General features: G+C 29.8%; 1 protein-coding gene, 4 long non-coding RNA genes and 1 other non-coding gene across 8 annotated transcripts; 3 read left to right on the forward strand and 3 right to left on the reverse strand.

The window, feature by feature from the left end:
• Positions 1-11,296: 11,296 nt before the first annotated feature.
• Positions 11,297-12,049, reverse strand: LOC103579280 (uncharacterized). The gene is made up of 4 exons (XR_008403736.1): positions 11,959-12,049; positions 11,782-11,884; positions 11,612-11,702; positions 11,297-11,378 (listed from the first exon to the last, which is right to left on the reverse strand). It is a non-coding gene; the product is annotated as an uncharacterized LOC103579280 (long non-coding RNA).
• Positions 12,050-12,400: 351 nt separating this feature from the next.
• On the reverse strand, positions 12,401-13,697 carry LOC128667776 (uncharacterized). 2 transcript variants are annotated; one of them, XR_008403734.1, is made up of 4 exons: positions 13,169-13,697; positions 12,982-13,088; positions 12,774-12,903; positions 12,401-12,697 (listed from the first exon to the last, which is right to left on the reverse strand). It is a non-coding gene; the product is annotated as an uncharacterized LOC128667776 (long non-coding RNA). The 2 variants fall into 2 exon arrangements; XR_008403733.1 differs by having other exon boundaries at positions 12,402-12,702.
• Positions 13,698-24,389: 10,692 nt separating this feature from the next.
• LOC128667757 (uncharacterized) lies at positions 24,390-28,604 on the forward strand. 2 transcript variants are annotated; one of them, XR_008403694.1, is made up of 3 exons: positions 24,390-25,238; positions 26,629-26,835; positions 28,087-28,604. XR_008403694.1 is itself a non-coding variant. In XM_053739096.1 (3 exons), the coding sequence occupies exons 1-3, from the start codon at positions 26,422-26,424 to the stop codon at positions 28,238-28,240; spliced, it is 450 nt and encodes a 149-aa protein (XP_053595071.1). In that variant the 5' UTR covers positions 26,013-26,421; the 3' UTR covers positions 28,241-28,604. The 2 variants fall into 2 exon arrangements, 1 of the variants encoding a protein (XP_053595071.1); XM_053739096.1 differs by lacking the exon at positions 24,390-25,238 and adding an exon at positions 26,013-26,510.
• A 753-nt stretch (positions 28,605-29,357) lies between these two features.
• On the forward strand, positions 29,358-30,667 carry LOC128667758 (uncharacterized). The gene is made up of 4 exons (XR_008403695.1): positions 29,358-29,593; positions 29,816-29,931; positions 30,085-30,246; positions 30,315-30,667. It is a non-coding gene; the product is annotated as an uncharacterized LOC128667758 (long non-coding RNA).
• A 6,634-nt stretch (positions 30,668-37,301) lies between these two features.
• LOC106694148 (uncharacterized) lies at positions 37,302-40,596 on the forward strand. Its single transcript, XR_008403718.1, has 6 exons — positions 37,302-37,801; positions 37,869-38,790; positions 39,066-39,283; positions 39,536-39,772; positions 39,971-40,106; positions 40,190-40,596. It is a non-coding gene; the product is annotated as an uncharacterized LOC106694148 (transcript).
• Positions 40,597-44,470: 3,874 nt separating this feature from the next.
• On the reverse strand, positions 44,471-47,570 carry LOC106693794 (uncharacterized). The gene is made up of 5 exons (XR_008403719.1): positions 47,051-47,570; positions 46,062-46,983; positions 45,569-45,786; positions 45,080-45,316; positions 44,471-44,881 (listed from the first exon to the last, which is right to left on the reverse strand). It is a non-coding gene; the product is annotated as an uncharacterized LOC106693794 (long non-coding RNA).
• Positions 47,571-55,402: the final 7,832 nt, after the last annotated feature.

Consider the following 55,402-nt stretch of genomic DNA (forward strand, 5'->3'; position numbering starts at 1 on the left):
GATTTTAAAAATCTAACCAACCGTAATAAAGACATGTATTATTTATTGGTTTAAATTAAAAATTTACAAACTTATTTATAATTCAAATGATGGTAATGTAATTTTTTAAATATTTAAATTTTATTGTTTTTTTTGTAAGTATTGTATTTCATTTATAAGGCTTAAAGTTTAAAAAAATTATAATTAAAAGTAATTTATTAATTATTTCTAAATAAAAAATTTTTGTGAAGTTCCAAAGTATTCACCGTAAAAATTATTATGAAAAATAAGACTTGACATAAAAACTAATTAATGTAATAGTAAAAATGCAAAAAAAAATATTTCAACCTATAACGCGATCCGAATAAAAATTTATAAATTTATTATTGCAATAATTTAGGATGGAAAACTTGAAAACAATTTGAAACATTGAATATTTACCTCCTATTTCGAAAATTCTTTTTTGGACGTTAGAACATTCTACGAGGAAGAAATTTTCGAAGTAGGAGGTAAAAATTTAATAAATAGTCAATAAATATTATGCCGTTAATGACATTAATAAAACGATATAATTTTAAATTAAAAATCTTAAGAATGCCAATTAAAATTTTACAAACTGTTGCAGGTATTATTCTTCGACCAATGGAGAAATACTACAGAATGCAAGTCTTTCAAGAATCAAATATAAGTATTGAATGAGTAAATTATAATTTTTAATTTTATAACAATGTATTCAAAAATAAATACATTGTTTTCCTTTACAAAAAAAGTAGAAAAATAAAAATTGTTTTCAAGCTTTTCATCCTAAATTATTACAATAATAAATTTAAAAAATTTTATTCGGATCGCGTTATTGGTTGAAATTTTTTTTTTTTTTTTAATTTTTACTATTACATTAATTACACAGTTGAAAAATTTGTGTCAAATTTAACACAAATCACATGTCCCAAACGGTCCACTGAATTTTTTTTGTTAATTTAACACATTATACTTGTGTCAAACAATAATACAAGTTTAAAACTTGTTGAGATCAAGTAACACATTCAACTTTAGTTAAATTTACACTTGATGGTGTCAAATAATTGACACAAAATATTTAACCATTGAATTTTTATACACAAGAACACAAAATTTTCAACTTTGTAGTTTTTTTGTTAAGTCTTATTTTTCAAAATAATTTCTACGGTGAATACTTTGGAACTTCAAAAAAATTTTGTATTTGGAAATAATTAATTAATTATTTTAAATATAATTTTTTTTAACTTTAACCCTTTAATGTTCTGGAAGCGCAATGAATCTCAGTATGAGCGAAACAGGGATAGCGCCAATCAGAATGCAGTATTTACTTGCGTAAGTGAGTCATGACTGTGTTAGTCTAACCGTGAGATTCCCTCTCTCTGTTGTTTAGTATTCGGCGCACGTGTCGCGCCAGTGTCGTAGCTAACTTGCATATAATATATATGATAACTTTCCTGTCCCCCTTCGCTAGTTACTCAAATTACGGCACTGGCGTCCATCGCCTAAGCGCTCCCCACTCTTCCAGCTTTTAAATCAAAATTGTGATGAGGTTTCAAGGCCGAACATTATAGGGTAGGGTTAAGCCTTATCAATAAAATACAATAATTACAAAAAATACAATAAAATTTAAATATTTAAATATTATGATTGGTTAGATTTTTAAAATCTTTTTAAAAACCAGCCTGATAGCCAGACATTTCTCTACAAGTGTTGCAGTGAAACATTTACGGCTAACTTAACGAGAAAGTTTCTGGTAAGCTTGGCTGGATAATATTTTCCTTTAAGTTGGCTTCAGAATACGGCAGTAGCTTGAATGTAACTTGCAAGAAAAACCGACAATTTGAAGTAGAACTTTCAATCAACTTAACGTCATTGTCTGACAGTAACACTTTTGGTCAAATTTGAACTCAAATTACAGACAATTTACGGTCAACTTAAAGGTAACTGCTTGCTCTCCAACACTTTCCTTTAATTTACCTTTAGATTGCGGCAGTGGCTTGTAGTTAATTTACAGTTAGGGTGGCTATCAGGGGCAGTTCCATAATTTTTTGTAACAATTGACATCTACTACACCAACTGAATTCAGTCAATTTAACAGTCGGTATTGTCAAATAATTCTTTAAACACACGTCATCACTTTTAACAAACCTCACATTAACCGTTCCGCGCGTTGTATACATCTCATGTTTTTCGTTCCTCCGTTTATACTAACCTGTCGTTATTCGTTACCCGCGTTTATACAAAACGTATCATTGTCCGTTTCTACGTTTATACAAATGTCTCATTTTCCATTCTTTCGTTTTTACGAATCTCACTTTAACTAAGCCTTCGGTTAATTGAAAGGATTTTTATTCAGAGATTACGTTAATCAGAACAGACATTATGCATCCATTATGTTATTCATTCCTACGTTTATAGACTTACAATCGCCATCATTAATGCCTGGGGAAGAAATTTGGAAGTTGCAACCACTCTGTATGTTGTCATAGTTAAGGCGGAAAATATCCGTTAGCGACAGTGGAAGCATAGAGGAGTGTGAACTTAGGCTAAGTGAAAGGAAATATATTTAAAGTGGTTAATAGTTCAATGACATATGTAAACAAACATAAGGGTTAGTAAATAAATATTAATTTTTAATTGTTTATATAAAAAACAATGTTGTGCTTTGTGAAAAACTGTTTATTAAAGTATGGAGCTTTAATTGATGGATTAAAATAAATAAAACGTTATTAAAAGTAGTAATTGTGATTTAAAAATTTCGGATCTGTAGCGTGCAGTGTTAAACGTGAAATATTAATTAAAAGTTGAATAAAATTAAGTGATTTCAATAAAGAGTATATACAATCACAGACTTTAGGTTAAATGTGCATTAGTCTGAGGAAAAGTTCAATTGGAGCACTTGCTAGTACTCTAGCTAAGTATACTATTTACGGATACTACTGATTATAAGATGTTATAAGGTAATGAATTTATTTATTAAAAATGTAAATAAGATGAATAAATAAAAAGTAGATTTTAATAAATATTATGAATTATACAGGTAGCTAGGACGAATTCTAGGACAAATTCACTAAGATGAAATTGAAGTTTTTGGTGGACTCTGGCTGAGGATACTATTTTTACAGAGACTGCTGGTTATAAAGTATTGTAAGTTAATAATTCCACTTACTAAAAATTAGATGAAACCAATTGAAAAAAAAAAAAATCAATAATTATTTATAACAGTACTAGTTATGGTGATTATTATCTGGGCAAATCTGCTCGAGGCTGATTGGATGTTAAATTGGAGCATTACGTTGGATCCCGGCTGAGGACTTTCTCTTCATTGCGAGTACTGGCCATTAATTTATGGATGGTAATAATTTTATTGATTTAAAAATTCGCTAAAGTTAATGAACAATTAATATTAATAAATTTATTATTTAGTACAGGCTACTTAAAAAATTTCCCAATGAAATTTTTATGGATTTGATGAAGAATTTAATTGAAATACTCCAAAAGACTCTGGCTCACTCTCTTAAAATAAATCAGTGAAAAGCAGTCCAATCAGTGGATATTCACTGCATGAATAGTCCCAAGTATATCACTGATTTAATTAGTGATATACTTGGGACTGATTCGCAGTGAATATTCACTGATTTGCAGAACTTTTTACAGATTCATTTTAAGACAGCAGGATTTCATTTGATTTTCTCTGTTGGTCATTATGATGTCACTTTCCAATATATTAATAAAACAAATTCTGTGAATTCATATTAAAAAAAAAAAAATATTAATTGGTTTGTAACTATAGTAACAATGAGGACTTAGTCTCTTGTGAATAAGAAAAAAAGTACATCAAAAATAAATATTCTTGTTCTTGTATTTTTAACTTCCTTAATAAAAGCTTGAGATAAATTACCATCTCTATTCTGCATAATTAATGTATTTTTAACTCTTATTTATTTGTTATTTCCATGCACTATCGTCTATTGTTCTTGTTGAAATTATTTATTATTGAGATATCTATCGTGATACTCTTGTGTTTATCCGAGACTTGTCACTTACTCATTGTCAAGAATTTTATAATTTGTTTCATTAATATATTTTAAAAAAAGTTTTTGATTTTTACATCTTTTAAATCAGTTCATTGAGTGACTGTAATAGGTGATATTTTTGCGAATAAATCAGTGATCACAAAGGGACGAATCGTTGGCTTTCTTCAGGCTAATGTTCATGCAAATGTTGTTGCCGATTTATGCAATTGCAATATTAAGATAGTTTATTTATGGAAAAAGAAATTTCGAGAACATGGTGAAGCTGGATTGCTAGACCACCGTAAATTGAATCATCGTCCTCGACTTACTACAGTTGATGAAGATTTATTATTGCTGGAAACGTCATTACACAACCCGTTTTCATCATGCGAGCAAATCATTCATTTATGCGGCTCCAATCTTTCGCCAATATCAGTCGATCGTCGCTTTAAAAAGTATGGTAATATGTCAGCTCGTCCTGCTAAAAAGCCAGAGCTCACAGACGCCCATCGCATTAATCGCGTGCAGTATGCTAGAAATTATCGAAATTGGATGCCTGAACAATGGGAAGATGTCATTTTCACAGATGAAAAGGTATATAATGATATTATAGTACTTGTTTTTGGTATATCATTCCTCACAAACGAGCAAGAGCTTTTTTACTAATATATTTTCGTCAAATTTCTTTCAAAGTTAAACTAAAAAAAAATAATTTTTGACATTTTCAGTCTTTTTCAACGAGTGCAGATAACAGATTGCGCGTTTGGCGACCACGAAACAAGAGGTTCAATCCAGCTTATGTGCTCCCGGATTATTGGTCTGGTCGAGTTACGTCTAACCTTTGGGGTTGCATGTCTGGACGAGGATTAATAACTTTGCAACCTTTGTCGGGAAATATCAATAGTGAAGAATATGTCGAATTACTGAGTGAGTGTATGGAACCAGGCGTCCGTGATATTTATCCGGAGGAAGACCATCCTTTCATATATTTCCTGCAAGATAATAGCTCGATCCATACCTCACGCCTTGCTCAGGATTGGTTTATGGCCAATCCTGACTTCATCCTCATACCACATCCTTCTAAGTCACCAGATCTTAACCCAATCGAGAATGTGTGGGGTAAAACTTTATCTTCACATTTAAAATAAATAATCTATTGACATAATTCTAATTTTTTGTTTCTTTTTGAACTTGTAAGATATATAAATTTTTTTTGTTTACACTTCTTATAGCTATGATGACAAGGAATTGGCAACCTGTGGAACCAATCAGGACTAAGGCAATGCTGAATGAATTTGTTCGTGGGGTCTGGGATAACGTAAGCTACAAAATTCCTGACTTATTAAAGACAGTGAGATCCATGCCTAGACGTTTGGAGGAAGTTATTGCGAATGATGGTTATTCGACAAAATACTGAATATTTAAAAATTTTAATTTTTGTATTAAATATAATTTTATTTACATAATGTAAACTTAATGGTTATGTGTAATGTGTTATGTGACGAAATATAAACAGCTTCCGTTTTTATAACTTTGATTATTTGTGAAATAAAAGCCATCCTCAAAATTACAACTTGAAACGGTGCTACTCCAACGTTGAGAACATCTTGATACCCTACTTTTTCAAAAAACTTTAAAAACTCGATCGCATTATTTTTATTTTTTTATTTTTATTAATCAATTTTGTTTTTTTTTGTTTTTTACATAGAAATGAATTTTAGCATATATCTTACCAAAAACAGATTCTCTGTATAAAGTCGTGCCAAGTACACGTTTAAAATTTTTTGAAAGTAAAAAAAAATTATTTTTTACAAAAAAAAAGTCAAATCGAAAAAATACCTAGTACCTAGTATGATGCAAAATCATAACAAACATTTTCATAAAATTTAAAAATAAATTGTATAACAAAATTTCAATATACTTGGTGTGCTTACAAAAGAGTCAAAAAAAAACATATTTGATTTTATTAGAAATTAATTTTGCTTGAGTACATGTAGTAACGCACACCAAGTACTTTGAAATTTTGTTATACAATTTATTTTTAAATTTTATGAAAATGTTTGTTATGATTTTGCATCATACTAGGTACTTGGTATTTTTTCGATTTGACTTTTTTTTTTGTAAAAAATAATTTTTTTTTACTTTTAAAAAATTTTAAACGTGTACTTGGCGCGACTTTATACAGAGAATCTGTTTTTGGTAGGATTTTTTTTTTTTGTAGTGTTATTATATTTTTGAATTTTTAGTATTATTTGACGCACAATTCATTATTTGTCAATAATAAAGTATTAATTAGAGATCTATACATATTTTCAACGCAATTACTAAATAAAAATGATAATTTAATTAATCTGTAGATAGCACTAAATTATATATATATATACACTGTAGATCCCTTATTAAAGAGTTAGTTTTTAAATATAGACATTGCGGGTAGCTAGATAGAACATAAGAAAGTTAATCACGGATTATATTTTGAAAATTTTTAAAATTATCTGATGCATCATTAATTGTTAGTCAATAATAATTACTTAATTAGAGATAATTATACGTATTTTTGAAGCAATTATTACGTAAACATACTTCAACTGATCTACATTTATATCTATGCATACATATATATTAGGGTGATTCATTTCCGCAAAAGTTTTTTTTTTTTTAAAGTGCTTAAGCAAAATCTTAATCTACATCAAAAAAAAAATTTTTTCACCAAATTTGAGCTCTTAATTCCAATGCTAAGTACTTACTATTTCAATTTTATTTTTTCCCATTTAAAATGCACGTAAAAAAAATTTTTTTTTTTTAAATTTCTAATGCTGAGCTGCTTTTGATGATATTGAGAAATGAATGGCTGAATCTTGTAGGGGATTCCATGCTCTTCAAAATTGCCCTTGGACTTTTTAATGTAGCTCACACTGGTTCACCAGTAAGAGCTATCAAACTAAATTTTTCGACGAAAATCGTGATTTTCTCATTTTTTAGGACGAACCGCTAAATATAGGGAAACAATGAAGACATATTTTTGAAGGAAATTTCATCCTCTTTAAAAAAGGTCCTGAGGCCTAAGTTGCTCCGACCGATAGTTTCTGAGTTACAGCAATTTTTACAATTGAAAATGTAAAAAATGGATAAAAAATGGAAAATTATGATATTTAAATTCAATTATCCGATTGATAATTGTCATATTTTTGTATATTATGAATTTCATTTATATTTATTTTGATATTTGACTTGTTATAAAAGTAAAAATAACAAATAAAGTAATTAAAAAACAAGAAAAGTTAAATTGTAACGTATATTATATAATTTTTTAACATATTCATATTATAAGAGGAAAATATTTGTATAAGTTATATAAGATTTAATTATAGTCATCGTCTTCTACATTTTCAACAAGCACGTATGAGTAGAAATCGCTATTTATTGCTACACTAATTTAGAAAATGATCCTGAATCCTGGGAAACGGATGAAGAATATATAACTTGTCGCGAAACATTCAAAGAATTACGTGTTGTTAACGATACTGCCGAACGATGCGTTGCACTAATTGAAAAATTTAACGATTTTGGTACATATGACGAAGATCAGAAACAATATTTACTATTAGTAGTTCAAGAATGTAGGAAAGAATTTCCGACGTGTGCCAAAAAGCTGTATTCAACAACAAAATATTAATATATTTTTAGAAAACTTAATAATTATTTAAAATATATGAGGATAATATTTATAAATATTCTAAATTTTATCACGTTTGAAATATGTTAAACAGTAACGTAACTTTCTAAATATTTCGACTACTTTTCTTGTTTTTTAATTACTTTATTTGTTATTTTTACTTTTATAACAAGTCAAATTTCAAAATAAATATAAATGAAATTCATAATATACAAAAATATGACAATTATCAATCGGATAATTGAATTTAAATATCATAATTTTCCATTTTTTATCCATTTTTTACATTTTCAATTGTAAAAATTACTGTAACTCAGAAACTATCGGTCGGAGCAACTTAGGCCTCAGGACCTTTTTTAAAGAGGATGAAATTTCCTTCAAAAATATGTCTTCATTGTTTCCCTATATTTAGCGGTTCGTCCTAAAAAATGAGAAAATCACGATTTTCGTCAAAAAATTTAGTTCGATAGCTCTTACTGGTGAACCAGTGTGAGCTACATTAAAAAGTCCAAGGGCAATTTTGAAGAGCATGGAATCTCCTACAAGATTCAGCCATTCATTTCTCAATATCATCAAAAGCAGCTCAGCATTAGAAATTTAAAAAAAAAAAATTTTTTTTACGTGCATTTTAAATGGGAAAAAATAAAATTAAAATAGTAAGTACTTAGCATTGGAATTAAGAGCTCAAATTTGGTGAAAAAATTTTTTTTTTGATGTAGATTAAGATTTTGCTTGAGCACTTTAAAAAAAAAAACTTTTGCGGAAATGAATCACCCTAATATATATATAGCACTAAGTTGCCCGATTTTGGTACTGTTTAGCGGATATAACTTTATATACAACAGAACGAAATTCAAAATTTTGACGTTATTATTGACTACAAGTTGTTACCAACATTCCTAGAAAGTTGACGATAATCGACTGCCGCAACCTGACGCCAACTTTCTGAGAAAATTGAAGTTAACTTTCTGTCAACCCTGTCAACTAAGGGAATGCCAGCTGCTGGCACACATTTTCTCAGAAAATAGGCGACTAATTGCCGTCAACTTATGGAAATGCCAACAATCTTTGCGGCCAACTTGATAACAAGTTGCTGCAGTTGGTTGCTACTAGCTCGCTTCCAACTTGATTATCAGAAATCGCTTATGGCTGAAGTTGTATATCTCAGCTCCACTTACTTAACTCTTTATTATAAACCAACTCAATGTAAACCGATCTGATTTATTCTGATTGCAATCGTTTTTTGGTCGTTTGTCGATCAATGTCGGTCTATCAAAGTTGTTTGTGAGTTAATTGCTTAATTATGAAAAAGAAAATAAAAATTAGCCTTTAATTTTTTCCATTTGACCCCTCTACTTCGATATTTTATTAATTTTTCCATTTAAATCACTAGGAAATCATTTGTCGATAATTGCCGGTTAAAACAAAGAAAACAGTAATTTATTTATAATAAAAATGTAATTAAGAAACTAGATTTGCCATTAGTAGTCTTCAATAAAAATGATATTTTTTTTTTTGTATAACGACAATAAATCTTCCAATTAAAAATAATTATATGTTTCCATTCGTTAAAAACCCGATTTTCAAATTTTGCTAATAAGGTATTGACAGGTAGCGCCACAATGTTTGATGTACGAAATAACCCTAAAAGCCACCTTAGCTTGAAATTGATAGTAATTTGATAATTAAAATTCTCGAAGTTTGCTGTCCGAATTGGCCGACAATTTAATATCAAAACTTGGAAAAAAAATTAACGGTTGATTTTTCCTTAATTTAGAGGTCACTTTTTGATTACTAGAAAAAAACACTAATAAAAGTTCCCATGAAATTTTCGTCAAATGTCTGATAACTTCGGGCTTTTCCGTTTTTGACGGTATTTTGTATACGACTTTTAAAATAAATTTGGATTCGAATTCGGGTAGTAAGTTTACGTCAAATTGTATCGCAAGTTTTATGCAAATTCTCGTCAAAAACGGAAGAGCCCGAAGTTGACGGACATTTGACGAAAATTTCGAGGAAACTTTCGCAACTTAAATTTTGCTAAGTAAACTGTACGATTAGGGAATATCCTTACAATTAGCATTGATTTTTTATAATATTACTCGATTAATATTATTGTACGAATAATTATTATTGTACGGCTAAGTAAGTAGAGCTCATTTTGGTACGTCCTAGCGAATATAACTGCAATATCAAGAAGTTTAAATATTTTAAATAGACACCCTAATACCACAGTTTGTTTAGCAAAAGTTTCCTGGGAAATTTCATCAAATGTCCGTCAACTTCGGACAATTCTGTTTTCGAGGACAATTTATATACAACTTGCTATACAATTTGACGTAAATTTACTACCCGAACTAAAACGCAAATTCATTTCGAAAGTTTACTAGAAAAATTTTTCGTCAATTTCCAGGTAAATTTTTACTCCAATTTATTGTTAATTTCACTTGAAAAATTGTAAACTATTTTTTTATATTCAAGTTGTAGACATTTTCAAGTATAAATTTGATTACCTTCTTAAATGGTAAGAATGAACATTACCGACTTTTATGTGTAGCAAAAAGTGTTACCTCGAAATTGAGCAAAAATTAACCGTAAATTTTTCTTTTTAACTTTTGCTGTTAAATTGGCGGCAAATTCGTGCAGCAAATTTTCAGTAATTTCAATGTCAAATTACTGTCAATTTCAATCTAAAATAGCTATACGGAGTTCTTCAATTTAATTTTATTTAAGCTAATTGGTAAAAAATTGACATTAGTTTGATTGAAATAGTTGTCAAGTTTTTTCTTCTACTTATGACAATTCGCATGCAACTCACAACAATTTCAAGCAAAACTAAAGTAAGATGTATAGTTTTTTCTGTAGTATTTATGCAAAATCGGGGAAAATTGATTGAAATTATAATAATGAACACTGACTTCAAATAAAGAAAATTCATCTTAAATATCAAAACGGATTTATTTATGATTATGAAACGTATTTATTTATGCTCATAAAAAATTTCCGTATGAAACTATAGTAAAAAATACAGACCGAAGCACCGCTGGTGGCGCAATAATGAATCATTGCTATAAAAAAATTTCAATGTTTTACTGCATCATGGCATTTCTTATGACTTTTTATTCTCTGGCAGTGCCCTTTTTGCATAAAAAAATTTTGAAAACGTCTAAATTGGGAGTGCTGTAGTAGATGCTGGTCTAATTTCAATATTTAAATTAATTCTCATAACTAAAATGAATAAAGTTTCATAATTTTAAGACGAACAATCAATTATCTTTCGAATATAGAATATAGAAAGAATTTTTTGAAAATTTACTATTTTAAAAAAATTTATAAAAATGAGTGCTAGAATGAGCCAAAAACCACTCTGTCTACGGTATATAGTAGTACGGTAGCTCGCGCCATGACACTTCACACATATACAACTGTTTAAACGTGTACTTGGTGCGAGACCCTACCGTGTCTCCTGATTGGGAAAAATGATGTAATAGGTTACGACAAATATGATTAATTTGTGAAGAATCCAAAAAATTTTTATTCATTTTCATTTTGAAGATTACTTTTAATTTTTACTCAACCCAATTTTTCTAAAAAACTGCATCACATTGAGTGAGGTAATATTGAAAAAGCATGTAATGTGCAGGCAAGTTCACCGACATTTGTTGCCTGTCTGGCATGTTAAAACAAACCTGAAACATAAAAATTAGAATAATTAATAATATATCTATATCTATATATATATATATATATATATATATATATATATATATATATATATATATATATATACATACACATATATATAGATATATATGTATTTATAAAAATTATGTTTATGCCTATGTTTCACACAGTAACCAAAACTAAACATCGTTACTTAATTAAAATAGCACAACCTTAAATTAAAAATACTTAAACATACCAAAAAATCATCAATGATGTCGAAGAACCGGTCCCTTTACATCGTAGCGTCTTTTTTTCCGTTTACGAGAATTGCTTCTTGAGAAATAATTCTGTAATAAAAAAAAAATTATTTTATAATTAATTAGCTTCAGATTAATTGGAATATAATTTTAATACTATACTACTTACTCCCATATGTCAAGGTCATCGTCTCGTAAACGATTAAACTTATAATCCGTCCCATGTTCCAGGAGACGAGAACGAACCATTGCATATTCTTCATTGAAAGTCCCTGTAATTAAAAGAAAAATAATTAATCAATCATAGAAACGAGTAAGAGTAATAATTATATAATACAAAACTTACATTTGTTTGGAGAGATCATAGTGGCAAGTGATGATGCGATGGTAACCGGTGACGAATGAATAAATGAAGTGAACACTAAAAATAACTGAAATTCTCGACCGTAATTGTTACTTCTTAAATAAAAAATGACTGTCAAGATAATCGCTATACATATGTAATAAAAAAATTAAATAAAATGCATATATATATATATATATATATATATATATATATATATATATATATATATACACAAATATATATATGTATATATATATATATATATATATATATTGTATTCTTATATTATCTATACATTGATTTCATATCCAGTTAAATACAGTTAAATATAAACGCAAAAATTTAGAAGAAAATTAATAATCTCTCTAGAATAATTAATTACTTTTTTAATTATATAAATTAAAATACATACATATATAGAATAATAAAATTTTTGAACATTAGTAAGTAAGAAGTGTATTTATTTTTGATGTACTTTTTTTTTATTAACAAGGGACAAATTCTTCATTGTTACTAAAGGTACGAATTGATTTATATTTGTTTTTGTTTTTTTTTTTTTTTAATACGAATTCACAGAATTTGTTTAATTAGAATATTGGAAAATGAAATCATAATGGAGATATGTACGATTACCAACAGAGAAAATCGAACAAAATCCTGAGTCGTAGTCTTTTGGAGTATTTCAATTAAATTCTTCATCAAATCCATAAAAATTTCATTGGGAAATTTTTTAAGTAGCCTGTACTAAATAATAAATTTATTAATATTAATTGTTCATTAACTTTAGCGAATTTTTAAATCAATAAAATTATTACCATCCATAAATTAATGGCCAGTACTCGCAATGAAGAGAAAGTCCTCAGCCGGGATCCAACGTAATGCTCCAATTTAACATCCAATCAGCCTCGAGCAGATTTGCCCAGATAATAATCACCATAACTAGTACTGTTATAAATAATTATTGATTTTTTTTTTTTTCAATTGGTTTCATCTAATTTTTAGTAAGTGGAATTATTAACTTACAATACTTTATAACCAGCAGTCTCTGTAAAAATAGTATCCTCAGCCAGAGTCCACCAAAAACTTCAATTTCATCTTAGTGAATTTGTCCTAGAATTCGTCCTAGCTACCTGTATAATTCATAATATTTATTAAAATCTACTTTTTATTTATTCATCTTATTTACATTTTTAATAAATAAATTCATTACCTTATAACATCTTATAATCAGTAGTATCCGTAAATAGTATACTTAGCTAGAGTACTAGCAAGTGCTCCAATTGAACTTTTCCTCAGACTAATGCACATTTAACCTAAAGTCTGTGATTGTATATACTCTTTATTGAAATCACTTAATTTTATTCAACTTTTAATTAATATTTCACGTTTAACACTGCACGCTACAGATCCGAAATTTTTAAATCACAATTACTACTTTTAATAACGTTTTATTTATTTTAATCCATCAATTAAAGCTCCATACTTTAATAAACAGTTTTTCACAAAGCACAACATTGTTTTTTATATAAACAATTAAAAATTAATATTTATTTACTAACCCTTATGTTTGTTTACATATGTCATTGAACTATTAACCACTTTAAATATATTTCCTTTCACTTAGCCTAAGTTCACACTCCTCTATGCTTCCACTGTCGCTAACGGATATTTTCCGCCTTAACTATGACAACATACAGAGTGGTTGCAACTTCCAAATTTCTTCCCCAGGCATTAATGATGGCGATTGTACCTATATTCGTATACATCCGACATAAATATCAACTGCTTCATAGCTCTATCGGCTAGCTTTAGTTGACGGTCAGTAATTAATTTTTTATATTTTTTTTTAACTAATCGTTTGTTCGTCGTTAGTTCTTAATTGTTCGCTCAAAATTATTCCTTGTTCGTGGTTCGTTTTTTTTTTTATAAAAAATTATAAAATATCGGTCTTAACCTAACGGCTACCATACTGCTTTTCGCATTTTAATAGTAAATTACCCACCCAGGGAAGTAAAGGAAGAAATGTCTCAGATCACATGTAATTGTTACCGAGGTGAAGCCGAGGTCAACAAATATGTGATCTGAAACTTTCTTATTTACTTCCCGAATAGTATATATGTTTCTCCTCGACGGAGGCGGAAAGCGGCAACTTCGCTTTGCACAGCGGGACGAAAGTTGACGCTTTTCGCCTGGAAGTGAGAGAAAATATTTAATTATTAGTCATTAAATATGTTGACGCATATGCACATTACGATCCGTAAATCGCGAATACTTGCAAACGCAGTTTCAGTCTAATTAAAAATTGAATTATAATAATAATCATTACAAAACCAAAAAGAACAAGACTAATAATAATAATAATAATTTCTTTATTTATTAGCTTAATGCTATTTATAATATACTGTACAATGTAATGACTTAAATTTAAAAATAATGATCTTTAATATAATTTTTTAAATCTATCTTAAAAATTTTCATCCTGTTTTCGCTCCTGATACAGTTAGGAAAACCATTGTACCATTCAAATCCTCGGTACACGAGACTTCTCTCGGCAGAGTGAGTTCTGGTGTGCCGAACCTATAATTCATTTCTCTGCCTCTTATTATGATCGTGTTTATCACCAACCAAAACCAGCTTATTTTTAAACAAGGTGGTGTCATTCCCAATAACATCTTTTTAATTAATATACAAGATCTATATACCATTATCTGTTTAACGCTCATCCACCCTAAAGCTTCAAGCATCTTTTTTATATTTGTATCTTTATTAACCCCTAAAACTATTCGCATTGCTCTATTCTGTATTCGTTGTAGTATAGTGTTACTTGTTGTCGATTATAATTCATCATCAAGCTAACGCAATAATCAAAGTGGGGACCAATTACCAATTTATAGATGGTATTTTTTGTCCAACAACTTACCGATTTCTTCAATGGATAAATTACATTGAGTTTTTTTTGCGATTTTTTTTTCCGTTTCGATTAAGTGATTATTAAATGTTAGATTATTGTCTATTATTATACCTAAATATTTGGTCTGTTTCACTTCAATAATACTTTCATTATTAGTCTTAACCTTACACAGAAAAAAAGAATATCTTGGCGCAAGAAATTTTTTCTTGCAGCACGAATGTTTTTTGCAATTTTGAATGAAAACGAAAATTTTCTTGGTTCAAGAACAAAATTTTCTTAAATTTAGTCATCTTGGCATAAGATTTTTTTTATTCAACCGATATAATACATGTTTCTTGAAGTAATAAATATTTTCTTAAAGTGAGAAAAATAAATATTTTACCCCGATATATAATCAATTGTCCGAAAAGTAAAATATTCTTTCTTGAAGAATAATTTATTTTGAATCGAGATGATTTGTGACTCGAGTCAAGAATTGAAAGTACTCGATTCAATGGTAAGAAATATCTTGGCTTAAGTATTTGTTGTGTTGCGGCAAGTAAGCGTAGACGTTCGAACCAACAGCAACTCTGCGCTCACGGCTCAACGCAAAAATTCTCTTGGGAAAGCTAACTGTACTATACTAAAGTGGAGGTAGTTTAGACTCTACATTGTACAGTGTGCTAACTGGATGTGGGTAAAGTGAACGAGCGTTCAGGAAATGGTCGGGTAGCATAACTGGTAAAGCTCTCACGTGATGCCGAATCGGTCTGGGTTCGATTCCTACCATGAGCAAACAATTTATTTTTCTCAATTCGTTCATAAGCCATTTAATCGAGAAAGTTTATTCCTTATCCTCTCTACTGCTGTATTGTGGTGTTCTGAATATACGGATACACTTTCCTGCTTGACAATATTTATATTAGGTTAGATTCACTAAAAAATATAGGTTGATATATTTTTTAAGTAGAGTCATTTACTCTCTTGACTTGTTACTACGTTTTTTTTAAGTCAAAAAAAAAAAAATCATCTATGGGAGAATTTTATGTCTTCCGTTAAGTAAATATTTGCATGATTCAAGGAAAATTATTTTATTAAGTCAAGATTATAATTTATTTAAATCAAAATTAAAATTTTCTCATTCCAATAGACCGTTGTCTTGAGTCGATAATGTAGTTTTCTCAAACTGAGAGTAAATGTTCTTCTGAACGCAAAAAAAGTTCTTGGTTTGAGATGTTGATATATATTGTGACAATTTACTATACTCACCAACCAAGACAGAAAAGTATCTTGTTTTGATAGTTTTTTTTACTTGGTTAGAAACAAAATAAATTTGACTTAAAATAAATATTCTTAAAACAAGATTATTTAAATTGAATTATTCTGGATACAATTTTTTTATAATATTAGTCGAAGAAAATGTTCTTGGATTAAAAAAACCCAATTACTCAGCCCAAGAATAAAAAAATGAAGGCAAAAATTATCTTGGGCCGTCAACCTTTTTTCTGTGTACAATTGCCCATTTTATACTTTTTTCTCACATTATGTAATAACATAAATACAGTTTTTTTTATATTTATTTTCAGCTGATATTCCTGAAGCCATAATGCAAGTATTACCAAACCCTTATTTATTTTGTATTCAATTTCCTTTTCATCTTTGCTACAAAAATACAATTTCATGTCATCCGCAAAAAGTCTGCACTCGATACCCTGTTTTATTAAGCTAATCACTTCATTTATATATATGTTACGTCCCAGCCTATACGTCAGATGACGTGGGCATTTACTTCTCTAATTACCGACCTGAAATCTAACTAATTATATCGAATATCGATAACCAAGTAATTTCCGTAGTATTTCATTAATTATATAAAATAATATAATATAATAATAATATAATATTATTTAGAATATTTGAAACATATTGATAAAGTTATTTTTCTCTTAATATTTGATATGTACAAATAAACGCTGACGCCTCGAGTAAATCTTCGAGACGTGCAGCTGCACAAACATCTATTTTGTTTAAGATAACTTTTGTATCTAGATAAGTGACTCATTTCTTCGTAACAAAAGCGGAGAGATCGTGAGAATTAAGTATTTTCAATAAATATTACAATGGATCTTTCGAGAACATGCGTTATCTCGAATGACCCCTCCATATGAATCGATGCGTGTAGTCTAAGAGCCGGTGGGAGATCGACCTTCACCCATCGGATAACCAGATGAGACATATTTTTTATCAAATATAATTTATTAACAAACATGCCTATGATGGCTTGGCTATCAAAAAGTGTTCATGGCTATTTTTAATTAAATTAATTTTAATCAATTTCTTTTCATCACCTTCACACTTTTGATAACCTAATGAATTTCATTTCAACTGATAGTTTTTAATACACAGAATATGCCTTCGTAGGCTTGTCTATTTATTTCTGTGCATGGCTACCTGCCATGCAGATGTAAACAGGTAAGTCAATATAGGAAACTGTAGTGTTCTGATAACCAATCGAAATTGGTATCATAAGTAAGATATTTTAATTACAAAACTAATCGTATAGGCTTGTCTGCAAAAAATCGTTCATGAAATATTATTGTCAGGCTATAAAATTTTAAAATTGGAGCTATTTGATAGGTGCGAGAGAGAAAGTAGAGCGGCCGAGGTCCGTGTAGTAGAACAAGACAAATCTTCCTTATTCTCTTAATAATATAGATTATTCTCTATAATATATTTTAAATAAAGAATATAAATTTTTTTATAATTTTAAAATTTTATAATTTAGCTGCAAAATGAAAAAAAATTTAATAGAATTAATTTTTTTTATTATTGATATATTTAATAATTTATTTTTCATTATTTTACAGCCGTAAGTATTTCTAAAATAATTAAATTAGAGTTATAATAAATTAGAGTTTAAAATTACTGTCGACTGTGATAAATAAATACTGTCTCTGTCACTCACATGTACATGAGCATGCGCACTCGGACACATTCAACGGTCAGGTAGCGTGCAGCTACTATGTTGTGTCTTGTTCTACTTCACGGACCTCGGCCGCTCTACTTTCTCTCTCGCACCTATCAAATAGCTCCAATTTTAAAATTTTATAGCTTGACAATAATATTTCATGAACGATTTTTTGCAGACAAGCCTATACGATTAGTTTTGTAATTAAAATATCTTACTTATGATACCAATTTCGATTGGTTATCAGAACACTACAGTTTCCTATATTGACTTACCTGTTTACATCTGCTTGGCAGGTAGCCATGCACAGAAATAAATAGACAAGCCTACGAAGGCATATTCTGTGTATTAAAAACTATCAGTTGAAATGAAATTCATTAGGTTATCAAAAGTGTGAAGGTGATGAAAAGAAATTGATTAAAATTAATTTAATTAAAAATAGCCATGAACACTTTTTGATAGCCAAGCCATCATAGGCATGTTTGTTAATAAATTATATTTGATAAAAAATATGTCTCATCTGGTTATCCGATGGGTGAAGGTCGATCTCCCACGGTCTCCTCTACTACACCCTCTCAAAGTTATTGTTAAGAGTACACTAACAATTAATAAATTAATTCAACTGTATATTTTCACATCACTCAAAATTATACCCTTATAATTGAATAAATCGGATTTAGATATATGAAATAATATATATAATCAAACAACCAGTTTATTGCAACCACCAAATGGTGGCTGTTCAACCCATACTTAATTATTATTTATAATTATATGTAAGTTTTCATTACGTCCAATTTAAATCGACCGCTCAACTACGCCAGCGCCAAAACATCTACCAGGACGTAACATATATTACAAATAATAATGGACCCAGCTTGGAGCCTTGGGGGGGTGCCATCGAATTGTCCTAAAAGCTAGTTATCTACAGTGCTACTGAACGTCAGTTGCTGTTTGTTCCCTATAGAGCTACGAAGCGGTTGATATTTATGGCGCATGTATTTGATTCCAATGATTGTTTGAGATAGAGGTTTTTTTAGTCTTTCAAATTTAGACACTGCCATATTTCAATGCATTTGACTTTAGAACCACTATAATTTCAGCACCAACGTATTAAATCTCTTATAGATTTAAGACCTATGATTTTTATCATCTCTTATACTATACACCTACATTATGATGAGTCTTGTATTATTCATGACCGTGTAACTTAGAAAACTTATAGAAAATCATCTCTCACTTATAAATACATAGATATTATAACGCAACATATTTAAGTGACTTATGTATTAAGTGTCAAGCTAATTATGTACTTGTCATAAGTAATATCAATGCAATTGGCAGCTAGTTCGATTTAACTCCACAGTAGCTTTAAGCCTTCAACTAAATGCTGCCAATATATTACGTCCCCGCAGTTTTTGTAGACCTTGTATGTTTGTGTCCGTAATGCTTAGCAGCTTTATAATTACGGTTACCATTAAATTATCAACAATGGTAGTTAAGTGCTGTGTCAATAAATGTCAGTAGTTACATATTCCCTATAACGTTAAATTTCTTTGATATTTATTTCAGATGTATTTAGAATTCAATGACTATTTGAGATAGAGGTTTTTTTAGTCTTTTAAGTTTGGACACTGGCATATTTTACTGCATTTGACTTGAGAACCATTATAATTTCAGCACCAATGTATTAAATCTCTTATAGATTTAAGAACTATGATTTTTATCATCTCTTATACTATACACCTACATTATGATGAGTCTTGTATTATTCATGACCGTGTAACTTAGAGAGCTTATAAAAAAATCATCTCTCACTTATAAATACATAGATATTTTAACGCAACATATTTATGTGATTTGCGTATTGAGTGTCAAGCTTATTGGGTACTTGTTATAAGTAATATCAATGTAACCGGCAGCTAATTTGATTTAACTACACAGTAACTTTAAGCCTTCAACTAAATGCTGCCAATATATTACGTCCCCGCAGTTTTTGTAGACCTTGTATGTTTGTGTCCGTAATGCTTAACAACTCTATATTTTCAGCCCAGGTATACTTTGTTGCTATTTTCAAAAATTTTACCGACCGCTACGATTGTCGGTTGTTGCCGATAAAGTAAATTTGGAATGGTAACTTGATAATACATTTAACACTGTTTTTTAAAATTCATACGAGGATACGTCGGTCGGTGCTGCTCTCTTGTGAATATTTCACAGATCTTTTTGTTTCAAATATTTATTATAACCAAATGTTTCTCAAAATTCTGAGAGGTATATTTTCAATGGTTCAAATACAAAAAAATAATTTTTAGAACTTATTAATTAACAATAAGAATGCCAGGACGTTCCAATATAGGAGAAATCCGTCTGTTCAGTAAAAATAAAGTTTGAATTATATTCGTAGCTCAAGATTATTTTTAAAATTTTTGCGTAGAGGTGGGCGGTGCAGAGCGGCCCCCCTAAAATTTTGATCATAAAAAAATTTTTTTTTTTGTCTAATTACTATAAATCCGATATATTTCCGCATTTTTAGCTCTACCTATTACACCTAGGGCAAAATGGACCAGCCGAAGATTCTGAAAAAATAATTCTTTCAAATTTTTATCGTCAAGTTAAAAAAAATTTAATATGTTAATCCATTTTTCGGATGATTCTCTATAACTGGGGCAAATTTGGCCTCTAAAAATATTCGAAAATAATAATTTATATTTTAATTGATAAAATTTTTTAAATAATACGAAATGATCTGTAATTTAAAAAATCAAAAAACACGTTTCTATAGGGTTCAAAATAATTACAAATAAGAAATATAGAATTGTTCTTTTTTTTTTTTTTTTATTAAATAATAATTAATAATTAAGCTAATCGAGGGGGAACGATTTATCACAACTTAAATAATTTTTTTTGAGTTATATGAAACCAAACATAGTTGTTAAGAGAAAGAAATACATCCTTAATGATGAAAACAATTTAAAAAAAAAAAAAAAAAAAAAAAAAAAAAAAACTTTTTATCATTTTTTGGAGGGGGCAGCTCTGTCCCACAAAAAAAAAAATTTTTTCCAGAATTTCGGCAAAATGTCCATAAATTTGTTCGAAATAAGACAAAAGTGATCTGATAGTTAAAAACCACAAAAAGTAATAATTGGCTTAGGAGGGCCGCTCTGCCCCACCCTCCCCTATTCATATCTGGTGATCTCTTTTATAGTTTTGGATTTATTTTGGGAACGAAGTTCCTTATGGGGCGTTGCGGAGGGGTATCCTAACTGGCAAAAAACGTTCATAAGGCGAGAAAAAAAATCTGTCTATCGGTTGACCCTGCGGGCCAGCCCCAAAACTTCCCGGTGTTTTCGAGCTCCTTGAGCTCGAAATCATTATTGTAAACACATTTTTGAGCTCTTCGAGCTCGAAAATACTTTCGTATGCCATTGTTTTTGAAAAAAAAAAACCGTTTTTTAGCATTTCTTTTTCCCGCGATATCTCGCGAACGAATTAACCGATTTTGATGGTTAAGGTGGCAATCGACGCATTTTATCGAATTCTAGAGCTGAGTAGATTTTGAAGTCGATCGTTACAGTCGTTTCTGAGAAATCACTAAAAAACTAAAATAAATTTTTTTTTTTTTCGTAATTCGCCAATATTTTCGAGTCTACTTGATCAAATGATCTGAAATTTTTAGGAAAGTTGACGGCCAACAAACTCTTTCGATTGCCACCTTAACCATCTAATTCGGTTCATTACTTTAAAAGTTACAAAGAGTTTACACACACACGCACACACACACACACACACACACACACACACACACACACACACACACACACACACACACACACGCGCGCACACGCGCGCGCGCGCACACACATACACGCACTCGGACATTATTCTGAAAATAGTCAGAATATCTTCCTAGGACCTCAGTACTTCGACATCTGATGAAAACTCGATTTTCGAAAATCGAGGTAAAAATAATTACTTCCCGAATTTTTCGAAAATCGTCGTAAGATTTGTATGTATAGTCTATGTATGATGGCTATACAGTGTCTAATGTATAGTCTACGGTATGACTGTTAGTATAGTCGAGAAGATGAAAACCTACGGTAAATAGTCACAGGTCTCCTAAAAATATGGTTGATGGCTTAAACGATCCGAAATGGCTTCTAGAGAAAACATTGTTTGGATTTTTTCTGGACAAGAAAATTACAATTGTTAAAAACAAAAAACCGTTAAGCAAATTAACCGTCCATCTTTTTGGCCAGAAAAAATTCTGGTGTCATCTAGACACTTCAAAGAATATGATTTTTTGGTAATGAAAGTTGTATCACCATTTTTCAAAAAGTTATTCAATTGTTAATTAACATTTTTTTTACGGGTTTGTGTTATAATAAAAGGCGGTATAAAATTTTAAATAATTAATCTATAAATTTTTTGCTTCTTAAAGCCCTTTTTATAAACATACTCAACAAGATAACGTCATGAAAGTTTATAAATTACTTTTTTTTCATTCATTATTAATTTTTGAAGTAACGAAAAAATTAAAATTCTAAATAATGTATGTTAAATAATTTTTTTTGAAACTTTAAGCTATTACTGATTTCATATACTTGTTAGGCATTATATGATTACTTTTCAAATTTTTTCATGCCATTTGTTTATAAATTTTTTTATTAATTAAATATTTTAGAAAAATTTTTTTTCACCATATTGTTAGCGTAAGAAAATAATGATTTTTAAAAAATAATTTTTTCTTAAAAACAATATCTTATTGTTTATATTCGTTTCTTTCATATTTGGATTATTTTAATAAATAATTCAGAAATCGTTTTTTTTTTAAATCATAATTAGCATTTCTAAACACACTACTGGAAAAAATTAAAGGATAAAAAAAAATCTGAAATTTTTGGGCGATTATCAACAGCCCATGTAGGAACTTACAAGCTCTGACAACGGGGCTAAGCACGGACCAGGACTGGGTAACCCAGCTCTGGCTCCCCAGTGTCGGCCCTAGCTAAGGCCCAGGACTGGGCAACCTAGCTCTGGCTTCCCAATGTCGGCCCTAGCTTAGGTCCAGTCGTGGGCAACCTAGCGCTGGCTTTCCATCCTTGGCCCGAGATTAAACCAGAACTAGTAAGCCCAGCTCTGGCTTCCCAATGTCGGCCCTAGCTTAGGTCCAGTCGTGGGCAACCTAGCGCTGGCTTTCTATTCTTGGCCCGAAATTGAACCAGAACTAGTAAGCCCAGCTCTGGCTTCCTAGTGTCGGCCCTAGCTAAGGCCCAGTCGTGGGCAACCTAGCGCTGGCTTTCCGCTGTTGGCCCCAAACGAGACCCAGTCATGGGTAACCCTGCTCTAGCTCTTCAATATTGGCCCAAGCTTGAACCAGAACTAGTTCACCGAGCTTTGGGTTTCCACGGTAGACCCTAGCTAGGACCCAGCTATGAATAACTTTTACCCATACAGGAAGCCCCCGAGTTGAACGACGGGGCCATGCCTGGGACATTATTGGGAAGCCCGTCTTGGCAAACCTATACTGTCCCATGCCTGGGCCATAACTGGTTAATTAGTATTGGCCATTCCAATGATTACCCAGGCTTGAGCCAAGACTGAATACCCTAGCTTTGGCCAACCCTAGAGTCACCCTAACATGGGCCAAGATTGAATAACCTAGCCTCGGCCGTTGGATGGTTACCCTAACATCGGCCAACACTAGATAACCTAGCCTTGGCCAAGCCGAGAGTCACCCTAACTTGGGAATTATGGTGGTAGAGTAAGATAATTAAGCTGGGTTCTTGATAAATAATCAATTAAATTTAATAAATTTTATTTTAAAAAATTATGTAATTATAATATAAATAATACGAAATTATTTTTTTCTTTCTTAATCGAAAATATAGATTAAATTGCTCTTTATATTTCATAAAACCGAGTAGTTGTAGTAAAATGAACAAGTAGAACATATAAAAGTTTCAGTTGAACGTTAGTAGGTTCGTCCAGTAGCCAGCGTTCAAACCCAGCAATCAGAAGGACGGCAGTTCGCGCCCAGAGCCCAGCAGAATTTTCACCGAGTTTTTTTCACGTTATTTACTTCACTTAAATAGTTTAAACGTTAATGATCACAAACTCTAGTACTTTAATAATAATAAATTTTTTTTTTAATTGAATTTATGTGTTTTTTCGATGCATGGGCCAAGTCTGGCAACCAAGCATGGGTCAGGTCTGACAACCAAGGTTGGGCCAGGTCTGGCATGCAAGCATGGGTCAGGGCTGGCAACCAGGCTTGGCACCCAGTTATCATTCCAGACTTCTACCAAGGCTGGAACAAGGCTGGCTTACAAGCTTGGCCCAGAGTTCAACATAGTTGAACCAAGCCTGAGCCAAGCCTGGGCCCGTCGTACTTTCCTGTCTGGGTCGGGACAACAGATTTTTAGCGTCTCCCAAAAAAATTGTTACAATGCAGTGATTTTTTTTAAGCGAAAAAGTTTGTCTTTTCTTTTCAAAATTTTCATTTTTAATTTGTAATTAAACAGTGTCTTGCATCATAAATTCAAACTATTTTTGAAAAATTGAGCATAATCAGTACGATATGTTCGAAGATATTGCAAAAATCAAAATTTTCAAATATGTTTTTTTTCGGATAACTTGTAAAGTACTTCATGGATTCATTCCAAAATATATCCAGCTCTAAAATTTACAAGGTACGTCGAGTGCCACCTCAACCATCAAAATCGGTTAATTTATTTCAAAATAAACCGTTATCGAAAGAATTGCGAAAAATTGTTTCTAATTAAATTCAAATTGTTTAACTAATCAATTAAAGTTGTTTTTGAACGTTAATGATTAAGAAACTGGATTGAATGCCACCTTGAACGTCAAAATCGGTTCATTATTATAACCGGGCAGCGTTGGTATACGACATGAGAGTGCGGCTCTCTCGCTGTCTCTGTCTGAATTTGGTCTTTCTCTGTCTCTCATATTACAGCCTGATTGCTAAGTTTGGCTGGGTTAAGCGCTAGACCACAGGGGATGATTTCGCGCAGCAGGTGACCGTAAGTCGGTCATGTGCGCATAATTAGGTAGGGGTCATCGGAGGTTGGGACCTGAGACGTCTCGATCAGGATCGACATTCAAGTCCAAGCTATCGACTCGACATTTAAGTGCAGGCAATCGATTCAAGTGCAGGCGATCGATTCAAACGACACTCAAGTCAAAGTGCTGATACATACAGCCTCGTTACTCGTTGCTCGATTGTGAAAACTGTAAAAATTCTAAATTATTTTGCTCTCTCTATAAACTGGTTTATAAAACCAAATTTTGTTAAGTTGATTATCTAAGTGATTTGTGTGAGAGTATCCAGCACCAAGTCCAACATCAACAGCCAGGATCCGGAAGAGAAGGTCCAACATGCAGCGGCGTCCAATACCATCAGTACGTCGAACACAATAAAATCCAGATAAGATTTATGATAAAATTATTATATTTTTATATCTCTCTCTTCAACGTCAATCTAGTGTGAATAATTATTATTTATTTCCCATGTCCATTAAATCGTTACATGTAAATAAATTTATTTTGTTGTCACTAGACACTTATTTATTCATAGAAGAAATTTAATTTATATAAAGGGGAAATTTGTAAATATTTGGGGATTTGGTTAAATAAAATTAATTATATATAATAATTAAATTAAGTCTCAAAGAAATTACTTTTCATCACCAGTGTCTTAGAGAATAAGTTTAATTTCAGCCGCGTGTCCGGTCAAAACGAGTCGACCTACTCTCTGAGATCTATTTCCCGCATTTCAGAACCAGCGATATAATAATTATAATTTATATTTATAATTAATAATTAATTATTGAATCGGGAAATTTTGTAACTGTGGTTCGTGGCTACTGGACACGAAGTAGCCAAGGTCACCGTTATATTATTTCTAAAGATATTGATGACGATAAGTTAAAAAAATAATATTTTATACCATTTCTTTCGGATAAATAATAATAAAATGTACTAAAATATGTTCAAAATCATTCCAACTGTTAGTCTTATTGGTCTCTCTTGATCACCTCATAATTAAATGCAACTTCATCTTTAATTTAAATATAAATAAAAGAGCTGATTCCATTTTGAAATTGATCTATATATCAAGAGGTTGAAAGTTATATTTGTATAATTATTTTTTATACAAAATTTTATTTTAAAACATTCTCAAAATCTACCTGACCAATCGAATTTAAATTCATAGGGCTTCTGTTAAATGTAGAATCCTTTTATATTCCTTTGTATCATTTCAATAGGACGGTTTGCTTAAAAGTTTTAAGATATTGAAACACATACATACACGCGCAGAAATCCATCTGGAAATCATCAGGATAGCTTCTTAGGACTTAAAAACGTCAAAATTTGATAAAAACTCAATTTTCGAAAATCGGACTGAAATCATTAACTTCCCGAATTTTCATTGCGGGAAGTTAAAAATTGTCCTAGGATTTAAATATTATCCAACCATTGACAAAATTGGTTGTTTCTATTTAATACCGGTCTCTTTGCGTAACGTCTTCAGAACATAGAAAAAAAAATTATGGTTCTTCTATCCATGATATTATAGTAAAACATGTGTAGTAGCGAGTACTCGATATGTGCTAAAGGGCACTACATAAATAGTACTGATTTTACTATACGTGTGGTTCAGGTTATTCCAAGGTTATTCCTTTACTCCAATTTGTAGTAACCTAAACTACAGCTGCTGTTGTAGCAGCTATAATTTCTTGTCCGTGAAAGTTTACTTTTTATAAAAAAATTTATTATGTGTGTATTTCAGATATATAAGATGCTATGAACGTCGAGCTCACGGTTGTCCTGCTCGGGGAAAAATAACAAATGATGAACTTGATTTATCGATCGTTCATAACCATGTAAGAAATCCTCAGTTGCAGAAATATTGCATCTTTCAAGATGCATTGTTTATTGCGGCAACGGCACGCCCTTATAGATCCCTGAAAGTTATATTTGACCATTTGAGTGTGCAGTAAGTTTTTTCAGTAGCTACGATTTTTTTTTCGACACATGCATGCACTTATATAAATATATATATATATATATATATTTACATATATTGTGTCATTTTAAGGCTATATTTTTTTTTTACTGCTATACCTGAAAATCTGGAAGTATAAAGAAAATAAAAAATTATGCCGCTGGTCTAAAGGGTTTAAGTCTAATAGCGGCTTAGCTCATCAAAAAATTCGATTTATCATTTAAATAACACGAGAAATTTTTTGTTTTTAACTTTGAGTATTTTTAACTCGTGAACAAATCAATAGATTGAATTGACTAATACACATTTTTATAAGAAATTGAACACTCGACAAAAAAGGTCCTATCATTTTTCGATCGATCCATCTGTTCTAAAGGTTATTAGAGCTCGAAGTCAAGTTATAGTAAATTTCGAGATCTTTTTACTTTTCCGGCAAAACTATCAGACTTATCATAAAATGTTGTAAGGTCTTTTTTGTTGACGATTTTATTTTCTAAAAATTATTATCAGTACAGTTTTTTCAAATTCCGCATTGTTTTCTAGTTATTTTAATTTCAATATCAAGCTCTTGTAATCGATCAGAACACTACTTTTTTAAGAGCTTGATATTAAAATTAAAATAACTAGAAAACAATGTGGAATTTGAAAAAATTTAACTGATAATAATTTGTAGGAAATAAAATTTTGTACAAAAAAAATCCTAGAATATTTTGTGATAATTCTGATAGATTTGCCGAAAAAGTAAAAAGATCTCGTAAAAATACTCTAAGTTAAAAAAAAAATTTCCCGTATTATTTAAATGAGAAATCGAATTTTTTGATGAGCTAAGCCGCTATTGGACTTCAAACCTTTAGCCCAGCGGCACAATTTTTAATTTTCTTTATACTACCAGATTTTCTGATATACTAGTAAAAAAAAAATTTAGCCTTAAAATGACACACCCTAATATTTATATATATATATATATATATATATATATATATATATATATATATATATATATATATATATATGTTTGTATGCATGTATGTATATCTACAATTATAATTCCCATGCTGTATCATCAAGTTTAGCTATTTTGTTTTTTTTTCGAGTATGGTCTTCTATTATTAAAAATTTGATTTATTTTTTTATCTTTTCATTAAACTTATTCTTTATTCTGTCTACCAAATGCGAATTTTCTCATTATCTACTTGAATTCACGTTAATATCGGATGAATAAACATATATTCTTATATATAGAAATCATGAAGCAGCGTCACAATTCACATGGCGGAAAATGCAGCCGCTTATGGAAAGTTGGCGCCGCAGTGACCGACCACCTCGTCCACCGATTCCAAGCAATCTACAACAGTTTGCCGATTTTTTAAACATGCCACAGTGGGCCTATAATTAACTTTACTATGAATAATTTTTAGTTTTAAATAATTCACCAGAAATAATAAATATAATCATAAATTTTAACGATTTGAGAAAAATCTCTGCTCCAATTTTTTAAATGTACATCAATAATAAATTATGAAGCAGAAAAATTAATTATTTAATTAATAAAATTTTACTGAAGTAATCATTACAGAAAAAAAAATTAATCAGTTGATAATAAAATAATTGCACATTAAATTTTTGTCAATAAACAATTAAATTATTGCACTTCAGTTTAATGGTACGGTGTTACAAATTTTTTTTAATTAGTTGGATTTATTTTTTAATTAATGAACACGGGGTAATCGATATTCACAATCGATATAATTGCGGTCTTAGTTTTTACTTTTCATCATTTGTTTTCTATTTTTTTTATAGTAAAAAAAAAAAAGTAATAAATTTAAAAAAAAAAAAAACAAGTATTTTTTCCTCCTTCAATTAACAATTAATTTATAAAAATAATTAATATTTATAATAATAATTATTCGACAATATTTTATTTACTTATAAATGTTTTACATACTTGCGAGACTTTTTAGTTTATTTTTATCAAATTCGAAATTTAATTAATTTATCAACTAATTAATTAATCAATTAATTATTTTAACGTTGCACACTAATAGATTTTACGAATTTAAATAAGCAATAAATAATGCATACTTTTGCAACTAATTGAAAAAAAAATAATTCAGTAAATTATTTACACAGACCACCCGTTTATTTAATAATTTTTGTATTTTCTCTCGTATTGAATTTATTACAGTTTTTATTATTATTTTAATCATATTATTTATTTACGAATTATTTTATCAAATTTACACAAATATGGACACTGTTAAAAATAAAAAAAAAGTACGGAACGTATCGGAAATGAAGTCGTAAAATCAAAGTGTATTTTTTTATATTTGTAAATATTTTTACCTATCAAAAAAAGTAATAATAATCAACGAAATAATTAAAATTTATCATCATTACAAACTAATAATAATTTTATTTAAAAATTATTTAATTTTTTTTTTTCACACATATAAAATTATAAATAAATAGAGTAAATAATTAATAAAATATAATTCATAAAAAATGCACGTATTAATTTTTTCATATTCGTCCTTTTTTTAAATTTGATTTTACCAATTATTGACTCTAATATTCTATTTATTAATAATTTTAAATTTATCTGATATCTGCTACATTCACACTTATCTTGTAATTTACAATAAAATAGATTTGATTTATTGCAATAATAGAAGTGACAAAAACTGGGTTAATAATTAAGAAAAATGGTCGGCACATGTTTTTCAATGTGTTCAGGAAAAGAATGACGTCTGTAAGTTTAAAAAAAAATAATCACAATAATACAATTTCCCTAATCAAAAACTGCGATTGAAAAATTCTAATTGGGTTTTAATTGGAACTTTCCGATTGGCTCAATCGGTTTGAATCGAGTTTAAGCGAAAAATAATAAATTTATTTTCCGATTTAATCTGATGAAAAAATTTCAATCGGATTTAATGAACGTTGTGATAAAATTATTTAATAATATTTTCAGAAGAGAACGAGAAGGTTTATTACGCATTTCAGAGATCGATGGAAAACCTAAAAATCAAAGGCACAAAAAAGCTGATTTCACTAAAATAATGAAATGTTTTCAAAGATCCAGTGTAGGTAAGTCATTTGCGGATGATCCTAGTGAGTTGAGACCAGATCCAGTACTTATGCTCACTGTCAGATATTTATTTAACAAGTACATTTATTAACTAAAATAATTTATCTGTCAAAAAATAACCCATATTAATTAAATATGATATGTTTTTCCAGAGTTTCACTCCAAAAAGGCATACGCTGGAGCTTAATTTATGAATTAACATTCAACAGGATCCGGGCAATAAAACAAGACATGATCATATAGAGATTAGATTCAACCAAAAGCATTAAAATTTTAGAACCAGTTTTTAAATTTCATATTTATGCTGCTGAAAGGTAAAAAAAAAATTCAATCATCATTTATTTATTGAACTTATCTATTACAACAAATATTCTGTTTTAAGAATACGGAAGAGACCTTTAAGGAATTTTGTTCACAAATTAAATGATCAGCATTTACTGGAATTAAACGATTAGTCGTCCTGTACGACGATATCAATTATGCCAGCGCTGACGTTCACGAGGAAAAGAAACCAACGAATTAATTGGAAAAAAAAAAAAAACAATTTACCAACAACCATTGAAACTGTATACCTCTTGCTTTATGAATTTGTAATAAATTTATACCATAATTTAAAATGTTACATAAGTATTTTTAGCAATAATATTACCATTCAAGTAATTGAATCAAAATAAAAAAGAAGAGAACCGAATTTAAAAAATATATATATATAATGAAAACAAAAAATGTAAAACAGGTCTAATAAAAGTTATTGTTGATGATAAATCTTTGAGTTAATTAATAAAATACTGTGTACTAAAATTAAAAACTTACATTTAACATGTATCTTATTATAACAATATAACAATATAAAATATCAATAATTGTAATTAATGAACTGGAACAAAATATCCAATTTAAGGACATTAATATGTAAATATATACATATGAGCCAATTTTTTAAAGAATAATAATAATGAGCTACGGATAATTATAATAAAATTTTGGAAATGTTAGTTTTTAAACTTGAAAAAATAAGACTTTTACTTTTACTTGAAATTTAGGTTTGAAAATGTCAAAGAATTTAAATTAAAAAATTAAACTTAAATCATATTTAAAATCCTTCTTTGCAATTAAGTTTTTCAATAATTTATTTCAAAGAATTGAAATTATTTGTTTTAAACGTGAGAATCTGACTATAACTTGCTCGTATTCTAAATTTTAACCACTCCCTTTCTTTCTGCAGTAAACTGTTTTGAAATTACCATTAAATTACCTACTTTGCCAACCGAAATGATAAAATTACAACAGTCAATACTGTATTTATAAATAGCAACAAAGTATACCTGGGCTGAAAATATAGAGTTGTTAAGCATTACGGACACAAACATACAAGGTCTACAAAAACTGCGGGGACGTAATATATTGGCAGCATTTAGTTGAAGGCTTAAAGTTACTGTGTAGTTAAATCAAATTAGCTGCCGGTTACATTGATATTACTTATAACAAGTACCCAATAAGCTTGACACTCAATACGCAAATCACATAAATATGTTGCGTTAAAATATCTATGTATTTATAAGTGAGAGATGATTTTTTTATAAGCTCTCTAAGTTACACGGTCATGAATAATATAAGACTCATCATAATGTAGGTGTATAGTATAAGAGATGATAAAAATCATAGTTCTTAAATCTATAAGAGATTTAATACATTGGTGCTGAAATTATAATGGTTCTCAAGTCAAATGCAGTAAAATATGCCAGTGTCCAAATTTAAAAGACTAAAAAAACCTCTATCTCAAATAGTCATTGAATTCTAAATACATCTGAAATAAATATCAAAGAAATTTAACGTTATAGGGAATATGTAACTACTGACATTTATTGACACAGCACTTAACTACCATTGTTGATAATTTAATGGTAACCGTAATTATAAAGCTGCTAAGCATTACGGACACAAACATACAAGGTCTACAAAAACTGCGGGGACGTAATATATTGGCAGCATTTAGTTGAAGGCTTAAAGCTACTGTGGAGTTAAATCGAACTAGCTGCCAATTGCATTGATATTACTTATGACAAGTACATAATTAGCTTGACACTTAATACATAAGTCACTTAAATATGTTGCGTTATAATATCTATGTATTTATAAGTGAGAGATGATTTTATATAAGTTTTCTAAGTTACACGGTCATGAATAATACAAGACTCATCATAATGTAGGTGTATAGTATAAGAGATGATAAAAATCATAGGTCTTAAATCTATAAGAGATTTAATACGTTGGTGCTGAAATTATAGTGGTTCTAAAGTCAAATGCATTGAAATATGGCAGTGTCTAAATTTGAAAGACTAAAAAAACCTCTATCTCAAACAATCATTGGAATCAAATACATGCGCCATAAATATCAACCGCTTCGTAGCTCTATAGGGAACAAACAGCAACTGACGTTCAGTAGCACTGTAGATAACTAGCTTTTAGGACAATTCGATGGCACCCCCTTGGGGTACTCCAGATTCAAAATTTTTTTCATCAGATAAACGATCATTAAGCACATAAAGCTAAAAAAAGTCCCTGGCAACATTATTTTTTTATCGATATTTGCACAGTAGCGGTTGATTTATTAAAAACCAAAAAAAAAATCATTTTTTGTACCTACTTGTAATGGATGTTAAAAATAAAAAAATGTTTTTTTTCTTTTAAATGATAAGCGGGCCCTGTAGAAAATTTATTCAAGTTTTTAACGCCGCCCTTCAATTTACAGTGCGTTTATTGGTACCTGAAATATCGATGATTAAACCCAAAAGGATCATTTTTCGTTTGAAGGCTGATATCTCAACGACAAGTTATCGTACGAATCTCAAAAAAATTCAAATTAAAGCTGATTAAATTTGCTAACCGACCTATGCATTGGTTTAGCTGAAAAAATTTTTTTGCAGCCCGTGGACTCTTAAAGAAAAAAAAAATTTAGAAAATTTTTGTCTCGCGGTATTTCTCATGTTTGTGCATTGGCTTAAAAATATTTTTATCCATTCTAAAAATTTTAAATTGATCTCATTATTTCGACTTTACTCCCATACCTTCTTAACAAACCTCAAGTTAACTGTTCCGCACGTTGTCCATATGTCACATTCTTCGTTCCTTCGTTTATACAAATATCTCGTTTCCCATTACCCGCGTTCAGGGGTGGGTAGTTACGCGTAACGGACAGTTTCATACGTATTTTACGTAAACTACGTATAATACCTTAATCACAGTATTACACGTCGATTTCATGCCATCGAGCCGTTGTTACTTGAAATTGCTCAATTTTAAATTTCTAACCGTTTTTCAACTGCTTCACAAGTTACAGGTCGAAGTATATAATTTTATCACAAAATGAGTTTATATAAAAAAACAATTTATCAATCATTCTTGAAGGAAAATGATTTTTTAATTGAAAAATTAGATAAGAAAAATATTGCTCGATGTTTAAAGTGTAATCGTAAACTAAAGAAGTCTATACTTCGATTACAGAGTCACCGGTAAATATTTTTATAATAATTATTTCTATTTTTATTCAATTAAAAAAAAAATTATTAATCATTTTATAATAATTAATATTATTTTATTTTTAAAGTTATATTAGACATACATGTGTTGCGAGTACTTCTAATTTGTTGGATAAAACTGAGGTAAATTTCAAAGACGATGATTATACTTGTACAAAAAAAATGTTTTACGCTAAATTTTACAAAAATCTTTGTTTATATTTTTGCAGGTTCCAAGTAATACATCTGAAACAATATCTGCTGATTAATCCTTTCGTTACAACTCCAAACAAACGTAGATCCTCTGTCTAATTTTGGTAATGATTTAACAATTATTGATAAAAAATTATCACAATTTTTCGTCAGGTATAACATACCATTTAGTGTTGTTGAATCATTTCAGTTCAAAGAGTATAAATTCTTTAAATCCAAATTATAAACTACGTGCAGAAAACTCTTTCAAGTGTTTGCTTACTATTATAAATGATAAATTTTACAATGAGTATCTTCTCAATTACCCGGGAAAAAAGTTTAGATCTGCTTTTTGTCGATATCTGCCCAGATGAAATTAGATCTATGCAGATCTAGACAGGCTGATTTTTGAACAGAAAGTTATATTAGCCTAGATCTACTTTGATCGAAACAGATCAAATCAGATCTGTTCATACCTATTCATACATAATGTTTGATTAAACCTGATCGAATCTGATCAGATTTGATCTAGGCAGATCTGAACTTTTTTTCCCGGGCATTCACAAATTCACGCTCATCGCCGAAAACCCACGATTTGAAAAAGAATGTATGACTATAAGTTTTTACAATAAAGATAACTTTCAAATCGTCTCTTCGCGCTCTGTATTTAAAAAATATTCCTGACTTGAGTTCAATAGATAGTGCCAAGATACTCGACGTAATATTGGGAACTGACAAACAGGGTCACACCATCTGGTGGTAAAAAATCAAACTAATGAGGGGTTACAAAAGTTGAGTAAATATACATTAAATGCATGCTGTAAACACAATAATTTTTTTAACAAGAAATTATTAAAAAAAAAATATTAAAATGGAAGTTGGAATTTTTATAGAACATGAAAAGACAAAAAGTAGAGTATGCTGTGTATCCAGAGATTGTCAGAGTAAAGCAAATAAAAATTTAAACATGGTTTTCTATAAGTTTCCGAAGGCTGGTGGTAGTTCAGTGCTATTAGAAAATTATTTTGGTAATTTTGAAAAAGTTGATAAATCAGAAGCGACGAAGAAATTATTTAAAAATAAATGAAATTACTCCTCACATGAATGCTTGCTCTTTACATTTCAAAAAAACCGATTAATTGATATTGCCAGGAACGTTTGTAAAGTTTAACCTAAACATTAAAAACTGAAAATATAATTTTTATTGTCTTTTAAGTAAATATACATTTTATTACAAGAACAAGTTATTGAAATTATTTTTTCACTATTAGATACTTTAGCATTGATTTCATGGGATTTTTCTTTTATATGACTCGTTTGGATGGAAAGCGCGGTAACTACGGTCATATTTTTATCGCTTTTTTCGCGGTTTATTTTACACATTATCAGATAACCAACAGATAAATTTCGTTCTGCGTCATATATAATTTTTTGTTTTGGTTTTTTACCCGCCCAAGATAAGATAATTGATAAATTTAGTAACATGTTACTTATGTCCTATTATAACATGGGTTACGTATTTAAAAGTTTAACCCATCATCCACCATGTTGTTTAGGCCACGCCTCCGTGTCAGTTCTCAATATGTTACGTAGAAAACAACCGGTATTTTACCTAGTATTATACATGTATGAAACTATGTATAATACGTAAAGTATTTTACTTGCTCTTCCCTGGTTTCGACAACATTTTAATTTCTTAAATTATTCGATTTGGCGTGAAATGAGCTAGAATTGAACACTCTCCAAAAGAAGTCTCTTATCGCTTTTTGATACATCCATTCTTTTAAAAGTTATTTAAGCTTGATGTCTAATTTATATTAAATTTTCAGATGTTTTAAGTTGTCCGGCGAAACTATCAGACTTATTACAAAATATAATGCAACCTTCTTTGTAGACAATTTTATTCTCTAAGAACTATTTCTAATGAAGTTATTCGGATTCCGCATTGTTTTCTACTTCTTTTTATTTTAATGTCAAGCACGTATAAAAATAGTCTTCTATTCGATTTTAAATGCTTGGCATAAAAACGAAAATAACTAGGAAACAATGCGGAATTCGAAAAAACTTTATTGGAAATAATTTGTAAGGCATAGAATTGTCTACAAAAATTGTCCCGTGATATTTTGTGATAAATCTGATAGTTTCGCCAAAAAAATGACAAAATTCTGAAAATTTAATTTAAATTCGACTTCACGCTCAAATAACTTTCGAATAATTGGATTAATAAAAAAAATGGTAGATTACGTTTTTTGTAGAGCATTCAATTCTCAACAAAATTATGTCTGCAGATTTTTCCTACGGCGACTTGTTAGCTAGTAGGACTGCACATCTAAATCAGCATAACCGCTTAAAATATTGAACGAGGCTAATTAGCTGGCTCGCTGATGATTCTATGTTTCAGACTAAATTCTCTTGATCGAGAAAAACTAGAGTAAGTCTCTTATCAATACGAGGCGCTTGGGCATCAGGCTCGCGCATCGTTCTATATAAAGGGTGGATCGTGATTTGTACATAACAAATATTAAGAGAAAAATAACTTTATCAATATGTTTCAAATATTCTAAATAATATTATATTATTATTATATTATATTATTTTATATACCCTGATAACACGAGTTGATCGAGAAAAAGTTGGTCATTCATTAGTTTCCGACCAACTTGACGACAAGTTATCGACAACTTCAGCTTTTGCAACTTTTGGCTACAAGTTACCGCCAACTTTCTCAGAAAGTTGGCGGCAGTATGGAGCCGCAACTGGAATGCAAGTTTCTGAGGAAATTGAAAGTAAACTTACCGTCAACTTATGATCACCAACTTTTGCAAGCAACTTTTGCCACCAACTTTCTCAGAAAGTGATCGTCAACTTTTTGGATTTACAACTTTTGCCACCAACTTTCTCAGAAAATGTCCATCAACTATTGGAGGTACCAACTGTTGGCGATCAACTTGGTTCCAGTTGCGGCTGCAAGTTTCTCGTCAGTTTCTCGCCAACTTGGCTATCAGGGTAATTAATGAAATACTACGGAAATTACTTGGTTATCGATATTCGATATATTTAGTTAGATTTCAGGTCGGTAATTAGAGAAGTAAATGCCCACGTCATCTGACGTACAGGCTGGGACGTAACACTATAATGGAATTTAAAAAATTTTTTTATATTTTTAAATTATTGAAAAATGCTTAAATGTTATAAAGTAATTAATACTAAATTAGCCTAAAGAAAACCATGTAAAAAATTTTGCAAATACATAAATTTTTTACTTTCACTCTTTACAAAAAAAATATAATTACATAATTAGTTATAAGATAATTTAAATGATTGTATGGTTTCTGAAATAAAAAAGAATTTAATAAAAAATGTAATTAAAAAATTTATGTACTTGCAAAATCTTTTACATGGTTATCTTTAGACTAATTTATTATTAATTACTTTATAACATTTAAGCATTTTACAATAATTAAAAAATATAAAAAAATTTTTTAAATTCCATTATAGCTTAAGACTTGATTACCTAGTTAGTCAATTACCTACGAAGATTTACTTGACCGACGGTTGAGTTTTTGTTCGACGTGATGTGAACTGACCATAAACAAGTTGACGCCAAAAATTAATTTTTTTTGAAAAACTAAATGCCAAAAAATTGCTCATGAATTGCTCTTTCGAAATATACAATTGCTCTACTTCTATAATTAATAATTAATTAATTAATCGTAATTAAAAAATCAAAATAAAATTTCCAATTATCTCTTATTGTAAAGACTTATTTGGACCGTAATTGCTGCCAAAAAATTGCTCCTCCTTTTATCTATAAGAATTGATAATTGTTTTGTTCATAAAACCGTTTTTAATTAATTAATAATATAAATAATTATTTTGCACCTTTAAACCTGTGAATGACTATTGTGACGTCATCGTCGCGACAATTTGATTGTCGTTTTTATGAGGACGAGACATAGTGGGATATTAGGTTACATGCGTATGTGACTTTGTAAACAAACATTTTATTGTTATATTCTATTTAGGCTCGGTGTATAATTATAAAAAAATAATAATTTTAATGATCCTGAAATCAAACAGTGTTCTATTTCGTAAAGTTATCTATTAGTAATAGAGAAAAGCTGTTTTTTTTGTCATATTCAACATTCACTCAAAAAAGGTATGCACTTTAATTAAATATTAGTGACTAATTTTGTAAATTATTAATGACATTATTCATATTTTAGGATTACTTCTATATAAAAGGGATGCTAACTGAGCCAATAATTTTATGATCACGTTTTTCTTTATATAAGAGTATTAATAAATAGATGTAATTAAATTACCAAAGCAATTGTATTCTAACTTAACTATACAAATAGTTATTGCGAATTTAAAAAATCAATATTAATTGTGGATTTGCTCCAAGTACTTATAAAAATAAAAAAATTGTTATCAATCGGTTAATTGAATCATATGGAAGACGTGACAGTAACTCCAGCATCTGAAAATACTGTTAATCAAGATGAACTTAACCATCAACAGCACCGGAACATTGACGGCAAGGTATCGGAATCAATACTTCGTATTGGCAAAAAAAAAATCAGTCAATTATCTTGGACGCAAGTATGCAGAAGACCAAGTGTATTTTTCGAAAGCTAAAGTCTTGGGGGACATATACTCGTTTATAAGAGTTGCTATCAAAACCAGACCTGATTATAACGGCGATTCTGAAATCTCGCTATGCAATTCAGTAAGAGTACATCTGTGTTTAATAAATTCGGTTCTACGGATAAAAAAGTGTAAGGCATAGTCATAACATTTTCCTATATCGGACCACAGACAAGCAATAAATAATTGCTATTATATTGTATTCAATGAAGTAATCATCCAGTCCCACCATCTTAGCTCTAGCGTGTCACAACATTTTAGAAAGAAACTTTTGCAGCGTTAACTTGGTGCTCCTTTATTATTTCGGTTAACACCAGTTAACTAAAATCTAAAAGTAAATTATTCAAATTTATCTTAAATTTAAGAAATAATGGAGAAATGTATATAAAGTGAATTTCAATAATTGTCATTTGATACTGTGATTGACAATGGAAGTCCTAGATTCAAGACTTACTCACGACAATGTGCCACTCTGTATCAATGATTCCATCAAAAAGTGTAAGTATGTTGATAAACATTACATCAATTCTGACCATAAATTTATTGAGCACGTGTTAATATCTATCGCCAACATATTAATATACTGGCATATTGTTTTTTATTTAATCACATCATAGCAAATCACATTAACTCTTCACAACAATTATTTCTTGGTATACTTAATTTTGTTATCACTATTCAAATATAAAAATATTTTTCTATATTTTTACCCATTTTTATTATTTGTAGATTATTAACTATAATATAACCAACTTTTGCTTATTATTTAACAGTCACATTGAGGCAGATACCGGGGGACACAAAATCCTTTGTGAAAGCGAGATACATCTTTAGAATTTCTATGATTCGCGCTGATCTATGCTAAACGAGTTGATCTATTGATTGCCATTGTATCTATGGATAATCAGATGATCTACTCTAATAATAATGACGTCAATGATACCATCGATGTCTGTCCACAAATTACTCCTGTCAACGATACATTCTGCCTGTAAGTTTTTTTTTTTTTTTTAATAAATAATCCCATTGAATAAAATTATTTAATTGAAGATTTTGATTGTAGTGAATATTCTATTATTTTTTATTTGTCAATCAACCGTTTATCCTAGTGGATTTTAGTATTAAATTTTTTTATTCTACTACTTAGTTTATAATTATTTGAATACTAATCATTTAATATTGTTGTAAAAAATTTTAATTTATGAATATTAAACAGAAAACATAATAGGATTCATTTTTACAGAGTCCAGGAGAGTTCAATTGGAAAGATATGACCCAAGTAATAATACTGGGTTTGTTTTCTTTTGGCTATGTAATCGGAAATGTTCTGGATAGATGAATGGATGAAAAAATCCACGGTAACTTAGTTTACGGTTTCGGCATATTTTTAACTCTTCTATTAACCGTAGTAGGCCTATTTGCTGCTTACTGGAATTTTGTTCCGTTTTTAGCTGTAAGAACTGCTGAAGGATTTACTGAGGTATTTTTATATTTGGTATTAAAACTTACTTTCAGTTAAATTCAAATTTTCAATATTTCTTGAAATAATTTAATTAATTGTACAAGCAATTTACCATTTTTTTTATTGATTATAATTTTTTTTATAAATTATTAATCATTTCAAATTTTTAGCAATTATAATATAAGCTACATTTAAAAAATTAATTAATAATTTCAGGGTGTGTCGTTTCCTCCATTGCATTCAATGAATGTACACTGGACCCCGCCATTAAATCGAAGTAAATTTACTGCTTTAGTTTATGCAGGTTACTATACTTTAATTAACAATTACATATTACAATGGTATGTTAAAGGTAAGTTTAAACTACATTGAGTATATATTTGTTTATGAATTTTTGAATAATTTTATATCTTGTTTAAAATGAATTATTATTAGTTTCCAGATACCTCACCCATGCAGTTGTCAGAGGACAACATGTAAGCATAGAAGTCGACAAACTAGAGATAGAAAACAGTAATTCGATCAACAGAAAAATCAAGAAAAATACTATATTACTTCAAATTCAGTAACCTTGCTTTAATTTTTTGAATGAAAAAAAAAAAAAAAACAATTAATAAGAAATTATCATTTAATAATTTATATTAAAAGGCACATATAAAATCCTTAATTTTCTACAAGTCAAGTTTCTATTTTTTTATTTTTCATTAAATATGTAATTTTTCATTTTTTAGTATTTTAAAAATTAATTAATGTCTGCCTGAATCTGTTATCACTACTTTGTTCAATCTATCTTACTTACATGATGATGCACTATTAATTTAGTTGTTTTATTATCATAAAAATCGACTTTATGTTTCTATAATTAATTATAAAAATAAATTCTATAAAAATTTAATTATTATTGTTTTATTTAAACGTTGGTTTGCCGCCAACTTTTTTTACTCTGCGCATCTCGACGCACCATATTTAAAAATAATTGAATAGCGCGCTAATCATGAACAATTAGTTGTAAAATATTATTGTTGTTGTTGTTTAAGTTTGGTGTTGTTTAATTTACTTTTTTATTATGACTTCTTGGGCGGCAGTATCTCACTTTGAGATATTTGAAACTATCCAGAAATTCGAAATTTTCGAAAAAAATGGTCAAGTGAAATCTAGATCTAATCCAATTTGGAAGGACATTTGCTCAAAATGGAAATTAAATTCTGGAAGTTACCGCATGAAGCCTTTAAATTTATATTTTTACATTTCGCAAAATCGAAATGCGATCCTTACAAGCTACATTAAATGTAAAAATGTAAATGAATCTGAAGCTGACAGATGTATGGGCTTCGATTAAACCTATCCAAAAATATGACAAAAACAATCGACCATACTTCGAGCTGCAGGAGAATTGGACGCATACTATGGCAGATTTAATTTACAATGAAACTAAATTGCCTTGTGCATTTAGTTTCCAAAGTAATAAAGTTTTTAGTCTTGAAAATGAAGATGACAAAAGTACTAAAAATGATTATAGAGTAAAAGTTAATAGGTTTTGTGCTGATAAAAATTGTCATGCTGCTATTTATGGTGAAAGTAGTTATAATACCCAAGATAACAACGCTGAAATGACCATTTTCACTTTAAATACCAAAGAAATTCCCCATTATAAAAAACGTTATGTGTCGAAAGGAAGAAGAAAACAAGTGAAAAAAGAGTTGAAAAATAAAAAAAGTGCTATGTATCGGGAGGAATTAATTTTAAGATTCCAGAAATATGGAGATCAGATTTCACCGCTCATCCCGTCAACTAAGGTCTTAAACGAAATTAAACACGAAGCTGAAAATGAAGATTTTGGGATACAGGGAAATTTATGGGAAAATTTAAATCGGATAAAATATGAAGCAGAATTTTGTTCTACGTTACGACAAACGGGCTTTGATAAGTTTTTTGCATTTTATTGGAGCATCGAGCAGATTGATGTGTATAACGACATACTTAAATTGAACCCTATAGTTTCGATAGACGCAACTGGAAGTCTAGCACGGAAAATATTTTATGATGGACGTCTTTCAAATGGACCAATATTCCTCTATCAAGTTGTAACTCACATAGATGATTTAATTGTTCCAGTATGTCAGATGCTTTCGGAACGCCACGATACCATAATTATCACAACGTGGCTTCGGGAATGGATTTCTAGTGGTGCCCACATCCCACAAGATATTGTGACTGACATGTCAAAATCTTTACAGAACGCGATTTGTTTAGCGACAAATAATCAGACTTACGGTGAATATTTAGAATGCTGTTATCAATATTTAATTAGTAAGCGTCAGTCTATATCAAAACCGTATTTAAGAATTGATATCGCGCATTTAATTCACTGGATATCTTCGTTAAAATGTTTTACAAACGCGAAACCAGGTATTAAAGATTTTTATTTACGTGTCATTGGATTAATGAGTACGATTGATTGTTTTGATCAACTGAAAAAATTAATGACAGCAGTCTTTAAAATCTGCCAAAATAGTCACGGCTGTAAAGAAGATATTCAGTGGATTTTATCCAAAATAGAAACGTTTCAATTTGATAGTAGTATTAACTATAAAAGCATGCGAGAAACAACATTTTGTGGCAAAGAAAAAGAATGTGATGAACATTTATCTTGTAATGATGATGATAAAGAGGAAACAAGTGGCCAGGAACTTGAAAATTTTATTGATAATCTTGCTAAAGAGGCATGTATTAGTAATACAAAGTTGGATCTTGCATCAGTGAGTTTCGATGATATTAATTCATACCATTTTCCCGTAATTCTAGAAGAATTAAAACGTTTATTTAAAAAATTTCCTGCTTGGACCAATGTAATGCTAGCAATTTTTGACTCGGATATTAGTGTTCCAACATCTGCAAGATCCGAAAATTATTTTAGGACAGTTAAAGAAGAGTTTTTAAATAATCATCGGCCTAGTAGTATAATTAAAATACTTATAAAACACATGAGATCATTGACAGCCCGGATGATAGAAGCTAGATCTAAATTTGATAAAAAAAAATCTTTATTACAACCAAAATTTAATATGAAGAACAGTACTAAAGCAAAGAAAATAAATAATGATGTATTGAATGCTCGTGAAAATTGGAAAAACAAACTGGACATTGACGAAAACATAAACTCAACCTTCGAAGACAATGACACTCATCTAATAACTAATTCGATTAATTCTCTTCCCACATCTATAGGTGATTTAACGGCGTCGAATTCTTCATTGGCTGATTTAACACCTGTAAAAAAACATGCAGACTTACCTATTTTAGACTCTTCACTTCTCTTCTCAACTGAAAAAAATTGCAATTCTTTGCTATTAAGATCTGAGTTTTCTAAATTAATGTCTGAAAACAAGATACAAGACTCGTATCGAAAATGCCCATTATGTGAATCTACACCAGAAAAAAATGAGCAAAATATTTTAATTTCATCGACTTCCAACGCACTTTCTTTCACTCAAAACGGTGACGATAGTTTTAGTATTATATTAGAATTACCTAAAAAATTTAATTTAAAAACTGAAAAACTACCAACAAAACGGAAAATGGTGCATTGTGAGCCAACAGTTAGCAAAAAAAGAGGTAAATATGTAACTCCATGTCCTGATGTTAAAACTCTTCACGAAAATATTGCTAATAAAAAACTATCTCAAATAAAGAAGAAAAAACAATTAATTGAAAATGGTAGTAGAAAAAAACCACGAACAGTTAACAAATTTAAATATATGTTACATAATACGTGCGGATTTGATAGTTTGTGTGAAATTTTGTCATTTGGGTATTTGAACTTTCAAAATTTAAAAAATTTCATCGATTCACAGAGTCAATCCAAGAGTTTTTTTTCATGTATTACACATTATGCTCAGTTTGGAGCTTTAGCACCATTTTATCAAAAAAGGATCGAATTATTATTTACTTTATATCCGGGTCAAAATGGTACAATAAATTGTGCGGATGATATTAACGTATTAATGCAGCGACTATTAAATAAATTTCCATACAATTCAAGCATTGTAGAGTTAACTTGCACAAACCGTTTATGCAAAAAAAAATCAATAAAAAAATTTGCAACATTAAGCATATCAGCAAAGAAAGTCTGGCAGAGTGGAATAGTCAAGTTACAGGACAGTGTTTCAGATGCATTGAAAGAAGAATCATCACTCTACTGTAAATCGTGTTCACAAAACTCTGGTCAAAAATCTACTTTTATTAATGCATTTATATGCTTAGATATAAGTCATTTTTACATACCTTCGACTTCTCTCTCAAAACTTCATAATAATCAACGTTTAACGGAGAATTTGGCAAGTATCCCAACAAAATTAAAGATACTTGACAAAAATTACTTATTATTTGGTTTAGTAGAGTTTGTGCCACCAGTATATTTGAATAGTGTCGGTCATTATGTAGCTTATACAAGATCGATCAACAATAATTGGCTAAAAATTGATGACTTGGTTTCAAAACCTAGCCCTTGTAATCCCAAATCAACTAATATTAACATTTCCTTATTATTTTATGTTTTAATTTGATAATATCTATTATGTTTTATAAACTAAATTAGGGTAAAATATAATAAAAATGAATTATTGACCTGTTTAGATAAAATTACTTTTTTTTAATTTCGAATTTTATTAAAAATAAATTATAAATATTTGCAATAAGTTTATTAATGTAGTAAGAATTAAGTTAGAGCTCAGATAAGAATTTAGAATATATTTCTTCTCAACAGTGACATGCATTGTAATTTCAAAAAAGATTATACTGTAAGTAAAAAATTCACAATTTTTAATATAATAACTAGCTTTATTAAAAAAATTTGATTATCAACAATTGAATGAAAGAGAATAATTTAAATCGTGAATTATTACGAACTCTATATTACAACAGAATGATACCGATTTGTGTCCTTTAATTACATTTATTTTACACATATCTTGGATGAAAAGTTTATATTTTAACTATTTACCATTGTAATATGTAATTGTTAATTAAAGTATAGTAACCTGCATAAACTAAAGCAGTAAATTTACTTCGATTTAATGGCGGGGTCCAGTGTACATTCATTGAATGCAATGGAGGAAACGACACACCCTGAAATTATTAATTAATTTTTTAAATGTAGCTTATATTATAATTGCTAAAAATTTGAAATGATTAATAATTTATAAAAAAATTATAATCAATAAAAAAAAATGGTAAATTGCTTGTACAATTAATTAAATTATTTCAAGAAATATTGAAAATTTGAATTTAACTGAAAGTAAGTTTTAATACCAAATATAAAAATACCTCAGTAAATCCTTCAGCAGTTCTTACAGCTAAAAACGGAACAAAATTCCAGTAAGCAGCAAATAGGCCTACTACGGTTAATAGAAGAGTTAAAAATATGCCGAAACCGTAAACTAAGTTACCGTGGATTTTTTCATCCATTCATCTATCCAGAACATTTCCGATTACATAGCCAAAAGAAAACAAACCCAGTATTATTACTTGGGTCATATCTTTCCAATTGAACTCTCCTGGACTCTGTAAAAATGAATCCTATTATGTTTTCTGTTTAATATTCATAAATTAAAATTTTTTACAACAATATTAAATGATTAGTATTCAAATAATTATAAACTAAGTAGTAGAATAAAAAAATTTAATACTAAAATCCACTAGGATAAACGGTTGATTGACAAATAAAAAATAATAGAATATTCACTACAATCAAAATCTTCAATTAAATAATTTTATTCAATGGGATTATTTATTAAAAAAAAAAAAAAAACTTACAGGCAGAATGTATCGTTGACAGGAGTAATTTGTGGACAGACATCGATGGTATCATTGACGTCATTATTATTAGAGTAGATCATCTGATTATCCATAGATACAATGGCAATCAATAGATCAACTCGTTTAGCATAGATCAGCGCGAATCATAGAAATTCTAAAGATGTATCTCGCTTTCACAAAGGATTTTGTGTCCCCCGGTATCTGCCTCAATGTGACTGTTAAATAATAAGCAAAAGTTGGTTATATTATAGTTAATAATCTACAAATAATAAAAATGGGTAAAAATATAGAAAAATATTTTTATATTTGAATAGTGATAACAAAATTAAGTATACCAAGAAATAATTGTTGTGAAGAGTTAATGTGATTTGCTATGATGTGATTAAATAAAAAACAATATGCCAGTATATTAATATGTTGGCGATAGATATTAACACGTGCTCAATAAATTTATGGTCAGAATTGATGTAATGTTTATCAACATACTTACACTTTTTGATGGAATCATTGATACAGAGTGGCACATTGTCGTGAGTAAGTCTTGAATCTAGGACTTCCATTGTCAATCACAGTATCAAATGACAATTATTGAAATTCACTTTATATACATTTCTCCATTATTTCTTAAATTTAAGATAAATTTGAATAATTTACTTTTAGATTTTAGTTAACTGGTGTTAACCGAAATAATAAAGGAGCACCAAGTTAACGCTGCAAAAGTTTCTTTCTAAAATGTTGTGACACGCTAGAGCTAAGATGGTGGGACTGGATGATTACTTCATTGAATACAATATAATAGCAATTATTTATTGCTTGTCTGTGGTCCGATATAGGAAAATGTTATGACTATGCCTTACACTTTTTTATCCGTAGAACCGAATTTATTAAACACAGATGTACTCTTACTGAATTGCATAGCGAGATTTCAGAATCGCCGTTATAATCAGGTCTGGTTTTGATAGCAACTCTTATAAACGAGTATATGTCCCCCAAGACTTTAGCTTTCGAAAAATACACTTGGTCTTCTGCATACTTGCGTCCAAGATAATTGACTGATTTTTTTTTTGCCAATACGAAGTATTGATTCCGATACCTTGCCGTCAATGTTCCGGTGCTGTTGATGGTTAAGTTCATCTTGATTAACAGTATTTTCAGATGCTGGAGTTACTGTCACGTCTTCCATATGATTCAATTAACCGATTGATAACAATTTTTTTATTTTTATAAGTACTTGGAGCAAATCCACAATTAATATTGATTTTTTAAATTCGCAATAACTATTTGTATAGTTAAGTTAGAATACAATTGCTTTGGTAATTTAATTACATCTATTTATTAATACTCTTATATAAAGAAAAACGTGATCATAAAATTATTGGCTCAGTTAGCATCCCTTTTATATAGAAGTAATCCTAAAATATGAATAATGTCATTAATAATTTACAAAATTAGTCACTAATATTTAATTAAAGTGCATACCTTTTTTGAGTGAATGTTGAATATGACAAAAAAAACAGCTTTTCTCTATTACTAATAGATAACTTTACGAAATAGAACACTGTTTGATTTCAGGATCATTAAAATTATTATTTTTTTATAATTATACACCGAGCCTAAATAGAATATAACAATAAAATGTTTGTTTACAAAGTCACATACGCATGTAACCTAATATCCCACTATGTCTCGTCCTCATAAAAACGACAATCAAATTGTCGCGACGATGACGTCACAATAGTCATTCACAGGTTTAAAGGTGCAAAATAATTATTTATATTATTAATTAATTAAAAACGGTTTTATGAACAAAACAATTATCAATTCTTATAGATAAAAGGAGGAGCAATTTTTTGGCAGCAATTACGGTCCAAATAAGTCTTTACAATAAGAGATAATTGGAAATTTTATTTTGATTTTTTAATTACGATTAATTAATTAATTATTAATTATAGAAGTAGAGCAATTGTATATTTCGAAAGAGCAATTCATGAGCAATTTTTTGGCATTTAGTTTTTCAAAAAAAATTAATTTTTGGCGTCAACTTGTTTATGGTTGTGAACTGTCTCTTTTTTGAAAAATTTAGCTTAGATACTTTTAAAGAGTTTGTTATTCATACTATTTGTTTTTTTCATGTCAGTAACTGGATTTTTGTTCAATTATCACATTTTACGATTGAAGTGTAAGTGTCATATCAATTTAGAGTTTTTATTTTGATTTGTACTTCATTTGGCGTAATATATAAGCTGTGGAATGTATATATGTTGATATTGATCAATTTTGCTTTTAAATTTTCTTGCATTTGTTGCGTTGGCTACATTTTCGTTCGAATCTCTCTTAGGCACCCATCTATTGGAAATACATCAACCGGTGAAGCATTTGGCTGCTTAGCCAAGCTAATGAAGTTAATCTGTTAAATTAGCTAAGCTGACGAGCGAGCCAGCTAATTAGCCTCGTTAAATATTTTAAGCGGTTATGCTGATTTAGATGTGCAGTCCTACTAGCTAACAAGTCGCCGTAGGAAAAATCTGCAGACATAATTTTGTTGAGAATTGAATGCTCTACAAAAAACGTAATCTACCATTTTTTTTATTAATCCAATTATTCGAAAGTTATTTGAGCGTGAAGTCGAATTTAAATTAAATTTTCAGAATTTTGTCATTTTTTTGGCGAAACTGTTACGTCCCAGCCTGCTCATCAGATGTCTCTGACTATTTTTAAATACTAATTATTAAGAGACCGATCTGGGACCTAACTAATTAACTAAGATGTATATTGATAATTTAGCAAGTTGCATAATTAATAAGTTACTCTATATTAAAGGATATAATATAATATAATAATATAGCATAACATAATAATATAAAATAATAGAACATAAAATAATATGATATTATTTAGAATATTTGAAACATATTGATAAAGTTATATTTTTTCTTAATATTTGTTATGTATAAATAAACGCTGACGCCTCGAGTAAATCCTCGAGACGTGCAGCTGCACAAACATCTATTTTGTTCTAAGATAACTTTTGTTCATAGATAAGTGACTCATTTGTTAATAACAAAAACGGAGAAAGCGTGAGAACGGAGAATGGATCATTCGAGAATATTGCTTATCACGATCCACCCCTCTATATCGAACGATGCGCGGGCCTGATGCCCAAGCGCCTCGTATTGATAAGAGACTTACTCTAGTTTTTCTCGATCAAGAGAAGTCAGTCTGAAATATAGAATCATAGAGAGCAGTCAGGCTCAATATTAAATACTCAACTTCTTTCTCACCCTTTCGAAGTTATTGTTAGACGAACTTTAACAATTTATAAATTGATTCAATTGTATATTTCCACATTATTGAAATTATTCTTTTACAATTGAATAAATCGGATTGAGATATAAAATAATAACCAGTTTATTTCAACCACCGAATGGTGGCTGTTCAACCCCTACTAAATAATTATTTATAATTATATGTAAGTTCTCATTACGTCCAATTCAAATCGACCGCTCAACCACGCCAGCGCCAAAACATCAACCAGGACCTAACAACTTATTATATAATTAAAATTGGTGGCAGCGACGGATTCGAACAGCCCCCGAATACACTGGTAAAATCTCAAAAATCCGCAAATTTTTTTTTACAAAAATTAACATCAAGTTCTCAAAGTGAAATTGAGCAACACAAAAAAAAAAATATTACAAATTTTTTTTTGTCGACATCGGAAATTTTTTTTTTCCTAAATAAAAAAAAAAAAAAAGAAGTAAAATTGTGAAACAGAAGTGAAAAGTTAAGTGAAATTGAAGTGAGTGAAATAAATAATAATAAAAATCTAAATAATTGAAATTAAAAAAAATTCAAAAATAATTAAGATAAAATAACAAAATTTTTTTTTCTCGTCGAACATTTAAATTGAAAATTGAATTTTTATTATTCAAGATCTGAAATTAAATTTTTTTTTCTGCTCTCAAATAAATTAATAAACAAAAAAAAAGTATATAAATTTATAAAAATCATATACATCAAGAAAAAAAATAAAATTTTGTGAATTAACAATAAAATTCATAATAAAATTCAAGTGAGTGAAGTTAATGAAGAATTAAAATTTAAAATAAAATAAAACTACCAATATCATTCACGACGCCCGACGGACGCAGTTCAATATCAACTACAGCTGAGAAATCTACAGTCATCACACATTCTGCTCAACGTGTTTCTATCAACCTTCCGACGGCAACGAAGATCTCTATATCGACTACAATTACCGATTCATCTGAAATTCAAACCTGTAAACAACTAAGTAGTAAGTCAATTATATTGTTAAAAGTTTTTTTTTCTGTCTTTCGAAATATCTATATAAACAATAATGAGTCTTGAACAAATGGAAGTTTCCCTTACGGAAACCCAAAATGAAGTACTAGCGTTAAATGCTCAAATCGAACAATTACTAGCAGAAAAACTTGAAATGAAAAATAAATTTGAAGAAAATTGTCAAGCAGCTATTGCTCAACAATTAAAAACACATTTCGAAAGAAATCCACCCGTGGGTACTTCACACCAATTACCTCCCAATCTTAATTTAACGAATAATTTAAGTGCAAATGACAAATTCGATTACAAAGAATTTTTCAAAACTATACCAGACTTTGACGGTATAAGTTATCCAGTAGAATCATTCATACAGGCATGCAAAGACGCGAAAGAATATCTAAGAGAAATAAACGAGGACGCGCTCGTTAGAATATTAAAATCCAAATGTAAAGGCGAACCTTTAATTAGAGTAAGCGGGTCAAACGTAAAAACAATAGACGAATTTATTGCATTTTTAAATTTAAATTTTAGATTAAGCAAACAAGTTTCAGTTTGGTTAAAAGAATTTAATGACTTGGAGCAAAAATCGAGTGAACGCGTAATGGACTTTTACCATAGAGTGAATAAACATTTACAGGACACTTGCTCAGAAATCGCGGATACAGTCGGTAATAGTAAAGATGAAAAAATAGTTTTGGCTAAAGAAACCGCGGTACAAGCATTTATTTCGGGTTTAGAACCAAGACTTGCTTTATTTTTACACAATGACGAATTCGCGGATCTTGCTACAGCCGCTACTGCAGCAATTAAAGCGGAACGAAAATTACAGCAAATGAAAAATATAAATAAACTTTTCAAGCCATTCGATAATAATTCAAATAAAAATTGTTTCGCAATCCAAGACCCAAACCCACACAACACAATTAACCCAAATAATCACCACATTCGAAATTTGAATCCTTATCAGCAATTTAATAAAAATTATAACAGAAACAGTCGTGAAAAATCGGAACAGGTTAATAATCAAAATCGAAACAACCCAAATAAGTTTTGTAATTTTTGCAAAAGAAACAATCATAATATTGAGGAATGTAGAATTTTAATTCAAAGAAAGAATATTGAATCTAATCAAATTATAAATAAAAATATTCTTCAATGTGATTACTGTAAAATGAACGGTCATTCAGTAAACAATTGTCGTAAAAAAATTTATAACGAAGGAAAACGCCACGGTTTAAATGCAAAACCAAGTACAGGTACGGGAAACGACCAAGCGTTCCCTCGAGTCAGCGCTCCGATGGGAAACGTAGCAATTCAGCGCCAAAATTTAAACAAAAACTAAGAATACCGACAAAAACTTATTCCGTGGGTGCCATGTCAATTGATTATAAACCTAGGTCAATTATGTTCAGATCCAAAGATATAATATCTAGCTATGGGAAAATTTTAGTAGACACCGGATGTAATTTAAATTTAATAAAATATGGGGAAGTAAAATATAAAAAATTAATCGACGAATCATATTGTTACAAATTAAACGGTGTCTCCGAAGCTATCACTTTGGGTATAATAAAAATACAAATTTTTAATAAGGACACTTATTTTCATATAATACCGGACGAATTTCCTTTAGATTATACGGGCATACTTGGCATGGAATTTTTACGAGAACACGGCGGAATAATAAATTTAGTAGACAATACGGTAACATTTCAACATTTAAATAATCTACAAATATCATTAACAGAAGGAGAATATTTCGTGTTAAAAGCTCGAACGAAGACGGCAATGTTTGTTCGAGTAGATAGTAAACTTAAAGAGGGTTATACACCTCGTATCGAATTTGAAAACGGTATTTACGAGGGCGAATTTTTAGTGAGTAATAATAACGGAATCGCTTATTTGTACGCAATAAATACTCTTGACAAAGATGTAAAAGTAAAAGTACCCGTAATTCCTCTGTACCCATTCGGGACAAGCGAAGACGAGGATACTACTTTGACGCATGACGACACAGACAATTACGATAAAAGTACCACGGCCGGGGAAAATCGTGTCAACGAAGTTTTAAAACTCTTGCGTTTAAAACATCTGAATGAGGAAGAGCGTAAAGCAATAGTTTCTCTAGTAGAGAAATACGCTGACCTATTCCACATTCCAGGAGAACCACTGCGCGCTACAGACACTGCGGCTCATACTATACCCACTATCGATGACGTTCCCGTAAATACTCGACAATACAAACACCCTCCAGCACAGAAAGACGAAATAGAAAAACAGATAACAGAACTAATGTTAATGGATATTATTGAACCTTCGACCTCACCATATAATTCCCCTTTATGGATCGTACCCAAAAAGGCTGATTCTAAAGGCAATAAAAGATGGCGTTTAGTCATAGATTATCGTAAATTAAATGATAAGACTGTTAAAGATGCATATCCACTACCGTTGATAAATGATATTCTTGATCAATTAGGTGGTGCGATTTATTTTTCAGTATTTGATTTAAAATCGGGTTTTCATCAATTAAAAGTAGATCCTAAAGATAAGCACAAAACAGCATTTACAACTCCTCATAGTCATTATCAATTTAATAGAATGCCATTTGGACTTAAAAATGCTCCAGCAACGTTCCAAAGGTTAATGGATTTAGTTTTACGCGGGTTACAAGGAGCAGATCTCTTTGTTTACTTAGACGATATAGTCATTTACGCACGTTATCTAGAAGAACATAACTAAAAATTAGCCGAACGTTTGCGAAGTGCGAATTTAACTCTACAAGCCGATAAATGTGAATTCCTAAAAAAAGAAGTAATTTATTTAGGCCATCTTATATCTGCCGACGGTGTCAAGCCTGATCCCGATAAAATTAAGGCGATCAAATGTTTTAAAATACCTGAAAACACAACACAAGTGAGAGAATTTCTTGGACTTGCTGGTTACTATCGGCGATTTATCAAGGATTTCGCAAAAATCTCTAAGTGCCTATCCGATCTTACAAGCAAAAACGCAAGATTTTCATGGGCGCCTGAACATCAGATAGCTTTTGAAACCTTGCGCGATAAACTATGTACAGCTCCGATATTGCAGTATCCAGATTTTTCGAAACCATTTATTTTAACGACCGATGCTTCGGGCTATGCAGTTGGAGCAATTCTCTCACAAGGCAAAATTGGCGAAGACACAATTGTTGCAGCAGCTTCTCGTATGCTCAATAAACACGAAAAAAATTACTCGACCACCGAAAAAGAAATGGTCGCATCCTTGTTTGGTATGAAAACATTTAGACCGTATCTCTATGGCAGAGAGTTTACTCTTGTCACCGATCACAGACGGCTGGTATGGGTAAATAATATGAATGACCCAACATCGCGTGTAATGAGATGGAGAGAACGGCTTAAAGAGTTCGAATATACCGTGTTATATAAGGCGGGAAAAATAAACACAAACGCGGACGCTTTATCGCGTAACCCAATAATTGAAAACCGCGAAGTTTATCCAATTAAAATTAAATGGCGACCTAGAAAACCCGGAATCGCTAGGTGGAGGACTTCAGATCCTTCAGACGATGGTAAAGTCTTTAAAAAGAAATCTAAATACAAAACTAATTCAGAGTCAATTAGCTCGAATAACGATAAAAAAAATTTTAACAAAAATAATAATTCAAGTTCAGAGGAAATTACTCCAAGTAAGAAAATAATTCGCGATAAAAATAAAATTGCGACTAACTCAGTCGACGGAGTTAGAAAAATAAATTCGAAAATTCAAAATCTTGAGCAAAATACTCAAGCGGCCGGTCTAGAAAATTTGGTCGAAAAACGTCAAATTCTTGAGCCAAAAACTCAAGCGGTTGGGCCAGTCAGTAACAATACTATGGACCCAGTCGTCAAATCTACTAGCGACGGCAATAGGATTAGCTACCCTAGCGACCGGCGATTAGTTAAAAATAATAAAAACGGATATATCGGTAAAAATAAAAATTTTAAAATGAAAAGATCTGACGTCAGACGATATAATCCATATAAAAAATTTTCGAGCACTGAATCACTAACCGAAGATGATTTAAGTAAAAATAAAAATGATAAAATATTCACAAACTTGGAAACAAATAATCCTCAAGAACTAAATTCAAATTCAATAAATAAAAACTTCAATTCTAAAAATCATAATGAAAATAATAAAAATAAATTAAATTCTAACGAAAATTCAAATCGCATACGTAATTCTAAAGAGAATGCAAAATTAAATAAAAATTCTAAATGCAAAGTCTTGTCAAATCCAGAACCAGATAAATCAATAACTCTTCCTGATTATTCTGACGGATCGTCGTCATCAGGAGACATGTATGATGCTGTAACTCTGAGAAAAAAACTCATTAAAGACAACCCTTCGTATTTAAGTGACGAATCTGATATGACAGATTTCGGTTTGTCTTATATTTCTAATAATTCTATAAACTCTCCAAAACATAAAAATTCACGTAATTTAACACCAAAACCTCAATCCCCAAATCCGCAAGTTGAAAGTGGTAAAACCACGAAAACTCCATTGTCATTACCACCCAACGTACAAACACAAGCTACATCTACACACCCAAATCCAAAAATACAGACAGATAAGAAAAATGTAAAAATTAATAAAAATAAATTTAATCCTTCTCAAATCAAAAGGACAACTAAAATGGCAGAGTTTACACCCTCTCCTACAATACGTTCACGTAGAAAAATAAATAAACAAAGTAAGAAAATTGAAAAAATAATTATTCCAGAAACTTCTGATGACGAATCAAACACTGACGAGACAGAAATGACTTATTCAAAAATATATTCAGAAAATTCAAATGACATTAGTACTGAATCACCTGTCGAAACAATCCCTATCACTCCAAGAACTCCTATCACACCCAAATCCGTAAATAAAAAAGACATGGGAGTTGCAATTCCTTGGTCTTCTGACGAAGGAGGCGATTATCCAAAAATTATGGACGTCTCTGCGGTAATTCATAATGAACCAGAAAACAACATAAACATGTCAACTAACGACATAGGAGAAAATTCTTTTGTAATTGAACCCATGACAGTAGAATCACCCGACGAAACAAAAACCATAAAAACTAACACAATAACACAGGAAAAAATAGCCAATAAAAATACAGAAAAGACAAAAACAAACACTACAAAAATAAACCCAAATTTAACAGACGCAGACAAGAACAGACCTCACGGTACTGATGCAGAACAAACACATACTAATAAAATTACACCAGAACTACGTAGATCGACTAGAAAACGTAAACTCAAAACATGTTCATGCTGTACAGACTACGACGAACATACACATACACAAAAACAGATTCCGAATAAAATACAACATCTTGCGAAAAATTTTAAAAATAAAACAAAAAAGCCAAATAATAAAAATTCACAACCCAAATTACCAGACATAATGGTTACTCTAAAAGCAATTAAACGTCAACAAAATTTAAATAATAAACGAACTAATGATAGATTGTCAATAATAATC

The sequence above is a fragment of the Microplitis demolitor genome, chromosome 5 (genome assembly GCF_026212275.2).
Source record: "Microplitis demolitor isolate Queensland-Clemson2020A chromosome 5, iyMicDemo2.1a, whole genome shotgun sequence".
NCBI classification, from domain to species: Eukaryota; Metazoa; Arthropoda; class Insecta; order Hymenoptera; family Braconidae; genus Microplitis; species Microplitis demolitor.

Bases quoted from the DNA above. Each gene is read 5' to 3' on its own strand.
- LOC128667757 (XM_053739096.1), top strand. From the start codon at position 26,422: ATGTGTAGTAGCGAGTACTCGATATGTGCTAAAGGGCACTACATAAAT. The intron at 26,511-26,628 runs GTTATTCCTTTA...TGTGTATTTCAG, and splicing joins GTGGTTCAGGTTATTCCAAG to ATATATAAGATGCTATGAAC. The intron at 26,836-28,086 runs GTAAGTTTTTTC...TCTTATATATAG, and splicing joins TTTGACCATTTGAGTGTGCA to AAATCATGAAGCAGCGTCAC.